Raw genomic sequence first — 71,789 nt, forward strand, 5'->3', positions numbered from 1 at the left:
GAATTAATGTAAGCCGAAATCACCGCAGGTGGTAAACAAAGTTTGCATTGCATTAGCACGTTCTCACCTTTCCTCCCTCTGTAGCCTTCGTGAACTCCACCAGGTGCGGCCATGGGCACATGTCAGCCAGTATTTCTTTGTCATTTTCAATGATTCATGCTTGCTATTATTCATCTCCATCATGTGGTTGGTCTGCTTCTCCAAACCTTCAGTTATGTCCATAAATTAATAATTTTTTTGTCCAAATGTCAGGGTTTTAATTGGTTCATTTACGATCTATATCTTTATTGGCGACTGAAATGCCGGTCAAATGTTTGAATATTATTTCAAATTGTAAGTTAGTCAGTAACGAATTGTGATTTTAAAAGTAGCGAAGTAGATTACTTAGCTTAATTTTTTACTTCAGTACTGTTGTGGCCGAAAACTGTATGAAACAACTATCACTGAACTGTCTGATAGTCCTTAGATGAACTAGCACTGAACTGAATGATTATCCTTAGATTTACTCACTGACTAAGGACTAAATGGTTACCTTAGATTGATGATTCTGCTGGAAGCAGCAGCCAGGGCCCCCAGAGCCAAGATAAGACCCAGGGTACAAGGTACACCGTAACACTTTAATATACTAAGTACAAAAATAGTGTATTTCAATTTAGCACATGTATTTAAAGTATATATTTACATGTATTTGATATATTTAGCAAATACACTTTGAGTGTACTAACCAATAGTGGAAAGTTAAGTACAAAAAAGTATACTTAGTACACCTAAATGTAATGTGCTTAAGTGTACTTTTTTTCACATGGGGCACTAATACTAAATACTACCATAGTTTGCTGATAGTGTTGTGTCAATGGTTTAACATACTAACATAATAATCCCTATTTACCACTCATGTAGGCTGAAGATGACAGTGACAGGGATATCAGCCAGGATGACAGAGAAAGTCAAGGCCAAGATGACAGGCCAAGATTTTGATTATTTCACCAGGCCGAAGTTTTCATCCCCAGCAGAATGCAGACAAGGCTGTAGTGCAGAGAGCTTTTTTTTGGCAAAGACGGCACAAACAGAAAATGGCTATCATACAGTCAAGAAAAAGAAGCCCTCTTCTGTTCCCTTTGTCTGGCCTTTGCTAATCCCACAGAAAGCAGCTCTTTCATCACTGGCATGTCCAACCTCACACACATACACCAGAGAGTTGAAGAGCATGAGAAGAGCCACCTACACAGAAGTTGCGCTGAGGCATATTTCCTCAGATCCTCAAGAAGCACGATGCAGGACCTTCTCATGGGACCTCAGATGTCGCTTCACAGAGAGCAAGTCCGCAGGAAGCGACAAGTGTTGGAGCGCATTATAGATGTGATGAAGCTCATCGGCAAAAGATGTTTGAGCTACAGAGGCAAGCAGAAAGAGGCAGCATACACACTTGAGGACGACACCATTGACCATGGTAACTTTTTGGAAATTACAGTTTTACTGGGAAAGTATGACGTCTGTCTCAAGGAACACCTCACTCTCTGCATCAAAAAGAGCAAGCAGATACACCAGTCTGGTTCAAGAAAAGGTAGAGGTGCCCTTGTCACTCTCCTATCCAAAACGACCATCGACTACATCATCACCACCATTCAACGCCTAATGAAAAGTACCATCGCTGCTGAAGTCCGGAAATCTGGAATGTACTCGGTCCAGATCGACACCACACAGGACATGACAGCCCAAGATCAGTGCTCTGTTGTCATATGGTATGTGACAGACACTGTTCATGAGCGACTAGTTGCTGTTATCAGATGTGAGGCTTCCACTGGGCAGTACTTTGCCCAACTTGTGAATGACGTGCTGGAGACCATGGATCTGGATGTGAAGCAGTGTATTGGAAATTCCACTGATGGGGCCTCCAATATGCAAGGCCAATATAAAGGCTTCTCTGCACTGCTCTCCGAAAAGTGCCCGACTCAAATCCATGTGTGGTGCTATTCACACATCCTAAACCTTGTGCTGTCAGACACAACACAGTGTGTACTGGCAAGTGGCTCTCTTTTTTCCCTGATGAACATCGCTGTCTTCTTCAGAGAGTCCTACCAGAGGATGAATATCTGTGAAAAGGAGAGCAAAGACCCAAGACACAGACGTCTCACCTCGATAGGAGAAACGCACTGGTGGTCCAAAGATGCAGCTATGACAATGGTGTTTGGCTCTTTTGGAAAGCCAGACGGGGCCCTGTGTTTTGATGTCCTCCACACCCTCTCAGCCATTCAAGATGGAGAGACCATCAATGCCACAGCACGAGTAAATGCACAGGGATACATCGGCCAGCTTTTGAAGTATGAGACTATAACAGCTCAGATCTTCCTGCGAATATTCCAGGTCACGTCACCCGTCTCAAAATACCTTCAGACAAGTGGAATGGACATCCTGACAGCTCATCGGATGGTTGTGGCTGCAGAAGCAGAGCTGAAGGATATGACCAGAGATTTTCAGAGTGTCAAGACAGCGGCCGACAAATTTGTCCAGTGGGCCAACAATACACTACAAGAGCAGAGTGAGGAGACTGAGCTGGAGACCACTCTGCCACAGAAACGGGGAAGAAGGAAGAAATCCATGCCTGGAGAGATGTCCCGAGATGAGGCTGTGACTGATGCCGAAACATCTTCCAAGATTGAGGTCCACAATGGAATCATGGACACAGTCGCAGGAAGCATGCACCAGCGTTTCCTGAAGAATGGCACTTTGTATGCTGATCTGGCACTTCTGGACCCGAAAAACATCAGCCAGGTTACATCTTACGGCGAAAGTTTCCCAGAGGCAGCACTCCAAGAGTTGAGTAAGTGTTTTCTGCCATTTGATGACACAGCAACAGAGGCCGAGTTACAAAGCGAACTCAAAATTCTGGCACGACAGTGGGATAGGCTGAAGGCATCAGTATTTGATGAGTACACAACCAAGACAACAGAACCCGGGCCTGAAGATACTGAAGATGAGGCAGAGATAGTATACAAAAAGTGCTCATCTTGCAAGGACTGTCCAATCTGTTGCTACCGAGTTCTGAAGCAGTACAACGTCCTGACAGATGCATACCACATCATAGGCCTAGCATAAAGGTACTTGACAGTGAGAAATCATAGACGGTGTTGCAGAAAAAAGTGAGCTGCTGCAAAAACTACTCATATAGTGAGCTAATAATAACACTGATATAGTATAGAGTATATAGAGTATACTGATATTAACTACTTACTAACCGAGAGTGAGGTCATTGCTCGGTCGATACGTTCAAGCCTCAGTTTGATATTTCCCGGCATGACCGAACGGTCGAGGTTAGTAAGTTGTTTATTATATGGCATTTTTAGCTCTTGTCATTTTGTAAATGAAAATAAATGGTAGGCTAATTGTAGCTAGCTCTCAAGTCTTCTCACGGTGTGTTTCAGGTGTTGCCTAGCAACCAATTACTTTTGATAGAAAGCGGACAACACGGTTCTGCTAAAATGGCTTTAATTCCAACACAAATAACAACTCTTTTAGAAAGTTAACAATTTCTTCATCACTGTGGATGTCTTCAGTATCGTCTGGATAGTAAAACTTAGCTGACTCCTCGATATCGCTCATTTTGAAGATGATGTCAGAGCAAGGCAATAAGAATCCGTATCAGACCGCAGACCGGCGATGAGGTCAATACGCGGCTGGCATGACTACCCACTGTCGTTGCCATATAATAATGTTTTTTATTACCATTTTACCTTAATGCACCTGGGCGAGAGTTAGTTTAGGTTCTGTTACGTAAATTATTGTTTTGTTATGCACCTTCAACACCCTACACACACAAACAAACAATGACACACCCAGCATGCAACACTACTGATACTCACACCCCATCGTATGTTCTGTTCTGTTCATTTCTTATATATTGTTCATACTAATTCTACCCTCTGATTCCAGTTTCTTTACAATTACATTTAGTCATTTAGCAGACGCTCTTATCCAGAGTGATTTACAGTAAGTACAGGGACATTCCCCCTGAGGCAAGTAGGGTGAAGTGCCTTGCCCAAGGACACAACGTCATTTGACTCGGCCAGGAATCGAACTGGCAACCTTCAGATTACTAGCCCGATTCCCTCACCGCTCAGCCACCTGACTCCCTCTCTTTATTGTGTGGTCTTTCTCTGCTGACATTCATTCCTTAAGGCTTTGTAGTTATAAGTATAATCATCTGATACTAGCCAAGAGTTAAGCATTGAGTGGGCAACGCGCCGTGTACCGAGTGGGCCGCGTGCTGTGTATTGAGTGGGCCGGTCTGACAGTATCTCCCGGGCCACTTTTTTCCCCCCGTCCGCCCCTGCCTACGACCAAAGAGCGACGCAACGGCAACGTAACCCACGGGACCAAAAATAACGTATCCAGTCGACCAAGGTACGACGTTGCGGCAACGTTGTCCACGGGACCAAAAATAACGTATCCAGCCGACCAAGGTACGCCGTCGCGGCAACGTTGTCCACGGGACCAAAAATAACGCTGCAATGTCCTGTGTTAGCTGGGTACTAAAACGTAAATTTGATCCACAAATAACTGCAAACAAAAAACACCGAATGGAGGACGAAATTGCATCAAAAATGAACTCAAGAAGTTTGGTGAAGCGGTCAATTCAAGAAATAAAAAATATAAGCTAGCTATATGATAGGCCTAACTCGACTGTTATGTCCAAAAAAGAGAACCAATTTCAGGAGGGAGTCCAATAAGACTGGCGATATCAACTTTACTTGTAGGTCTTGTTGCTACACAGTAACGTTTAAGTGAGAGCTAGCTTAGGCTACTTCTTAGGTAGATCAAAATTAGATCAACAGTTACACTGCATTTACCGGCGTGAGTCTAGGCAAGCTACTTTATTTACAGCGGTAGCCGACGCATAAATAGCCTTCATGTTTAGACTGCAGCACAGTAGCCTAACAGAGTGCTATAGGTGTGGGATGGGTTAATGTATCTCCATAAACTCAGCCATGTTGCGGTAAAGAATAAGTCAGTGGTACCTGAAGTTTTCTTCCTTACTTTGTTTGCTAAGGTCTTTCGTGCAACGCTTTAACGAACTTTAAGGGAATCCTTAAGTTAACGACCAAGATAAGGAGAAAACCTTAATTAAGGGAACATTTAAGGAAACCTTAAGGAGAAGACATAAGGGTGCTTTGTGCAACCGATTATGTTTTAAGGAAACCTTAACTCTGACTTGACTGAGGAAAATCTTAACTTAAGGTGTTTTGTGCAACCGGCCCCTGATCCTTAATATTCTACTGTACTTTCTATATGAAACTATCACTATTAGTATGTAGCTTTGGATAAAAGTCTGGTACATAATAAACAATGTATAAACTAAATATAAATATGTAAAACAGTACTGCTAAAGTATGACTGCATCATGGATGCTGTAGTGTGTAAACTCACACTTGTCTGTTCTATGGTGTTTAATAAGAATTACATTTTAATACTGTATGAAGTAACAAACTCCACGGTGTCTTTCAACACACTTTTTTATTTGAGCCCAAATCATTTTACACATGATTTGATTGTTTGTATTGATTGTAATATCCATAAAGCAATCAGTAGATAATGTTACCATTTACAATGTTTAGTAAAGTGTATTTATCCTCGAAAACAATCTTTATATAAATCAGACAGATAAACTGTATGTTTATCTATAACCATATGTAACCATATGTAAAATACGACATAATCTACATCATTGAACAATAACATTGTCATTTTAATTCAACAAAAAAACATTAGGGCCTTATAATCCTCAGTCAACAAATAAAAACATTTGAATTACTTGTGGAGATATTAGTAACAGAAAAGATTTATCTCAAAAACTCATAAGCTGTGTGAATGTATCAAACATAACTAAAACATGTTGTCCATTTGTCCTCTAACAATATATGTACAGGTTAAAGGGCCATATTTGTCCAGCTCTGGATAAGAGCGTCTGCTAAATGACTAAATGTAGTTCATCTTAAGCCCAAGTCACCTTTGTACACTTTCACGTTGTCATTACACGAAGTTAGGAAACAGTCTATTTGTATCAGGCACTGTGCAACGATACTAATATATCAGGTATTGTGCAACAACAACATAAACTACAATATAACAGTACATCGTTAGAGTACAAGAATACAATACATCACAAATAATTCAATATTTCATATTCCAATCAGATTTACTCTAAAGTCACTTGGAGCCATTGATCTTGGTGAAACAAAGTCGATTGATTGAAGTTGATATTGATTTTCATATTTCTAAGCTCTGTACAGCCTCCTCTCTTGTGATTGCTTTCCAAGCTTCTGGTATTTCACCTGGTGAGCATTTGTGTATCTCTGCATACTTTTCATTGTGCTTTGCAAAGATAAACTTCCAGTAGGGTGTGGCTGTGATTGGGGTGTCATACGGCTGGACCTCTCTTTTGAAATAACTCTTCCAAATAGTAAACCAGGAACTGTCTGTATGTGAGCACATCTGAAAGGTAAGTTTCCCAGACTTTTTTTCCTTCCCAAATGCAAGTGGTCGATGAGTCAAAGCAGTGTGCCACCAGTGACTCTCCCCCTCTTTATCACAGGGGACATTGCACCGTGGACAGAATCTCTGACAGCCTAACAGCTTTTTCTGCTGTTGCTTCAGAGGGCCGCAAGGTACAGATTTCTCCTTTGGGAGAAGGTCTTTTTCCATTTTTCCAATTAATTCTGTCAACACATTGGAAAATTCACTGGCCCTGAAATTTTTTACAACCAATCCTGTTGTATTGTCAGAGATGACAAGCCTCTCATTCAGTTTTGAGCGTAAACCAACAAAGAACTCTTTTATGTCTCCTCCATTGGAAATGTGAGTTCCCTCTAATTGCTCAACAGCAGCCTGTATTTCTCTGCAAATTGTCCTCACAATTTCAATTTTATTACGTCTACATCTTGTTTCCAATATTTGCTGGATCAAATTCTGTGCGCTTTCATTATAGTTCTTAATATACTCCTGGAACCTGTTGAACTCAGATGACGATAGCTCTTTAAGCATGAACAACTGAAAATGTCTTATTGTTCTGAATTCAACAATTTCTTTTATTATGCCATTAATGTCCAGATTGGGAGATTTCTGGATATACTCCATGACTGCTGGTTTAAGAGATTCATCTGTGAATTCTTTGGCCTTTCTTTTGTACTCTTTCCTCGTTTCTTTCTGGTAGTAAAGGCCTTCGAAGTCATTACAGTACTGGGGCTTCAACGCCAAAAAGTTTCTTTCTGGGTCTTTGTCTTTGATGAAAGCTTCATGCATGCTCTGGAATTCCCTCGCTGCATGCCCACAGATGTGTATTTTCAGAGCTGCAGCAATCTTAGGACTTATGTCCAACTCACAGTGTTTTTTCAGGTTATTTTCAATTAATTCCAGTAGTTCCATGGTGTGAGCTGGGTGGTAGTCAGTTTTTTCTTTCACCTTTCCTGCTACAAATGTCAGACACTGGTTTATGGTGTCATTGGCCATGTCTTGAACCTTTTCAGTCTCAAAAGTGCTCTTTGAAACATTCTTATTGAATAGCTTCTTAATTATGTGTGCCCTGTTCACTTTAAATGCATCTTTCCCACAGTTCTCTAAAGGCTTTGATTTATTTAGCATCTCCTGGACTTTGGGACCTTCCCTTGTCAAGTTAACATGAAGATCAGTGGTGATCAGTGCTGGAACATTTTGAGTCTCATGACCTTTAAATGAGAGCTGTTCTGAAGTTTCAGTCCACATCTTTTCAAATTCTTGTTTGATTTGCTCTACGGTCATTTTCTGTTTACCTCGACAACACTTAACAAGTTCAGAAACATTTTTCTCCATAATAGTTTTATTGTTTTTTGTAATTCTGTCTACTCCAAATGTGCATTTTCTCACATCCACAGCAACTTCTAATCTTCTCTCCACTGTCTTGGCCATCCTCCTCTTTCTGCTTTCTGTATCAATGTGGAATTCATTCTTGTACTTCTCAACCAGTTGCAAATTTGCACCTGTTTTGTAGTATTCAGCCACTTTGTTGACAAAAATATTTCCATGTCTCTTAAGTTGAAGGTTAGCTTCAGTTCTTAACTCTTCTGCAAATTTGTCAAGGAGATTCTCTTCTTGAGAGTCAATCAAACCATAGTTTGCCACTCTAGTTTCTGCCTCCAACAGCCAAATGGAAATCGGCTTTTGGAAGTCCCATTCCCAACTGCTAAACTCTGCACTAAGCTTGCTGTATGCTTCAGCCACCAGGCTGTTGCGAAAGTTAAAGAGGAAGTTCTCACACTTTACTGCATCCCATAAATCTTTCACAGACTTGCTGAAATCCAGCAATGTTTCTGCTGCTTCGGTTTTATTAGAAAATGTTTGGATTAAATAGCTCTTGACTTTGGCCACACCTTCACTATAGCCTTGATTGACTGGAGCCATGGGTGGACTTCCATACCACAGACCTGGCAGGTAGCAGGTGTCCTCTGCTCTGTAGTTGATGATGTCAGTGAATACCAAGTCTTTACCCAAATGTTCCATCCTGCTTGCAACGCTTGTCATTTCATTGAGCTGTTCTAAAAGGAGCTTCTGATCCCTACGGTTTTTGTGAGGAGCAGAGATATCTGGCACATTCTGGTGCACAAACAGACAACTGGGCTTCTTCCCTGATTCTTTCTGAGACATCCTGAGGAAGGCATGAGCTACAATCTGCAGGAGATCTCTCACATCTGAGTGGTTTTCCATAGCAATGTTCACAATGGATATGTCACTCAGTCCTACCACAAACGTGGCCAGCTCATTATCGTGTTTATAGTTGTCAGTTAAGTCTAACAACTGTGCAGCCTTCAAACCCTCTGTATCGATGATCATTAGGAAGTCACATTTGATCACATCTCTGAACTCATGTTTGACCTTGATGAGCTGCATGAAGGCACCTCGGGTGCATCTTCCACTGCTGACAGCAAACTGAACTCCAAACATGGTGTTGAGGAGAGTGGACTTCCCTGAGCTTTGGGACCCTAGAATTGTAACTACTCGAATCTTGTTATTGAGTTGGATGAGAGAGTCAAGTTCTTTCAGGACATCGGTTACCCACCTCATTGGGATGTTAGACACATCCCCATCCATGAGTTCCAATGGAAAGCCAGCCAACATTAACTCAGCACAGATTGTTGGCAGTTCTTGAAGTTGATGTTTAAGGTCAGTGGTTTCAGGAACACACATAGATGCTTCATACAGCTGACCAACTTCTCTCAGGAAGTGTTCTGTTCCCAAGGATCTGTCAACAAGTTCCTTCATGTTGGTGTCAGGGTGACCCTCAGGAAATGCCTGTCTTTGGTCTCTCTTCATAAGTTTAGAATGTTTTGCTCTTGATATGTTGTCCAGGATGATCTTCATCCACTTGAGGAAATAAGATCGTTCATCTTCTGGACTTTTCAAACCCTCAATGAACCATTTGACGCTGTCACTCATGCCAATTGTCACCTGTTCCCTCCTTTGTTCAGTCTTATCGCTTTCATGTTTTTCATCTCCTGCTAATTTAAGTATGCATTGTTCTTTTTCCAGTCTAGTGAGTTCCTTCCAAGTTGTCCCTTGTAAAGGTAGTTTGATGTTCTCTGTTACTCTGGCTGCTCTATCCTTTGCTGTGTCACAAGGACTGCATTTTTCATCCACTGGGATAGACAACTGAGATGCAACATCCACCATACTCTCCACTTTAATTTTGAGGTGGTCTGATTTCAAGACCTTTTTCACTTCAGAACAAATCTTATCCACAAGTTCTGCTTCATTCATATTTTTTCTCTTTTCTATAATCTCAACGTTGTATTTCTGGAACTCTGCAGCTTCTTTTTTTAAACCAGATTGAAAGTCACAGACAATGAAGAGTTGCAGTTTCAGTTGACTAAGGTCTGGAATACATTTGACATCCAGATCATCACAAAACACAAACATTGCAGCTGATGTTTCACAGAGGAACTTGAACTGGGTTGGAAAGTCCTCAATATCTCCACGAAGATTAGCTACAGCCACAGGTTCAGGGAAGACGTCAATGTTCGGGATTCCACTTGGCAGGTACCAGCTTATTTCTACTAAACCATCAGATATCGTCTTTGGGATGTTCCCAGCTCTCATGTTACGGTGAACAAATGTGTTGTGGGTCTGTTGGGAATTACTGAGATCATTTAAAACCTTAGACTTTGACAAGCTGCTATCTCCGAATCTAACAAAAGACACCATTGGGAGCTCAGTCTCTACAATACTTTTCTCCACATACTCTTTTGAGTCACCAGGAGGGTGAGGTATAAATTGCTTAACAATGTCCCTCATGGCCCACAGCATCAGAGTGCATTGCTGTGTTTCAGGGTTGGGCAGCAGCAGAGGAACAGCAAACTGACACAGGGATAATTTAAGACTGAGCTCTTGTTGCAAGATACCATCTGAGCACAAAAACAGAGCAGTTATGACATCAAGAGGGTTAATGTCCTTTAAGCCATCAGGCATCTCTTCATCACTTGATGGCTTGTGGTCGGGTAACGAGTGTTGATAAGCATCTTGTTTTAGATTCATTGCTTTAATGTTCACCATCAGCAACCTCTTTAAAAATAATTGTAGTTGTGATGGAAGGTCAGCTTTTTCAGACATAGAATTCTCATCTATCTGTCTTACCATCTCTACGGTCAGTTTGTTTGTCCAACAATGTCCTAGTCCCAAGTTGTCCAATAGACACTTGAAACTTTTGTCTGCAATTAGAAATTAGGAAAAGTAATATCTAGTAAAAAACTAACAGTAAATACCATTCACAATACAATATACACCTTCAACCAGAGTGGCTATCAAGTTAAACTAAAGTAGTGCAGTAGTTGACTTACTTGTGCTATGATCAATAGTTTCCCTTAAGCTTGTGCAGCCATTTTCTAGCACAGTGGCCACCTTAAAGGTGTATGATGTTCCTGGCTCCAGATCAGATAAAACAGCACTGTTGTTTTTAGTTATCTGTTCGATGTTTTCTCTATTGCAGGAATACTTGAATGAATATGACAGATCCTCCATGTTGACTGGAGTGTCCCAACACAATGTGACAGATGTGTTTTTAACTTTCTTCAGATGCAGGTTTTCAGGAGGGGTTGGTTCTAGAAAAGTTAACATCATGTATATTATGAATAACATTAATAACATTTATGTGGTGAGGTAAGGGAATACCAACGACAACCACAAATGGTTTGCCAGCACACTATTTTAACTGCACTGTTCTTGAAATTGCATGTATTAATGACATTAATTATGTATTAATTTCATGTATTATTATTATTAGGATTGTTCAACCCTAAAACGGTCAATGAATGTCAGAATAGTCAACGTTAGTGAATGTAACATTGTGTAACAAAGTGTATTCAACCTGAGAAGACGTGGGTATGTGTATTACTGTTTTTTAATTTAAACCACAAAAAAAAACCTACATATAAAAAAAATGCATCCAGCACAGTGTATCAGTGCAATCTCCCTGCCCTTGCATATCAATGCCCCTGGTGTGATAGGTTTATAAGATCTACTGTAAGGCCTAACAGACAGAAGGTGAACGTCAGACATAATTTCTACTCACCTGTGTTTGATGTCGTTTCAACAAACTTGCTCAGTTTCTCATTGTCTCCAACAGTTGCAACTTTAATGGCATACTCTCTGCCAGGCTTGAGGTTAGTTATGTTATAGGATGACTCATGAACAATATGGTGGTCGGAATGTCCACCAGATTTCCACTCAACTCTGTACCTTTGCTTCTCCTCCATGTCATCAGGGGGTTGCCAGCTCAGAGATGCTGAGGTTGTTGTCGATGAGTTAACTGTTATGCACCTTGGTGGCTCAATATCTGAAAAACAAACACATAGAAGTATGCAGACACATAAATACAATAAGGGATTTGGGGCTCTAAGTAAAACTGGAAATGCAACCTCAATTCCAAAAAAGTTGGGACGTTGTGTAAAATAAAATACAAAACAGAAAACAATGATTTACAAATCTCATAAACCCATTATGTTATTCACAATAGAACATTAAACATTTCAAATGTTTAAACTGATTAAATGTATCATTTTAAGGAAAAAATAAGGTAATTTTGAATTTCATGGCAGCAACACGTCTCGAAAAAGTTGGGACAAAGCCATGTTCACCACTGTGTAGAATCCCCTCTTCTTTTAACAACAGTCTGTATCTGTCTGGGAACTGAGGAGGGCTGCGTTTCCCGATAACGATGGATCGTAGCAACGATCGAGCAAAAAACGAAACCATCGATATTTCTTACGTGCGTTTCCCAAATATGCTCGTAAGGAGTAGGCTAAACTATCCGCTTTCAAGAGTTACGAATTTTCAAGAGACACTTTAGCTACGATGTCTTTGGGAACGGCCCGTAAAACTAAGATTCGTCCTACGATGGATTCTCCAATCAACTTAGGCTTATGACGCTTTCGGGGAACGCAGCCGAGACCAGTTGCTGGAGTTGTGGGAGAGGAATGTTGTCCCTTTTGTGTCTGATACAGGGTTCTTGCTGCTCAACGGTCCTGGGTCTTCTTTGTCATATTATTCGTTTCATGATCCACCAAATGTTTTTAACTGGTGAAAGGTCTGGACTGCAGGCAGGCCAGTTCAGCCCCCAGATTCTTCTATTACGAAGCCATGCAGTTGTAACAGATGCAGGATGTGGTTTAACATTGTCTTCCTAAAATATGCAAGGCCTTCCCTGAATTTTTTTTTGCCTGGATGCAAGCAAATGTTGCTCTAAAACCTGTATATACCTTTCAGCATTTATGTTGCCTTTCTAGATGTGCAAGCTGACCATTCTAAAAGCACTAATGCACCCCCATACCATCAGAAATGTAGGCTTTTGAACTGAGTGCTGATAACAAGCCGGATGGTCCTTCTTTGACTGTTTTTAATGTCTTATGTCTTGAATGTTCTTCATTGTTTTTAAATCGTTTTTATGCTTTTAATGGTTTTATGTGAAGCATTGAAGCTTTGAATTGCCTTGTTGTTGAAATGTGCTATACAAATAAACTTGCCTTGCCTCTCTTCTTTAGTCCAGAGGATGCAGCGTCATTGGATTCTGTTTGTATTTACATTTTGCACAGCGTCCCAAGTTTTAGCTAATTGGGGTTGTATAACTAATCACAAGTGTCATTGCAACACTAGTATAGATACACAAAGCCACATGTGCCAAGTGGCATTACCCTCTTCTATCGTGTTTGCTGTTGGGAGGTTCAGAACCCCCCAAAAAATAGGCTCTTTTTCAGTCTGCTGCTATTACAGCACACAGTAATACAAAGCTCATATGTGATTAAGGTTGAATTAGTAAAATCAACTTATTGGCATTATACAGGTTAATGCCATGAGCAGATTTTAGAAAAGCAACCTTAAACTTTATACCTACTGTTTTGTAGAAGAGGCATACACATGAAATCAGAAGTTCTAAACTCAGTGGAGGTGACATTGAAGTCATGCAGCCAGGGTGTAGTTTGTTTACAGCCTACAGTTAGATTTTTACTTCTTCACAGATGAACAAACAAAATGTGTTATGATCATAAACTTCTTTATGTACTTTGGTTCATGATGCTAATGTCGTGGCCGAAAACTGTATGAAACTGAATGATTAACTGTCTGACTTACCTTAGATGAACTATCACAGACTAAGGACTGAATGTGTACCTTAGATGAACTGTCACTGACCAAAGGTTACGACCCAAGTAATCAGGAGACATGGAAAGAGGCCATAACTGACCTTAGATAGACCCAGATACACCCAGATACTTAGTAGATGGAAAGTAACAGCTGACGTGTAAGCAAGCAGGGTCAATGACTGAACAACTTTAGTTGGACTCTCGCACGGCTCATATAAGCACTAAGTCACCTACTAGGGGGTAAGTTATGTTGAGATTTTTGATGAGGAGTAAGATATTGTTGCTTTTAGGTTTAAGAGGAATATTTTTCTTATTATTTTTCTTTATTTTCTTAATTTGTTGCTGCCTATTGTAAAATCTCTTATAGCCTACCTTTTTCTAATGCAGGTCACTTATTTGTCCCTGGGTCCTTCATTATTTTAATACTGATCTGATCATTATATTTTTATTATTTTACATTTTGCTTTCTTCTCTGGAGAGCCTCCTTCCAAGTATGAATTGAATTTTATTTGTAAAAGGAATATTTCTTACCAGTGTTAAAAGTTGTGTGAACTGGTTCACTTTTTTCTCCAGTTTTAAACATAGTTGAGACACTGACAGTATACTGTGTTGCAGGTTGCAGGCCATTCAGTTTGGTGGAGCAGCCAATTTCAATGGTTTTGTTATCGCTGTTGTCTCTAGTTCCTGGACTCTGCCAGGAAACCTGGTACTGGAGTTGGGTCTGTTCCATTCCATCTGGATGTTCCCAGCTCACAGTGGCTGATGTGGTGCCCACTGAGACAACTGTCAACTTGCCTGGAGCAGGAACACCTGACAAAAGAAATGCAATATCAGAAGTGGAACAACATTGGCCGGGTTTCCCAGATTCGATCGTTCTTAAGGACTTAAGAAGGCTCTTAAGAAGGGTTCGGCTAAGAAGGAGCGCTAAGATAGGGGTGTTTCCCAGACGCGTTCTTAACTGCCTTCTTAAGATCCCGCCAAAGAAGCTTCTTAAGAAGCTCTTAGAGGGAGCTGCCCACCGCCGTGGTGCTGAAACTAAGTCAATCGATGCCAGGCAAATCGATCACCCACCACTTTATCAGCGCATAAATCACACACAACACCCTGTTTCTCTTCTTTTTTTTAAATAAACTTCTTTTCCTTTTCAACCATGTGTTCTGTGGATCATTTTGCGTCATTTCCTAGCTTTCAAGCCCTATAGCCTACATGATAGTTGGTATGGGTTGTGTGATGGTAGTGGGTTTAATGTTGGGAGTAGGGGGGTGGCACCCTATGTTGAAGGCAGCGTAATGTTTCCTCCCAATCCAGCACGGATCCACCAGGGAGGGATTGTGGATTGGGATCAGTGTGCCATCCACGAAAACGTAATGAGTGATAGTAATGATGATTCATTTTATTTATGTGCTACAGGAACACATGGGCAATTATTTATTTTTATATCTTTATTTTTCTTCTTATGCTATTATTTTTCTTGTTCTGCAACTGTGGGCGCACATTTATCATCACGCATGGTTTTAGTATTCCTTTGAGTGTCAGATATAACTTTCCCTGATGCAGCTGCAGTGAGCGTTTGGTCGCTAAGAAGGCTGTTAAGAGTGGGTCAGGCTGATCTTACATTTCCTTCTTAGTGAAAGATCTTCTTAAGCTAAGAACGACTCTGGGAAACACGTCCTTCTTTCACAGCGCTCTTAGAACGCTCCTAAGAAGCTCTTAGCGCTTAAGAGCTTCTTAACGAATCTGGGAAACCCGGCCATTTACTGTGGATACCCTGCTTTAACAAATGTGTTCACAAATGATCTTACTAGTGCAGATAGTTGTGTTGACAGGTTCACTCTCTTCATTATTGTACCACACAGTACAGACTTTGACAGTGTACTGAGTACCAGGTTGCAGGTCAGTCAGTGTTGTGCAGCAGTCTTGAGCATGCATCGCTACAAGCTCTTCTCCTTCACCGGTGTAGCATACGAGGAAACGCTGTGGAACATGGTCCATTCCTGGATATCTGGACCAGCAAACTTTGAAGGAATATGGTCCAAACCGGTCAACCTTTATGTTCTTGGGAGGCGGGACCACTGAAAGAAATGTATTTTTTTTTAAAGCTACACAAGGTACAAACAATTGTTTAAACACACAAACTCAAAGATACACTCAATGGATCCTACCTGTGTATGTAGATTTTGAGACAAGGTTACTGTGGTTGCCATGGTCCCCCTCAGTGGCCACAGTGAACTCATACTTCTGACCAGGTTGGAGTCCGGTTATTACCACTCTGTAAAAGTCTGTTACTGAAAGGCTGTTCTTTTCTCCATCACCCTCCCAGGTCACTCTGAACTTCCTTCGTCCCTCCAGACCCTCAGGAGGTCCCCAGCTCAGAGTCACAGAGTCTGGCTTTACTGACAAGAAGCTGATCTCACCAGGAGGGGGCAGCATTGCTATGGAAACAAGAAAACAAATATAGGATTTGGATGACTTCCTAACTAATCCTTAAAGTGATGAAAGTGAATGAAAATACACTTGGGAATTGGGAAGGAGTCTTTAGAGGCCAGACATCTACCATTAACGCAACGTGGTCTCTGGGCTCCCACTCCAGCAGATCGCTACATGAACAGAATTTGAAATCAATAAAAAAGTTTGAATAATAATTGTTTATTATGCATTGAAGATTTTAGTATTGTATACTGTTATCTATATTTCCTTATAAAGCATAAACAGCATAAACGGCTACCTTTGCTCCAGCTTGTTGTGTCTGATGATGAATGTCATGTCCTTTGTGCTTTGTCACTGAACATTGACTGCAGATGAACCTCTGGTCAGTCAAGCAGAACACCTCAAGGGGCTTGAGATGATCCTGGCAGTGTTCCAGTCCCCCTGGCACATCCACTAACTGGTGTGTCTGAAACCGTGCATCAGTGTAGTGCTTCCTGATGTGCTTCTCACAGAATGAGCTATTGCAGGTCTGACAGGTCTTAACAGCTCTCTTCTCAATTTCCAAAACATCAAAGCAGAGGTCACAGAGAATGTCTTCTGGTTTACTGTTAGTAGGGAGGTTGTGAAGAACATTGCTTTAATGATTAATTATATATCGCAAAATCAGACAAAAATATAATTCAATGTAATATTCATTTCAATGTACATTTAACCATGTTTAATATAATATAATAGTTAAGAGTTTAATAATAGTTAAAACGTTTTACAGTTTTAAAGTCAAACACTTTTACATAAATCAAATTGTTTTGTATCTCACATCTTTGGTAATCCTCCATCATTGAAGTTGATAGAGCGTTCCACTGAAGAGTCACTCATGGCTGAATAACTGGGAGTTGGTGATTCTGATCTGGCGGGATGAACTTTGCAGATCTGAGTACTGGTGACAACAAATAAATCAAACAGATAAATCAACATTAAGATCAACATTTAAATCAATAACCTGTGATTTATTCAATTATTTTTTACTAACCCTTCTTGAGTTGTATCTCCCATTTTAAAATGAATGGGTACATCCATCGACTGATCACTCTTCATTGACAGATAACTTGGTGACACCGGTCTCTCCTCCTCCACCCTACAACAGTTCATCAGCATTAGTGGTTCATTCTACAGTCACATTCAAACACAGAGTTCATTCAATTCAATCTGTAGATGGACTGCACCTGGGCTCCATGGTGCGATCTCCCCCATGTCTGGACCGATCTTCCTCTCTGGCTGATGGTAACTCTGCCTCCTCCAAAGACACCCTAACATGTATGAAGATAAACCGTTAGATAAACAGAGACATGCTTCTACAGGTCTAGTCACTTATATAATAGCTTTAGCTGGTAGTTTACCTGTACTCCATGAGTTGATGTTCCTTATTTCTAGGCATGTTGCTGGCTGATGGTAACTCTGCTTCCTCCACATACACCCTGTCATAAAGATAAACAGTTCAGAGACATGGTTCTTCTGAAGACTTGTTTCAGACTCTTCCTGTCGCTCCATGACATGATAACTAAATGCAATGTTGGATTTCCTCGATCCAGTTCTGTTCCTGTATTTCCTGGTCATGAAAATCTGTTTTGAAGTTACCAATCACTGATTGACAACTAAGTCTGATCAATTACGTTGGACTCATGATTGCACGTATAATAATAATGTATTCATGTAACAGACTCTTTCTATCCAAAGCAACGTAAAGCAGGGGAGAACTAAAACAGAGGATTTCCAACAGTCTATTGATCTAACCACTGAGATCTATCCCTCCTCCCTCCCCTTTTGTAGTCTAGTTGCTGACCAGGCTGATGGTAACCCTCCACTACACCCTCTCAGTCTCACCTCTTTAACTGAGAGATCGCCTCCTCCTGAGGAGAACCTGTTGCTTCCTCCATGCTGCTCTGGGGGTTTCTCTCCCCTCCTGTTCTCCAATCCTGGATGCTGCTTCAACCGTTTGACACCAGCACGACCTACATGTCACCTACAAATAATGCACAGACTTTTCAATAAACGTTATAAACTGCACACAATGAACCATATTCCATTATCAGACAATGGAAAATGTTAAGTATGCACACTAAAAGCCTCTAATCTGAGCACTTTGTTGTCCAACATAAGGCCGACACCCTTCCTTTATCTTGGCCTGTCTGGTCTCGAAAAAGATTTGGTTGATAGAATTAACCAGCAGGATGGAAACAGTTTTAGTCACAACTTACCCGTCATGACATGTAACCACTTCAAGTCAAATAACAAAATTACATTTAAAATACAGCGAAAAACTTCAACATTCCATATCATAATTGTAACGCGTCGCCACTAACTAAATCGCTTTCGATCTCTTGGATTGAAACACAAATAAATAGCCTACAACAAAAATATTACCTGCTTAATGAATGAAAGGAAACGTCCTATATTCAAATAACTTTCATCTAATGAGTCTTAAATGCTCTGATTAGTAGGCCTATAGTAACATTAGATTTAGTATCCGTTTTAGTTTACGTTTGTAACAGACCGCTCCCTATGCACAGATTGTTTCACTTTCATTGACGCCCCCAGAGTCATGAACACCCCTTTGGCCGACGTGCATGTAATGAATCTATATAAAAGTTTTAATGGTGCTTCTTCCAGTAAAATATATTATACATATTCAGTTGTTGGTGTTGTCGAACTAGTTTCGAATATAACTGTCTATTGAACATTTGTCTTTTTTCAGCATATCGGAACAACATCGACACTTCCTGTATAGCTTGATTGTGTGGTAATACGTCATCTATGCAATTTTGAAAAAATCGAAAGACGGGCTACATTTTGTGTTTCGACCTGTCATATGTGCATTGAGCTCAGCTCTTAGGTGCGAGACCGCATCTCAAGCCTGGGACACACTGGCTGCGAAGACCCGCGATTAGCTACGATGCGCCTGGAAGCGCAGCCTTTTTCCTTTCGAAGCGGCCGTTTCGGCAGCTGGTCGAATTTTTACAGTTTGATATTGTTTATAATGACACCACAATATTTGTTGGTATAATTTCATTTCATTTAGATCACATGTTCAACCCTCTGTCCCAGAGGCGTTGTTAGACATAAAACTCTACTGGGGCACAGCCCCTATTCATATCCCTTTTTTTCTTTCAAGCTTGCTGCGCACAATGCACTACTAGGCTATAGAAACTCCACTTGCTTAACCCACTGTACAACAGTTCAGGGACGCAAGTTTGATATAAGCTTTGGCAGGGACATCAATATTTAATACTGTTTTTTTGGAGCTTCATCATGAAGCTTCGTGTAATATTGTTTTTATGTTTTAGTCATGTTTAGTCATGACCGGTAGGCCTATCATTTAGAAACTATCATTAGTTTTGTAATGTTTTCTTAGCCTACTTCAATTCTGACTTCTGTGCCGAGTCCGACACCTGGACTTCTGTGTGCGTGCTGCAGTGGCTATTTGGCAAGCTCAGAAGAGCGCGCGGACATGGAATTCTGCATCGCTTTGTGTTTTCGGTTAAACACTTTTACGAGCGTTGATTGGGATACTGCGTTTATTTTTTCCGGGATTATCAATTTAAATTAATGCACTGACTAATAAAGTAAATTGTTAAAACTCAATTTTTTTTTATTTTACTGGGGCACAGCAGATTTATATTGGGGCACGTGCTCTCTCGTTTCCTAGTCCTACACTGTGTAGTTCATGTGCTGCCTTGTATGAGGACAAAACAAGCTTGGTCAAAGCCATTAAACCTAACTGCTTAGCATTCTTTCCATAATACACAAGGAGCTAGTTAGCTAACTGTCATAAGAAAATGCCCTTTTCCCTGTTTCCTCCATTACACGATGAGCACAAAACAAGCCTACATTTAGGATTATTTTTTATACATACACCTATAGGCGTCACTAGCCATTTTTTCTGGGGCTGCAGCCCCAAACATTTTGAGTGTAGGCCCAAGTTAAATTGTAATATCTCAGCCAGACACCAAGCCCTAATTGGCTACAATGTATAGTTTGGAACTGAACTCGAGCACAACAAAAATACAGTTTTCTTAACAGTAAAATATCTGTTTCCATTCTTTCTGTCCTGTACATTCAGGTCACAAAATTGTCGATAGAAGTTGGAGTAGCAATGTGTGCTTATTAGCAACACAAGATGGTACCAGAGTGTCACCCACCACCAACCAATGTGACACGGAAGTCAGCAGAGATCCATCGACATTCTACTTCTCTTTTTGTTAACACCGAACCTGTCAGTATTGCCTATGTAGTCTATGTCTTCAAGACAACACTAAAGACAGAGAACTCAAACTGGATGTTTGAGTAATACCTTAATAGTGGCATTCCAACGTTGTTGTGACTTTTTAAGTAGGCCTACTTTTTACAAGGTTTGTATTTTTACATCAATTCACATAATTTATACTAATTTAGCCTCTACATGTCTATATTATTGTATTGCCTACTTATTCTAATTAGTGACCAACCCTATAGCTATTAATTAATTATATATTGTTCATTATATTCAATAGCCTAACTGTAAGAGCATAACTTCCACTTTTTATGTAGGCTAAATACTAATGTAAAAAAAATGCTTAATTTATTTGGAAATGTCATTGCTGCCCACCATTAATCTACAATTTAACTATATTTTAGCCTACTTATTATTTAACTGTGTACACAGAGTTAACATCAACATCAAAAAAAGAATAAAAGATTCATACTTAATTAGCGCTGCCTATCACGCCTCAATTGGCTGTTACACAAAATGACATCGTCATGTGAATCCAACGTTATCGTTAACTTTGTTCCCCATACAGTGTTGACAGTGTAATGTCCAGAAAAAACATTCCGATGTTGTAGAAACATTTCTAGGCTACTTGGTGAGATCTCTCTGAGCACACCACAAGGTAATCCTTGCGGGCACCAGTTTATTTTCAATTGAAGAGGAGATTGAGAATGGACTCCTTTTACCTCCTCCTCCTTCTGCTCTTCCTAGAAGTCTCAGGTAGGCTACAGTTGGAGGGACTGGAGTTTTCTCTGTTTAATTGAATGCCTCTTTCCATCATCTTCAGTGCTTACCCTGATTGTGTTTCAGCCGGTTGTTTCTGGTCACCGAGCACTGAGAGAATCCCCCTGGGTTTGGGTTCATGTTTGGGAGAACCCCACTGGGAACACCCACTTACACTTTTACTCATCTACTGTCATGTTCCTGGGCAGTTTTGTGGAGTACTGTATGTGGGAACTCCCAGACCAGACCAAAACTATTTGTGTGTGCGTCTGTTGGTGGATGTGTGTGTTTATGAGTGTGTGTGTGTGTGTGTGTTTACAGGGAACATGCAGCCAAAGATCCTCACTCCACGAAATGGTGAAGTCATAGAAGTGACCCTTGGTATGTTTCTCTTGCATAGGCTACAGAATGTCTGTCTGGAAGACATTTGTTGTGGTTTTCCACTGCATGATACCAGCTCAACTTGACTCTACTCGCTAGATTTGTTTTCCACTGCGTATAGTAGGCTACACATTTTATGTAACTGGTCATAACGACGCTGCAAAACGTTGTCTTCAACACATGCCACTCTGGCTGCATCCACAACCACAGGATCTTCCACACCTCCTCAATTGACAACTGCGTTTTGCGGGTTTACCTCTAATCGAGTAGTCCAGTGGCAAAAGAAAATTGCAGTCGCTATTACATGCTATAGCCTAATAGTAGCTTGGCTGTTTAAAAATGGCGGGTCTGTGCAGTATGTCCCATGTCGCGATTCTCTCTGACCAATCAGTGAAAACAGTGTTTTCACGTCACCTTTTGTTATTGCTTCAGTTCCCTTGAAACCTCAACAGAGGGGTTCCAAAAAAAGTACCAGAGTATTCGAATCCAGTCGATTTGAGCTGCTACCATTCAGTAAGGTTCTGTAAGTTTGTTAGAGTGAATTGATGTGTGTGCGTGAGTGGCAATGCATATGTGTGTGTTTTATCTCCAGGCTCCCATACAGAGACTGTCTGTAATAGTAGCATATACAAGGACTTGGATAGTGAGGTGTATTGGATGAAGACAATGAACACGACAATGACCTTTCTGGACGAGAATGAGATGCTCCCTGTCTTCTACAAGGAGTGAGCTTACAGACAGGCACTCCCTCGCACACAGACCCATGCAGACACACAGAAACACACACACAGGTTCTCTGAACACACATTTAGCAGGCCCTTGATAGTAAAACTGTGACACCCTCCACCTCCCTCAGGCAGAATGGTTCGGCAACCTTGACCATCAGGGAGGTGTCTGAGGAGGCCCTGGTCTTCAACTACACCTGTATTCTCACCACCACCAGCGGCATGGACCTAGCATCGATCAGCCTGATACTCAAGGGTACACCTAACTAAGTAACAGACTCATTCCATAACTAACCAACAAACTGGCTCATTAGAAAACGAACCAAAAAACTAACAATCTAGCTACAGTAATTGTCTAGTAAATTGACTGATTATTCAATGAACTGATTGATTTTTTTAACCCAGACATTAATCTTCACTAGCAACCTAAATTACTGTTCTATCGTGTTCTACTTGTGTTATAAAGATCTACCTTCACAGTTCTTCCAGAATAAAACATTCTCTGGTAATGACACTAATTCAAATAAGGACTTTTTACTGTAACCAACTAAGTAAATGGATAACTTGTGAACCTGTCTAACAGACTGTTTCCATGGTGCCTGTCCTTAGTGTTCCCATAGCCCCCCCACCCTCGTATATCCTGGTCGTTGGTCTACCAGTGCTCTTGGTGGTTGTGGTCGTCATGTCGATAGTCATATATGTGACCCTGAGGGTGAACATTGTTCAGTTTGTACGGGACAGGCTGGGTTTCCATGGAAGGACCTCAGGTGTGTGTATATGTGTGTGTGTGTTTGTTTGTGTGGAAGGGGGGGGGGAGCTGACATGAAGTGGTCTGAAACGTGCCTGGACAGGTTGTCACCAAGCCTTGTGTTTTTGAATAGTCTGGTTTTCACACACCTAGTTCTAGCTCTCCAGTACCACCCCTGAGCTGGGGGGACCCTGGAAGGTAGTCCATGTGTGTACCTCACCCTCTTTACTCAGATGGAAAGAGCTACGATGCCTACATAATGCCTTTTGAGGGCCCCGGAGGGGTGGGGCTTACTGCACAAGACCGGAGGATGCTGGAGGCGGTGCTAGAGGAGCAGCTGCCTCTGATACAGCCTCTGTCTTTACCACCGAGATGTCCTGCCTGGACAAGGTGAGACACCACACCTGTCTGTCTGCCTCGGCCTATCTGTCAATCAATGTCTGACTGTGTCTCTGTCTATTTGGCTGGCTGGTTGTGTCTCTGATTGGCTGGCCGGCTGTGGGTGAAATTAACGTGTGTGTTTGTGTATTTCAGCTGTAGCCTGTTGTCTGGACTGCATAAAACAAAGTCGCAGGCTGGTTCAGAATTATTAGGAGGGTACTAAGTTATATAAACATAGCATAGGAGCCGGTACTAATGTAGGGCAGAATGTCTGTCTGGAAGGCATTTGTTGTGGTTTTCCACTGCATGATACCAGCTCAACTTTACTCTACTCGCTAGATTTGTTTTCCACTGCGTATAGGCTACACATTTTATGTAACTGGTCATAACGCCGCCGCAAAACGTTGTCTTCAACACATGCCACTCTGGCTGCATCCACAACCACAGGATCTTCTGACAACTGTGTTTTGCGGGTTGACCTCTAATCTAGTATTCCAGTGGCAAAAAAAAATGCAGCCGCTATTATAGACAGCGGTCGCTATTACATGCTATAGCCTAATAGTAGCTTGGCTGTTTAAAAATGGCGGGTCTGTGCAGTATGTCCCATGTCGCGATTCTCTCTGACCAACTTCAGCTCCCTTGAAACCTCAACGGAGGGGTTCCAAAAAAGGTACCAGGTTCTAGGTACCAGCTTTGCGCTATGAAAAACTAAAAAGGCGAGTATTCGAATCCAGTCAATTTGAGCTGCTACCATTCAGTAAGGTTCTGTAAGTTTGTTAGAGTGAATTGATGTGTGTGCGTGAGTGGCAATGCATATGTGTGTGTTTTATCTCCACGCTGAGACTAATAACCTGCTGTAATGGAGAGGTCATCCACACAGCAGATAAGAGGTGCATCGTCTTGTCATGTGGCGTAACTAGGAATTCCCTGTGTCTGACTGTGACTGGGCCGTGGTGATGGGAAAGTGACACACGCACAGACCCACACACACATACGGACACGCACACACACAGACGGACATACAAACGCACACACACACACACAGACAGACATACACACACACGCACACACACAGACGGACATACACACACACACACACGGACAGACACGCACAGGCACACACACACACGGACGGACGGACAAACACACCCACACACACGGACAAACACACACCTGAACCCAGACAGCCTTGCCTGAGTCAGCCTTGGCAGCCAGACATTTGATTATCAAGGCCTGTTGAGCAGTACATAGTAGTAGTGATTGTCAGACGGCCATCACAGCCATTCTACGTCACTGGCCATCACGTTTCTGCCCGTCTCCGTCTTTGAAAGTCAGTCTAGACATGCGGGAGGAGCTAAGAACCACATTCTCATTGGCTGACCTCTTCCCCCAGAAGCTGGAATGTGTTTTCCTTTCGGTCATCTTCTCAGCGGGACCACCACTGTCTTCCTCACTGGGAGAGTCTTTGTCTCGGATGTGATGTGGCCAGACTCGTCTGAGGAGGATTCCTCATGAGGATTTTGAGAGAGGCCGTTTGAGAGAAGACTTGTCTTTCCCCCTTGGGCGGTGTGGTAGAGACAGACTGCAGGAAGGCTGACCACAGCCAATAGCTGAGAAGATCAAATAACACAGCTGTTTTTCAGGAAGATTTCAATAAAAATGCTTTCTTACTATAGTGACAGTACTGTTTTCAAAATGTTGATAGGCTGTGTTTTTGCTCTCAATTAGAACGTTGTCAGTTATTTAAAATGCAAATAAAACATGAACATACCTGGAGAGCGAGGATAATTAATACCATATTTTATAGTTGATAGATGAGAGTTAGCATGGTGTCTCCCTCGGAGAGTTGGGTGCCAAAATGACAGTGTCATCAGAGTGTTTACCCCGGTTCCCGAAATGTTACCTGCAATCTCCATGGCAACAGTGCCTTACGATTGCAGTTCACAAAAGTTCTTGTTCATGACCTCATTTTACATTCCGTTCATCTATTCAACTCTCTATGGTTCCAAAGCTTTCCATCAAAGCTCAGCTCTGTGAAGGCTGGATGTTTATCATAACCTATTAACATAAATTAATATACACAAAAGTCTACCAAAACATTGCCAAGCACGAAATAGAAAAGTGCAAGTGGCAGCTCGGGTCTAAGACGGATTCGAGAGACCGCAGATAGAGTGCGGCTTGTCTGGTTTGTTATATGTTTTAGATCTATTACTTTCATCACTTGTATTATTGTTTTTGTTGGTTTTATGTGAAGCACCTTGAGCTGCAATTCTTGTATGAAATGTGCTATATAAATAAAGTCTTACTTACTTACTTCTGACAACCGTCTGGTGGTCCCACCTCTCAATAGCGCCTGCTCCCAACCCAAGCTCTTCTCCTGTCTGGCCCCCCAATGGTGGAATCACCTCCCCACCTCTATCAGAGATACTGACTGTCTCTCCATCTTCAAGAAAAGGCTAAAGACGCACTTGTTCCGGGAGTACAACGGTACTCAGGAATGATTTGCTGGACCAGATGTTAGTTTCCTCCAGGGAAACAATGACTCTTATTGAGGGACTTGTTGCTCTTGTTGGTTAGTTGTAACTGATTTACTGTAACTTCTTGTACTCACTGTGAATTATATTACTGTTGCTTGCTTTCCTACAGGTAAACTCTTGCACTTGTGAGGTTCATGTTGTAATTGTAACTTGTTTACTGTAACTACATGCTCTTATGTTTCTTCCCATTGGTACTTACAGTATTTGCTTTTCACAATGTATGTTTCATGTTTTGGCTACCCACAATGTTTTTGGGGCTATGTCATTGTTGAAAAAAGATGAACTCAAGAGTAGCCTACAAGGTTTCACATCACATATTGCACTGACACTGCCATGGAAATTGTTATTGTAATTGCCATACAATAAGCACATCAAAACTAACATTATGTATAACCTACACTAACAACACATACAGTAAGAAAGTAAAGCAACGCTGGAGTTTCACTAGTTGTCGTCCTCACTCTCCTGCTCATCCTCGCGCTCCTGTCTGTCTGGCCACAGATTTCATCGACATCACATCTGATGTTCTCCCTTGCGATGCAACAGGGGAAGAATTGTTGTGCATGCCGCAACCATCCCCTACACTGATCTGCTGTGACATCATCACAAGCAGCATCCATTGCCTGGAGCAGGGACCTCTGGTTTTGAGCCCGATGCTCATAGACCCTCCACCTCCATGCAGAAAAAAACTCCTCGATACGATTGAGGAATGGGGAGTAAGGTGATAAGAGCACCATCAGCATTCTTGGATGGGCAGTGAACCCTGATGAGTGGGCCATGGTGGAAGCTTACATTGTCCCACACAATGACAAATGTAAGCAAGTGAGGCCCTACCAAACCCCTCTCACGTAGAGGGATAAGATCGGAGTGCAGGCGGTCCAAGAACACCAGGAGCTTCTGGGTATTGTATGTAAGTAAGACTTTATTTATATAGCACATTTCATACAAGAATTGTAGCTCAAGGTGCTTTACATAAAATCAATAAAAACAATAATACAAGTGATAAACAATTCAAACAAAAATAAAAAGCTCCATAAGATCTCTGTTCAAGAGAGAAAACAACTTTAAACATGCATCTTAAAAGTAACATATACATTTGGTTCACCCAAGGTCTGTATATATAAAACCATACACTCTGTTAACAGATCCTTTTCCCAGGACAAGAGTATGGGCCGTATTCTCTGTTAACAGATCCTTTGCCTCAGATCAAGAATACAGATTGTTTTACATATTTGTTTAAATACTTCACGCGACCAGAGTTCTTGTACGCTATCAGAGTTCGCCAACTCTGACCTAGACAAAGTAAAAATAGCAAGTCAAATAATGACCCAAATTTACAAAACCAAGATTCTACAATAAAATAACTAATAAAAGTAGGATTACAAGTAACACACATACATTTGGTTCACCCCTGGTCTGTATATATAAAACCATACACTCTGTTAACAGATCCTTTCCCCAGGTCAAGAGTATGGGCCGTATTCTCTGTTAACAGATCCTTTGCTTCAGATCAAGAATACAGATTGTTTTACATATTTGTTTAAATACTTCACGCGACCAGAGTTCTTGTACGCTATCAGAGTTCGCCAACTCTGACCTAGACAAAGTAAAATTAGCAAGTCAAATAATGACCCAAATTTACTACACCAAGATTCTACAATAATATAACTAATAAAATTAGGAAAACCCTTTTCAGATAAAATTACTTAAATGCTTCGGTAAAAAGGTAGGTTTTAAGCTGTCTTTTAAAAATGTCTAGAGTGTATGGGCCAAGACTGGAATGTGGGTGACTACACCATTCTCTGATATGGCAGCACACATGGTGATGTTGCCCCTGAGCTGGCCTGGGACAAGCTCTATATATTTGATGGAAGCATTTATACTCCTGGATAGCTCCTGTCAGCTAACTAAACTTAGTATGTGATTGGTGATTGAATGTGTCCCCTTGTTTAGTAAAGTTCTAGTTGCACCTGACAATGACTGTAAGCAGATGATCCAAGAGATCCATATTACAGTATATACCATGATGTTTTTCATGGTATTATGTGCCTGAAAGATTTTGACAGTGGAGTGAACTATTGTGCAGGTGATGATGTACACAAGGAAATTATGCCAATATGTTTTGCAGAGAATAACCACTTGACTGAGAAACAACAGTCAGTTTAGACCAGCAAGATATATTCAATTTGTAATTGGCCTAACTGAAGGCAATTGTACTTAACCATTTGCAAAGATGTGCTAAATCATTTGAAATTTGTTCCAACTGTAGGCAATTGCACTTGCCACATCAAGGATGTGCTAATACAATTGCAATTTGATTCAAGGAATGAGAAATTCGAATCTGAATCTGTTGTGAACAAGTGCCCAGTGGTTTGGAGGTTTGCACGTGTTGTTTTGAGAATGTCATTTCTGTTTCGTGAAATGCGCCAAAGCAATGGAAAAACACTGTAAAGGGAGAAATCTACAGTGTTTAATTGTCCATCCATCCAACCATCAGTTAGTATCAAGGTATATGTAATATATGTAGGCTGTAGTTATATCCCCAGTGTATTCAGCCAGCAGGTACACACCACACGCTCGTCCTGTTCCGTCAAAACAAGCTCATTTACTATGATGTCATAAAGGTTGTTTAGCAACAAGCCTGTCCCGATTCACCAGTCTGGATCGACGTGTTCTATGACGTCATAATGGCTCTCAAGTCTATAAATTCTGTAAATTCAGCGTCGGAGATCAGTATCGTTTTGAAACTCGATTTGACTTTCTGATAGACGATTCATCGGTGGAACATGGATTAAAGAAGACCTAAAGCACAAGACAGGATTTGACCAGGGTGCTGGTTGCTGATATCACTAAGATCCCTACCCATCTACAACCTGCTTGATCTACAGAGTAGGCCTAGCCTAGCACGATGGGAACCGGGTGCAGTAGTCTACCTGACAGGTAAGGAGATGCTGTCCTAGCTTTCATTGCTAGATGAAAGCTACTACATTCAAGTTTAGCGTATCCTGTTATCGACCGGTTAGCTCTCGACACATTCGTCAGGAATTTGACGAAAATGTAGATAGCCTAAGTAAAAACGGTGTAACAGCATTTGTACCTTAAAGTGGAACTGAATCGCGATTAAACACAGTGATATTATAATAGTATTATATTATAGCTACAATTATTATATTATACATTAAATGCCATAAAAACAAAAAACCTGTATGCCATATTGGTCCAGATTGGTCTTGTATGCCGCTGTTTGCAAGGGATTTTGTATTTGTATTTATATGCTGTATTTTTAATATGTGCAATAACCATATTTATTATATGAAATATTTATATTTTATAATATGGTATTTATCTGCCTTTATTTTTATTCACTCCGCACAAGAGTACTGTTTTGTTTTTATTTTTAGTTAGAGCATTAAGAGCCAGTAGAACAACATTTCGTTCTTATGTGCACTTACTCTGTACTGTCGAATGACAATCAATCTATCTATCATATTTTATAACTAACTAATCAAAATCTCTAGTGTGTAAATTATGTACTTATGTTAGAAGTATTTAGCACGTTAGAAGTAACGCTTTATACTGTAATCCGATTACGTTTTTCGAATAACGAGTAAAGTAAGGGATTACTACGGTGGCCCACGGGTGCACAACCCAACAACATTAGCGAAGCAAACAAAAGTTGAAAACACAACAATATTAGCACACAACATAACGACATTAACAAAAACGAAACATTTATAAAAACGCTGCATTTCAAAAAACAGTCAACTACTTACAACACATTGAGATAATGGCACACTGAAAACAGAGCCAGTGAGAACTCGGTTAAAAGAGAACACACAGCCATGCAATGCACACAGCACGAAGGGTTCCCCTACCACGGATGCAGAAAGTTAAGGAGGAACTGAAACAGATGGAGGACAATGATATCTTAGAGCGAGTGACCAATCCAACAGATTGGTGTGCACCAATGGTGCCGGTCCTTAAGAAGAATGGGGACGTGCTTATTGCTCCGGAGACTCACGGAGGCAGTGACGCGATACGCACCGATCGAGAAAGAGTGTGTGGCGAGTGTCTGGGCCTGAGAGAGGTTTGAGAAATACCTCTACGGCCTGGATGACTTCAAACGTGTGACAGATCACAAGCCACTGGTACCTCTTATCAACAGCAAGGACCTTTGACAATGTCCCACTGCGCTGCCAAAGACTGCTGGTGCATCTCAGAAGATTCAAGCTTAGAACATGCCCCAGGAAAAACTTTAGTTGTAGCCGACACACTGTCACGGAGTCCACAGAAAGACACTCCAAAAGAGACACACACACACAGATGTTGAGTGCTATGTTGCGGCTATCATGCAGGGCATGCCTGCAACTCAGGGGAAAATGGACTGTATCAGGGCTGCCACAGCAGCTGGATAACAAGCTCCAGGCTGTGATCAAGCTCATCAAGTCTGGTTGGCCAGAGCACATAAGTAAGACCCCCAGCTCAGTTAGGGAGTTTGTCTCTGTCAGAGGTGAACTGTCCGAGTATGATGGTATTGTCACTAGGGGAAGCCGCATGGTTGTACCACAGTCCTTTAGAGATGACATTCTTAAAAGAATACATGAAGGGTACCAGGGCCTGACAAAGTTCAGGGAAAGGGCCAATGTCTCAGTATAGTGGCCAGGAATCTCTTCTGATATAAAAGAGGCAGTCATGTCATGTGGGCACAGCAGAAGGAGCCACCTCCTTCTTGCCCTGGTTATCCAGGAGCTGAAGGCAACGTTCGCCCACTTTGGAATTGCGGACTAAGTTGGCAGTGACAATGGGCCACAGTTTTCTACTGTGGAGTTCCAGGAGCTGGCAAGACAGTTGGACTTTAAGCACATGACCTCCAGTCCACATAACCCTCAAGGCAATGGTCATGCGGAGAGACCAGTGCAAACAGCCAAGAGGATCCTTAGACAAGATGACCCGTGGCTTGCCCTAATGTGCTACAGGTCAACACCATGCTCGACTACAGGGCCCAGCCCTATTGTTATTATATACATAACTTTTTTCTTTTATAAATTGTTTAGGTCGTGTCAAAAGAAGAAAGTCACTTTGTTAATGGTTGGACTTGATGGAGCGGGAAAGACGTTGTTACTCCAAATGATTACAGGTTAGTAAACTGAGTGACAGTCCCCTCCAGCATGTGTAAACAGCACCAGTGCTGACTGACTTTTGGGTTTGTCCTGCAGGTCGCACACCAGCAGAGCAGATACAGGTGTCGGCTGGTGTCTCTGGGGTAGAGATGGACTCTTCCGGTGTCTCTGGGGTAGAGATGGACTCTTCCGGTGTCTCTGGGGTAGAGATGCCTGTGGCAGGCTACCAGGTGACCCTGCTGGACCTGCCCGGGGATCCTAGTCTCAGGGCCCTGTGGGAAGACTATTACCCCCGGTGCCATGCCCTGGTGTTTGTGGTGGACTCTGCCGAAAGCTATCGGCTTCGGCAGAGCACAAAAGTCTTCAGGGAAACACTCAGAAACCGTCATGTGATAAGGAAACCTGTCCTTCTGTGAGTATGCTAGTAAAGCAGACTGTGTTTACACAATGTTTACATCCAGTGACATGAAAACAACTCTCTCTCTCTCTCTCTCTCTCTCTCTCTCTCTCTCAGGCTGTTGAACAAGCAGGACCACTACAAGGCTTGGAGACAGGAAATATTGGAGAAGAAACTCGAAGTACAAAGAGTTCTTAAACTGACTAAGTGCCCGTGCATAGTATTGGTGAGTGCCTTTCTCCAAAGTTGTGGTTTGTTAGAGTCTTGGGAGCTCATGTGGATTTGGTTTCCTCAAAGGCATTTTCAAACCCCTTACTCACCACGTAAAACATTGATTTTTGTCCGAAATCATAGAGGTAGCCACCCCACCTCTTGTTGACTACACAACTGTAGTCAACAAGACTGAGTCTAGATATCACAGATCTACAATGTGTTCCTGTCTTGTAGAAGTCTTCTGCCATGCCTGACTGTCACAAGTCACTGGGCATGAAGGCCATCCAATGTGGACTACGCGGGCTACTGCGAAAGGTCTCTCGAGATTACCAGGTCCTTTGTAGACGTGTTGAGTACGACACAGCGCACATCAGGGCCATGGATGAGGAGACAAGGAGATGGTCAAAGAGACTTGTGATGTGAGCAGGAATAAGGGAAAGAGGGACGAAGGCTAGGGGAAGACTGTATACAGTCAGGATGAATAATGATGAACTCATATAGTGTTCGCTTATAAGTAAGGAGGGAAGTAAGACACATGAAAGAATGTGTTCTTTGAAGACTGTGTGGTAGAAATATAACATTTAATGACAAGATGACTTCACGTCTGTTTTCAGTGTTGCTGAAAAGCCTTGCGTCATGCCTGTCTTACGTGGGGAGTTCTGTGTGCCCAGGGAAAATATGTTGTTTTCATTTCCAGCAAAGAAGAGCCGGAAGGAAAAGGGGGAATGAAAGGAGAGGTTTCGGAGGGAAGCGAGAGAGCCTCCGTCACTGTCTCTCTGGAGAGCTGCACGGAGGAACGACCACCTCAGACACTTCACGTACTGAAGCCAGCAGCTCGCAAAGTCCACTTCAAATCCTCTACTGCCCAAAGCTCAAAGGCCTTTGAGTTTGAACAGGTCACACTGCCCAGTACCCCGATCGACGGCAAAGTCGTTGTCAACAGTTGTCCGATCGTGAGATGCACGAGGTTCGACACGGGAGACGACAATGACCTTCCGGAGAAGTCCGTTGATGGAAGCACCGAGACCGTAAGTCAGGTGGTCGACTCGCTCAGTGTGAAGTCATACCATCTGCTAGCCTCCTCAAATCTCTGGCTCGACCCAGCCACGCTCAGGGACTTGTCCATAAGCCTCCAGGACCAGCTCAACACCCTCATGACTGCATATGACAAGCTGCTGCTTCAACAGGAAGAGGAAGTGAGGGCCCTCTGTCAGTCCTCCACAGTGGAACAGGAAGAGGAAGTGAGGGCCCTCTGTCAGTCCTCCACAGTGGAACAGGAAGAGGAAGTGAGGGCCCTCTGTCAGTCCTCCACAGTGGAACAGGAAGAGGAAGTGAGGGCTCTCTGTCAGTCCTCCACTGTGGAACAGGAAGAGGAAGTGAGGGCCCTCTGTCAGTCCTCCACAGTGGAACAGGAAGAGGAAGTGAGGGCCCTCTGTCAGTCCTCCACAGTGGAACAGGAAGAGGAAGTGAGGGCTCTCTGTCAGTCCTCCACAGTGGAACAGCAGGAGGAAGTGAGGGCCCTCTGTCAGTCCTCCACAGTGGAACAGGAAGAGGAAGTGAGGGCTCTCTGTCAGTCCTCCACAGTGGAACAGGAAGAGGAAGTGAGGGCCCTCTGTCTGTCCTCCACAGTGGAACAGCAAGAGGACGTGAGTGCTCTCTGTGAGAAGGAGAAGAAGAAATGGAAAAAGAAGTTTTCCAAGCATTTCGGTTTCAAGGTAAAAACAGAATGTAGTTATTAACACCCAGATTTATGTTTCACTCTAAATATAGATTTTTATAATCTTCCTACATATTTGCCAGTTGTATTGTTTGAAACCGTCTTTAAATGAGTTAGAGCATATTTAGTACTTCTGCCTAACTGGTTTAATTTCTGTAATGTAGAAATACAGGAAGACTAAGGATGGCCAACCTGAGATCACACAGACGTCTTCACACAAGGACTTCATCCGTAAGTCCACTGGTATAGATACTGTGGCCAGTTGCATACAAATAGACCTAGTCTTAGACTTAAATGTAACTTTAAGTCCGACTTGCCATAGACACTCTTCAATTTACCTGTTGCATAAAACTTTAATATCAGTGACTAACGTAAGACTGACTGACTGGCGCTAGCGTCAACAAAGTGAGTCAATGTTGTCATCTACTCACTCGTTTAATAAAATTCCATTTTATTCTGCGGAAAAGCAGAACCAAGTCAACGTTTTCTGCCGTTACAAATAGGCCTAACACACTTAATTCCTTTCGTAATAAATTATCCTAAGATCCTACTAACAGATTGTTGGCATAGCAACTCAGCCCTTACCGCAAGGTTTAGCCAGGGGAGAGGTGGCAATTTTTTTTTAACCTCAAATTAAGTCAGTCTTACTATTTATGCAACAGACAGGCTTAGTTAGACTAGTCTAACCTGACAATTTAAGACAGCCTAAGGCTAAGACTAGTCTTAAACTAAGTTTATGCAACTGGCCCCTGGACAGTGTCTAATAAGTACACAGTATTTGCATAGACATTAACACACACACACAACCAGAAGCTCATTGAAACTCTTACCTCCTGTGTCCAGCTGTGTCCCCCAACACGGTGTGTCCACCTGGGTCCCAGTCAGACACAGGCTCCCAGCTCCAGGAGGAATCTACCAAACGCTCCGTGTTCGCAAAGGCCTTTTCCTCCTTCAGGAAAGGCCTGTGCAACATATTCAAGAGGAAGAATAGAATCCTTCCTTGCACAATTTGACAACCCCCTACACAACCCCCCCACCACACACACACACACACACCCCACCCCCACACAACCCCCCCACCACACACACACACACACACCAGATAGGAGTTTTGCTTACTCCAACATGTTCTGAGGGCAGAAAGGAAAATGATTGGTTTACAGATTCAACCAATTGAAGGAGAGGCAGGTTCAAGACGTTTGAATTGTGTAGGGCAGGGGTTTAAACGGTTTTGCTGCACGCACCCCTTTCTAGTGTTCATCACCTGTCAAACCACGCCCCCCTCCAACACCTTAAGGCCTTTGCACACTGAGTCTGAAATTCGTGTTGCACATGCACAGGTACACCCCTAGTGGTGCTCAAGCACCTGCCCTTTTGCCCAATTTTTTCTTCATTCATCAATATTTAAGTATAAAAATTACCCTCTTTGTCATCAATTCCCCCCAAATGTGTTTTGAAATCTGACGGGGCATTTATTTGAGTTCTTGTGAGAATTTCGCCCCAACATGCTCCGCGGCGCTCACAAGCCCCCCCGCGCCCCTCCCTCCTCCCTCCTTCTCCTCCACTTAGTGCTCATGCAGTGCAGAGCGCCAGGCCAAACGGCTGCAGCCTACTTCTTCTCTGACCCGCAGCATCAGACAAACAGGTAATGACGGTGTTTGCGCAATCCCTCGACGTTGTTTGGTGATAAATTAACCACAACATTAGCGCCGCTGAAAACATTACATCGCTCTCGCGCGCTCGTGCTCTCTCGCGCGTCTGTGTGTGTTTGTCTGTGTGTGTGTGTGTGTGTGTGTGTCTGTCTGTCTGTCTGTGTGTGTGTGTGTGTGTCTGTCTGTCTGTCTGTCTGTCTGTCTGTGTGTGTGTGTGTGTGTGTGTGTGTGTGTGTCTGTCTGTCTGTCTGTCTGTCTGTCTGTCTGTCTGTGTGTGTCTGTCTGTGTCTGTCTGTGTGTCTGGCTCTTGCGCTCTCGCTCGCTCGCTTCCTCTCGCTTGCTCTCGCTCGCTTCCTCTCGCTCGCGCTCGCTCGCTTCCTCTCTCGCTCGCTTCCTCTCTCGCTCTCGCTCGCTTCCTCTCTCGCTCGTTTCCTCTCTCGCTCTATCTCACTCGCTCTCTCGCTCTCTCTCGTGTGCGCTCGCGCTTTCTCGCGCTCTCTCGCGCTCTCTCGCACTCTCTCTCTCTCGCTTTCTCGCTCTCTCGCACGTTCTCTCTCGCTCTCTCTCTCTCGCGCGCTCGCTCTTTCTCGCGCGCTCGCTCTCTCTCGCTCTCGCTCGCTGTCGCTCGCTCTCTCGCTCTCTTTCTCACTCTCTCTCTCTCGCTCTCTCTTGCTCTCTCTCGCTCTCTCTCACTCTCTCTTGCTCGCGCTCTCTCTCTTGATCTCGCTCTCTCGCTCGCTCTCTCTCGTTCTCTCTCGCGCTATCTCGCTCTCTCTCGCGCTCTCTCGCTCTCACGCTCTCTTGCGCTCGCTCGTTTTTAGGAAACGTCAGACCAGCGTTAATGTTGTGGTTAATGTATCACCAAACAACGTTGAGGGATTGCACAAACACCGTCATTACCTGTTTGTCTGATGCTTCGGGTCAGAGAATAAGTAGGCTGCAGCCGTTTGACCTGGCGCTCAGCACTGCATGAGCACTAAGTGGAGGAGCAGGAGGGGGAGGGAGGGGCGCGGGGGGGCTTGTGAGCGCCGCGGAGCATGTCGGGGCGAAATTCTCACAATAACTCAAATAAATGCCCCGTCAGATATCAAAACACATTTTGGGGAATTGATGACAGAGAGTCATTTTAATTCTTAAATATTGATGAATGAAGAAAAAATTGGTCTGAATGAATGATCACTTAGTGCCTAATATGAACAGGGCGGGGCTATTGGGACACAGACGATGTTTGAGTAAGCAAAACTCCTATCTACCACACACACACACACACAGACACACACACACACACACACACACACACACACACACACCCTCCCTCCCTTCTCACTCAATAAAAGAAGAAGTAAATTGAATATGATGAAACTATTTGCAAGATGGTTATATTGTTAACTAGTCTGCTCTGTGTCTGAACATGATATATTACTGTCAGCTGCAACAAAAGATCAGTTGAAACTTAATAAGGTGTCTGACAAAATGTTGTAAAAGCTCTAAACATAATATTCGTAAATGTACTGTTGTACGCAGGGGCGATTCTACACGGGGGCCTACAGGGGCCAGTGCCCCTGTAAAAATGTCCCTGGCCCCCCCTGTGGCCCCCCTGAGCTGACTAAATTGTATGTATTTTTTTTTTACACGTTGGTTTTCTTCTTCTAGTAGTCATCATGAAATAACTAAGGGACATTGCAGCCTTTTTTTGCCCCAGTAAATAAAAAAGTGAGAGAAACATCAAGGTATTGAGATAGCTGAGGAGCTGGAAGAGGGAGAGCCAGAGCCGTTTGTATGATTTTAATGTAAAGCAAAATTAAAGTATTTAATGTTTAAATATAATTTGTTTCCGTTTTTTTATGTGCCTCTCTGATTAAACACTGGCCCCCCCCTTGGCCCCCCCAGTAAAATTGGTGTAGAACTGCCACTGCTTGTACGGTTGGTTTGAGTTGCTGTGAAGTATTTGCCGACCAGAGGATTTCCCGTAAACATAAGCAACACAGCCGCTTCGCTACACTACTTGAAGACTACGTACGCAGCACTGCGTATGATAGACAAGTAAAGCCACCACTCTCGAGCAGTATGGTTTGTCTCTTAGCCAATCAGACTATGAGACTTATTCTGATGTCAAACTTCTGTACGCTTAAGCCTATGAAATGTCATATTTTTGTTGGGTCGCGGCTGCCCATTACAGTTTTTCTCAGTTGTTAACACACAAACATGCACCCCACCCACCCCACCCGCCATATAAAAAAAAAAATGAGAGCTGTACTAGGCCTACATCATCTGTACTGGACTTCTGAGCAGTGAAATAATGTATTAATGAATTATATGATGCATACATTTGGGCATCCCAATTTATAGCACCTTTTTACTACCTACAAGTATAAGTGTGAATGATAACATTCATGGGTAACATTGCTATCCAAGGGATCATATAGGCCTACTTATTACCAGTTAATATCACTTTTGAGTTGCTAGCCTGCTGGTACTAGGCTAAACTAACACGGTCCCATTATGTGGGTAGGTTATTTTATTTATTTTATTCTATTTTCTGCTTTTGAGAAACGACAGGAGAACATATTGTGCTTTGCTCTTTTTTTTTCTTCCTCCCTTCCTGTTTTTTAGGAATCACGCCAAAATGTGGAATTATGAGGTGTCAAATTAATTCATGCAATCTCTGTAAGCCAGCCCTGCAAAACAAGAGGAATGAGAAACAGAAGAGAGGCCAAAAGGAAGCAGGAGCTTTTCAAAATAGACAAACAAGTTTCGAGAGAGAGGAAGTTGAGAGTTTGCGTGTCTGTGTATTCAGCAGATGATTCTGTCTCCATTGTTGCTACGACTACAACCAACTGTGGGATTGGAAGGGAGCTGACAGTGAAGATGACAGTGACAGGGATATCAGCCAGGATGACAGAGAAAGTCAAGGCCAAGATGACAGGGATAGTGAAGATTTTGATTATTTCACCAGGCCGAAGTTTTCATCCCCAGCAGAATGCAGACAAGGCTGTAGTGCAGAGAGCTTTTTTGCAAAGACGGCACAAACAGAAAATGGCTATCATACAGTCAAGAAAAAGAAGCCCTCTTCTGTTCCCTTTGTCTGGCCTTTGCTAATCCCACAGAAAGCAGCTCTTTCATCACTGGCATGTCCAACCTCACACACGTACACCAGAGAGTTGAAGAGCATGAGAAGAGCCACCTACACAGAAGTTGCGCTGAGGCATATTTCCTCAGATCCTCAAGAAGCACGATGCAGGACCTTCTCATGGGACCTCAGATGTTGCTTCACAGAGAGCAAGTCCGCAGGAAGCGACAAGTGTTGGAGCGCATTATAGATGTGATGAAGCTCATCGGCAAAAGATGTTTTAGCTACAGAGGCAAGCAGAAAGAGGCAGCATACACATTTGAGGACGACACCATTGACCATGGTAACTTTTTGGAAATTACAGTTTTACTGGGAAAGTATGACGTCTGTCTCAAGGAACACCTCACTCTCTGCATCAAAAAGAGCAAGCAGATACACCAGTCTGGTTCAAGAAAAGGTAGAGGTGCCCTTGTCACTCTCCTATCCAAAACGACCATCGACTACATCATCACCACCATTCAACGCCTAATGAAAAGTACCATCGCTGCTGAAGTCCGGAAATCTGGAATGTACTCGGTCCAGATCGACACCACACAGGACATGATAGCCCAAGATCAGTGCTCTGTTGTCATATGGTATGTGACAGACGCTGTTCATGAGCGACTAGTTGCTGTTATCAGATGTGAGGCTTCCACTGGGCAGTACTTTGCCCAACTTGTGAATGACGTGCTGGAGACCATGGATCTGGATGTGAAGCAGTGTATTGGAAATTCCACTGATGGGGCCTCCAATATGCAAGGCCAATATAAAGGCTTCTCTGCACTGCTCTCCGAAAAGTGCCCGACTCAAATCCATGTGTGGTGCTATTCACACATCCTAAACCTTGTGCTGTCAGACACAACACAGTGTGTACTGGCAAGTGGCTCTCTTTTTTCCCTGATGAACATCGCTGTCTTCTTCAGAGAGTCCTACCAGAGGATGAATATCTGTGAAAAGGAGAGCAAAGACCCAAGACACAGACGTCTCACCTCGATAGGAGAAACGCACTGGTGGTCCAAAGATGCAGCTATGACAATGGTATTTGGCTCTTTTGGAAAGCCAGACGGGGCCCTGTGTTTTGATGTCCTCCACACCCTCTCAGCCATTCAAGATGGAGAGACCATCAATGCCACAGCACGAGTAAATGCACAAGGATACATCGGCCAGCTTTTGAAGTATGAGACTATAACAGCTCAGATCTTCCTGCGAATATTCCAGGTCACGTCACCCGTCTCAAAATACCTTCAGACAAGTGGAATGGACATCCTGACAGCTCATCGGATGGTTGCGGCTGCAGAAGCAGAGCTGAAGGATATGACCAGAGATTTTCAGAGTGTCAAGACAGCGGCCGACAAATTTGTCCAGTGGGCCAACAATACACTACAAGAGCAGAGTGAGGAGACTGAGCTGGAGACCACTCTGCCACAGAAACGGGGAAGAAGGAAGAAATCCATGCCTGGAGAGATGTCCCGAGATGAGGCTGTGACTGATGCCGAAACATCTTCCAAGATTGAGGTCCACAATGGAATCATGGACACAGTCGCAGGAAGCATGCACCAGCGTTTCCTGAAGAATGGCACTTTGTATGCTGATCTGGCACTTCTGGACCCGAAAAACATCAGCCAGGTTACATCTTACGGCGAAAGTTTCCCAGAGGCAGCACTCCAAGAGTTGAGTAAGTGTTTGCTGCCATTTGATGACACAGCAACAGAGGCCGAGTTACAAAGCGAACTCAAAATTCTGGCACGACAGTGGGATAGGCTGAAGGCATCAGTATTTGATGAGTACACAACCAAGACAACAGAACCCGGGCCTGAAGATACTGAAGATGAGGCAGAGATAGTATACAAAAAGTGCTCATCTTGCAAGGACTGTCCAATCTGTTGCTACCGAGTTCTGAAGCAGTACAACGTCCTGACAGATGCATACCACATCATAGGCCTAGCATAAAGGTACCTGACAGTGAGAAATCATAGACGGTGTTGCAGAAAAAAGTGAGCTGCTGCAAAAACTACTCATGTAGTGAGCTAATAATAACACTGATATAGAATAGAGTATATAGAGTATACTGATATTAACTACTTACTAACCGAGAGTGAGGTCATTGCTCGGTCGATACGTTCAAGCCTCAGTTTGATATTTCCCGGCATGACCGAACGGTCGAGGTTAGTAAGTTGTTTATTATATGGCATTTTTAGCTCTTGTCATTTTGTAAATGAAAATAAATGGTAGGCTAATTGTAGCTAGCTCTCAAGTCTTCTCACGGTGTGTTTCAGGTGTTGCCTAGCAACCAATTACTTTTGATAGAAAGCGGACAACACGGTTCTGCTAAAATGGCTTTAATTCCAACACAAATAACAACTCTTTTAGAAAGTTAACAATTTCTTCACCACTGTCTTCAGTATCGTCTGGATAGTAAAACTTAGCTGACTCCTCGATGTTGCTCATTTTGAAGATGACGTCAGAGCAGGGCAATAAGAATCCGTATCAGACCGCAGACCGGCGATGAGGTCAATACGCGGCTGGCATGACTACCCACTGTCGTTGCCATATAATAATGTTTTTTATTACCATTTGACCTTAATGCACCTGGGCGAGAGTTAGTTTAGGTTCTGTTACGTAAATTATTGTTTTGTTATGCACCTTCAACACCCTACACACACAAACAAACAATGACACACCCAGCATGCAACACTACTGATACCACTGATGTTCACACCGTTCACATCGTATGTTCTGTTCTGTTCATTTCTTATATATTGTTCATACTAATTCTACCCTCTGATTCCAGTTTCTTTACAATTACATTTAGTCATTTAGCAGACGCTCTTATCCAGAGCGATTTACAGTAAGTACAGGGACATTCCCCCTGAGGCAAGTAGGGTGAAGTGCCTTGCCCAAGGACACAACGTCATTTGACTCGGCCAGGAATCAAACTGGCAACCTTCAGATTACTAGCCCGATTCCCTCACCGCTCAGCCACCTGACTCCCTCTCTTTATTGTGTGGTCTTTCTCTGCTGACATTCATTCTTTAAGGCTTTGTAGTTATAAGTATAATCATCTGATACTAGCCAAGAGTTAAGCATTGAGTGGGCAACGCGCCGTGTACCGAGTGGGCCGCGCGCTGTGTATTGAGTGGGCCGGTCTGACAGTATCTCCCGGGCCACTTTTTTCCCCCCGTCCGCCCCTGCCTACGACCAAAGAGCGACGCAACGGCAACGTAACCCACGGGACCAAAAATAACGTATCCAGCCGACCAAGGTACGACGTTGCGGCAACGTTGTCCACGGGACCAAAAATAACGTATCCAGCCGACCAAGGTACGCCGTCGCGGCAACGTTGTCCACGGGACCAAAAATAACGCTGCAATGTCCTGTGTTAGCTGGGTACTAAAACGTAAATTTGATCCACAAATAACTGCAAACAAAAAACACCGAATGGAGGACGAAATTGCATCAAAAATAAACTCAAGAAGTTTGGTGAAGCGGTCAATTCAAGAAATAAAAAATATAAGCTAGCTATATGATAGGCCTAACTCGACTGTTATGTCCAAAAAAGAGAACCAATTTCAGGAGGGAGTCCAATAAGACTGGCGATATCAACTTTACTTGTAGGTCTTGTTGCTACACAGTAACGTTTAAGTGAGAGCTAGCTTAGGCTACTTCTTAGGTAGATCAAAATTAGATCAACAGTTACACTGCATTTACCGGCGTGAGTCTAGGCAAGCTACTTTATTTACAGCGGTAGCCGACGCATAAATAGCCTTCATGTTTAGACTGCAGCACAGTAGCCTAACAGAGTGCTATAGGTGTGGGATGGGTTAATGTATCTCCATAAACTCAGCCATGTTGCGGTAAAGAATAAGTCAGTGGTACCTTAAGTTTTCTTCCTTACTTTGTTTGCTAAGGTCTTTCGTGCAACGCTTTAACGAACTTTAAGGGAATCCTTAAGTATACGACCAAGATAAGGAGAAAACCTTAATTAAGGGAACATTTAAGGAAACCTTAAGGAGAAGACATAAGGGTGCTTTGTGCAACCGATTATGTTTTAAGGAAACCTTAACTCTGACTTGACTGAGGAAAATCTTAACTTAAGGTGTTTTGTGCAACCGGCCCCTGATCCTTAATATTCTACTGTACTTTCTATATGAAACTATCACTATTAGTATGTAGCTTTGGATAAAAGTCTGGTACATAATAAACAATGTATAAACTAAATATAAATATGTAAAACAGTACTGCTAAAGTATGACTGCATCATGGATGCTGTAGTGTGTAAACTCACACTTGTCTGTTCTATGGTGTTTAATAAGAATTACATTTTAATACTGTATGAAGTAACAAACTCCACGGTGTCTTTCAACACACTTTTTTATTTGAGCCCAAATCATTTTACACATGATTTGATTGTTTGTATTGATTGTAATATCCATAAAGCAATCAGTAGATAATGTTACCATTTACAATGTTTAGTAAAGTGTATTTATCCTCGAAAACAATCTTTATATAAATCAGACAGATAAACTGTATGTTTATCTATAACCATATGTAACCATATGTAAAATACGACATAATCTACATCATTGAACAATAACATTGTCATTTTAATTCAACAAAAAAACATTAGGGCCTTATAATCCTCAGTCAACAAATAAAAACATTTGAATTACTTGTGGAGATATTAGTAACAGAAAAGATTTATCTCAAAAACTCATAAGCTGTGTGAATGTATCAAACATAACTAAAACATGTTGTCCATTTGTCCTCTAACAATATATGTACAGGTTAAAGGGCCATATTTGTCCAGCTCTGGATAAGAGCGTCTGCTAAATGACTAAATGTAGTTCATCTTAAGCCCAAGTCACCTTTGTACACTTTCACGTTTTCATTACACGAAGTTAGGAAACAGTCTATTTGTATCAGGCACTGTGCAACAATACTAATATCTCAGGTATTGTGCAACAACAACATAAACTACAATATAACAGTACATCGTCAGAGTACAAGAGTACAATACATCACAAATAATTCAATATTTCATATTCCAATCAGATTTACTCTAAAGTCACTTGGAGCCATTGATCTTGGTGAAACAAAGTCGATTGATTGAAGTTGATATTGATTTTCATACATTTAAGCTCTGTACAGCCTCCTCTCTTGTGATTGCTTTCCAAGCTTCTGGTATTTTACCTGGTGAGCATTTGTGTATCTCTGCATACTTTTCATTGTGCTTTGCAAAGATAAACTTCCAGTAGGGTGTGGCTGTGATTGGGGTGTCATACGGCTGGACCTCTCTTTTGAAATAACTCTTCAAAATAGTAAACCAGGAACTGTCTGTATGTGAGCACATCTGAAAGGTAAGTTTCCCAGACTTTTCTTCCTTCCCAAATGCAAGTGGTCGATGAGTCAAAGCAGTGTGCCACCAGTGACTCTCCCCCTCTTTATCACAGGGGACATTGCACCGTGGACAGAATCTCTGACAGCCTAACAGCTTTTTCTGCTGTTGCTTCAGAGGGCCGCAAGGTACAGATTTCTCCTTTAGGAGAAGGTCGTTTTCCATTTTTCCAATTAATTTTGTCAACACATTGGAAAATTCACTGGCCCTGAAATTATTTACAACCAATCCTGTTGTATTGTCAGAGATGACAAGCCTCTTATTCAGTTTTGAGCGTAAACCAACAAAGAACTCTTTTATGTCTCCTCCATTGGAAATGTGAGTTCCCTTTAATTGCACAACAGCAGCCTGTATTTCTGTGCAAATTGTCTTCACAATTTCAATTTTATTACTTTTACATCTTGTTTCCAATATTTGCTGGATCAAATTCTGTGCGCTTTCATTATAGTTCTTAATATACTCCTGGAACCTGTTGAACTCAGATGACGATAGCTCTTTAAGCATGAACAACTGAAAATGTCTTATTGTTCTGAATTCAACAATTTCTTTTATTATGCCATTAATGTCCAGATTGGGAGATTTCTGGATATACTCCATGACTGCTGGTTTAAGAGATTCATCTGTGAATTATTTGGCCTTTCTTTTGTACTCTTTCCTCGTTTCTTTCTGGTAGTAAAGGCCTTTGAAGTCATTACAGTACTGGGGCTTCAACGCCAAAAAGTTTCTTTCTGGGTCTTTGTCTTTGATGAAAGCTTCATGCATGCTCTGAAATTCCCTCGCTGCATGCCCACAGATGTGTATTTTCAGAGCTGCAGCAATCTTAGGACTTATGTCCAACTCACAGTGTTTTTTCAGGTTATTTTCAATTAATTCCAGTAGTTCCATGGTGTGAGCTGGGTGGTAGTCAGTTTTTTCTTTCACCTTTCCTGCTACAAATGTCAGACACTGGTTTATGGTGTCATTGGCCATGTCTTGAACCTTTTCAGTCTCAAAAGTGCTCTTTGAAAAATTCTTATTGAATAGCTTCTTAATTATGTGTTCCCTGTTCACTTTAAATGCATCTTTCCCACAGTTCTCTAAAGGCTTTGATTTATTTAGCATCTCCTGGACTTTGGGACCTTCCCTTGTCAAGTTAACATGAAGATCAGTGGTGATCAGTGCTGGAACATTTTGAGTCTCATGACATTTAAATGAGAGCTGTTCTGAAGTTTCAGTCCACATCTTTTCAAATTCTTGTTCGATTTGCTCTACGGTCATTTTCTGTTTACCTCGACAACACTCAACAAGTTCAGAAACATTTTTCTCCATAATAGTTTTATTGTTTTTTGTAATTCTGTCTACTCCAAATGTGCATTTTCTCACATCCACAGCAACTTCTAATCTTCTCTCCACTGTCTTGGCCATCCTCCTCTTTCTGCTTTCTGTATCAATGTGGAATTCATTCTTGTACTTCTCAACCAGTCGCAAATTTGCACCTGTTTTGTAGTATTCAGCCACTTTGTTGACAAAAATATTTCCATGTCTCTCAAGTTGAAGGTTAGCTTCAGTTCTTAACTCTTCTGCAAATTTGTCAAGGAGATTCTCTTCTTGAGAGTCAATCAAACCATAGTTTGCCACTCTAGTTTCTGCCTCCAACAGCCAAATGGAAATCGGCTTTTGGAAGTCCCATTCCCAACTGCTAAACTCTGCACTAAGCTTGCTGTATGCTTCAGCCACCAGGCTGTTGCGAAAGTTAAAGAGGAAGTTCTCACACTTTACTGCATCCCATAAATCTTTCACAGACTTGCTGAAATCCAGCAATGTTTCTGCTGCTTCGGTTTTATTAGAAAATGTTTGGATTAAATAGCTCTTGACTTTGGCCACACCTTCACTATAGCCTTGATTGACTGGAGCCATGGGTGGACTTCCATACCACAGACCTGGCAGGTAGCAGGTGTCCTCTGCTCTGTAGTTGATGATGTCAGTGAATACCAAGTCTTTACCCAAATGTTCCATCCTGCTTGCAACGCTTGTCATTTCATTGAGCTGTTCTAAAAGGAGCTTCTGATCCCTACGGTTTTTGTGAGGAGCAGAGATATCCGGCACATTCTGGTGCACAAACAGACAACCGGGCTTCTTCCCTGATTCTTTCTGAGACATCCTGAGGAAGGCATGAGCTACGATCTGCAGGAGATCTCTCACATCTGAGTGGTTTTCCATAGCAATGTTCACAATGGATATGTCACTCAGTCCTACCACAAACGTGGCCAGCTCATTATCGTGTTTATAGTTGTCAGTTAAGTCTAACAACTGTGCAGCCTTCAAACCCTCTGTATCGATGATCATTAGGAAGTCACATTTGATCACATCTCTGAACTCATGTTTGATCTTGATGAGCTGCATGAAGGCTCCTCGGGTGCATCTTCCACTGCTGACAGCAAACTGAACACCAAACATGGTGTTAAGAAGAGTGGACTTCCCTGAGCTTTGGGACCCTAGAATTGTAACCACTCGAATCTTGTTATTGAGTTGGATGAGAGAGTCAAGTTCTTTCAGGACATCGGTTACCCACCTCATTGGGATGTTAGACACATCCCCATCCATGAGTTCCAATGGAAAGCCAGCCAACATTAAATCAGCACAGATTGTTGGCAGTTCTTGAAGTTGATGTTTAAGGTCAGTGGTTTCAGGAACACACATAGATGCTTCATACAGCTGACCAACTTCTCTCAGGAAGTGTTCTGTTCCCAAGGATCTGTCAACAAGTTCCTTCATGTTGGTGTCAGGGTGACCCTCAGGAAATGCCTGTCTTTGGTCTCTCTTCATAAGTTCAGAATGTTTTGCTCTTGATATGTTGTCCAGGATGATCTTCATCCACTTGAGGAAATAAGATCGTTCTTCTTCTGGACTTTTCAAACCCTCAATGAACCATTTGACGCTGTCACTCATGCCAATTTTCACCTGTTCCCTCCTTTGTTCAGTCTTATTGCTTTCATGTTTTTCATCTCCTGCTAATTTAAGTATGCATTGTTCTTTCTCCAGTCTAGTGAGTTCCTTCCAAGTTGTCCCTTGTAAAGGTAGTTTGATGTTCTCTGTTACTCTGGCTGCTCTATACTTTGCTGTGTCACAAGGACTGCATTCTTCATCCACTGGGATAGACAACTGAGATGCAACATCCACCATACTCTCCACTTTAATTTTGAGGTGGTCTGATTTCAAGACCTTTTTCACTTCAGAACAAATCTTATCCACAAGTTCTGCTTCATTCATATTTTTTCTCTTTTCTATAATCTCAACGTTGTATTTCTGGAACTCTGCAGCTTCTTTCTTTAAACCAGATTGAAAGTCACAGACAATGAAGAGTTGCAGTTTCAGTTGACTAAGGTCTGGAATACATTTGACATCCAGATCATCACAAAACACAAACATTGCAGCTGATGTTTCACAGAGGAACTTGAACTGGGTTGGAAAGTCCTCAATATCTCCACGAAGATTAGCTACAGCCACAGGTTCAGGGAAGACGTCAATGTTCGGGATTCCACTTGGCAGGTACCAGCTTATTTCTACTAAACCATCAGATATCGTCTTTGGGATGTTCCCAGCTCTCATGTTACGGTGAACAAATGTGTTGTGGGTCTGTTGGGAATTACTGAGATCATTTAAAACCTTAGACTTTGACAAGCTGCTATCTCTGAATCTAACAAAAGACACCATTGGGAGCTCAGTCTCTACAATACTTTTCTCCACATACTCTTTTGAGTCACCAGGAGGGTGAGGTATAAATTGCTTAACAATGTCCCTCATGGCCCACAGCATCAGAGTGCATTGCTGTGTTTCAGGGTTGGGCAGCAGCAGAGGAACAGCAAACTGACACAGGGATAATTTAGATTCATTGCTTTAATGTTCACCATCAGCAACCTCTTTAAAAATAATTGTAGTTGTGATGGAAGGTCAGCTTTTTCAGACATAGAATTTTCATCTATCTGTCCTACCATCTCTACAGTCAGTTTGTTTGTCCAACAATGTCCTAGTCCCAAGTTGTCCAATAGACACTTCAAACTTTTGTCTGCAATAAGAAATTAGGAAAAGTAATATCTAGTAAAAAACTAACAGTCAATACCATTCACAATACAATATACACCTTCAACCAGAGTGGCTATCAAGTTAAACTAAAGTAGTGCAGTAGTTGACTTACTTGTGCTATGATCAATAGGTTTTCTTAAGCTTGTGCAGCCATTTTCTAGCACAGTGGCCAGCTTAAAGGTGTATGTTCCTGGCTCCAGATCAGATAAAACAGCACTGTTGTTTTTAGTTATGTGTTCGATGTTTTCTCTATTGCAGGAATACTTGAATGAATATGACAGATCCTCCATGTTGACTGGAGTGTCCCAACACAATGTGACAGATGTGTTTTTAACTTTCTTCAGATGCAGGTTTTCAGGAGGGGTTGGTTCTAGAAAAGTTAACATCATGTTAATGATATGTTCATCACATGTTCATCATATATGAATAACATTAATAACATTTATGTGGTGAGGTAAGGGAATACCAACGACAACCACAAATGGTTTGCCAGCACACTATTTTAACTGCACTGTTCTTGAAATTGCATGTATTAATGACATTAATTATGTATTAATTTCATGTATTATTATTATTAGGATTGTTCAACCCTAAAACGGTCAATGAATGTCAGAATAGTCAACGTTAGTGAATGTAACATTGTGTAACAAAGTGTATTCAACCAGAGAAGACGTGGGTATGTGTATTACTGTTTTTAAATTTAAACCACAAAAAAAAACCTACATATAAAAAAAATGCATCCAGCACAGTGTATCAGTGCAATCTCCCTGCCCTTGCATATCAATGCCCCTGGTGTGATAGGTTTATAAGATCTACTGTAAGGCCTAACAGACAGAAGGTGAACGTCAGACAGAATTTCTACTCACCTGTGTTTGATGTCGTTTCAACAAACTTGCTCAGTTTCTCATTGTCTCCAACAGTTGCAACTTTAATGGCATACTCTCTGCCAGGCTTGAGGTTAGTTATGTTATAGGATGACTCATGAACAATATGGTGGTCGGATTGTCCACCAGATTTCCACTCAACTCTGTACCTTTGCTTCTCCTCCATGTCATCAGGGGGTTGCCAGCTCAGAGATGCTGAGGTTGTTGTCGATGAGTTAACTGTTATGAACCTTGGTGGCTCAATATCTGAAAAACAAACACATAGAAGTATGCAGACACATAAATACAATAAGGGATTTGGGGCTCTAAGTAAAACTGGAAATGCAACCTCAATTCCAAAAAAGTTGGGACGTTGTGTAAAATAAAATACAAAACAGAAAACAATGATTTACAAATCACATAAACCCATTATGTTATTCACAATAGAACATTAAACATTTCAAATGTTTAAACTGATTAAATGTATCATTTTTCATCATCACCTATCATTTTAAGGAAAAAATAAGGTAATTTTGAATTTCATGGCAGCAACACGTCTCGAAAAAGTTGGGACAAAGCCATGTTCACCACTGTGTAGAATCCCCTCTTCTTTTAACAACAGTCTGTATCTGTCTGGGAACTGAGGAGGGCTGCGTTTCCCGATAACAATGGATCGTAGCAACGATCGAGCAAAAAACGAAACCATCGATATTTCTTACGTGCGTTTCCCAAATATGCTCGTAAGGAGTAGGCTAAACTATCCGCTTTCAAGAGTTACGAATTTTCAAGAGACACTTTAGCTACGATGTCTTTGGGAACGGCCCGTAAAACTAAGATTCGTCCTACGATGGATTCTACAATCAACTTAGGCTTATGACGCTTTCGGGGAACGCAGCCGAGACCAGTTGCTGGAGTTGTGGGAGAGGAATGTTGTCCCTTTTGTGTCTGATACAGGGTTCTTGCTGCTCAACGGTCCTGGGTCTTCTTTGTCATATTATTCGTTTCATGATCCACCAAATGTTTTTAACTGGTGAAAGGTCTGGACTGCAGGCAGGCCAGTTCAGCCCCCAGATTCTTCTTTTACGAAGCCATGCAGTTGTAACAGATGCAGGATGTGGTTTAACATTGTCTTCCTAAAATATGCAAGGCCTTCCCTGAATTTTTTTTTGCCTGGATGCAAGCAAATGTTGCTCTAAAACCTGTATATACCTTTCAGCATTTATGTTGCCTTTCTAGATGTGCAAGCTGACCATTGAATTGAATTGCCTTGTTGTTGAAATGTGCTATACAAATAAACTTGCCTTGCCTCTCCTCTTTAGTCCAGAGGATGCAGCGTCATTGGATTCTGTTTGTATTTACATTTTGCACAGCGTCCCAAGTTTTAGCTAATTGGGGTTGTATAACTAATCACAAGTGTCATTGCAACACTAGTATAGATACACAAAGCCACATGTGCCAAGTGGCATTACCCTCTTCTATCGTGTTTGCTGTTGGGAGGTTCAGAACCCCCCAAAAAATAGGCTCTTTTTCAGTCTGCTGCTATTACAGCACACAGTAATACAAAGCTCATATGTGATTAAGGTTGAATTAGTAAAATCAAATTATTGGCATTATACAGGTTAATGCCATGAGCAGATTTTAGAAAAGCAACCTTAAACTTTATACCTACTGTTTTGTAGAAGAGTCATACACATGAAATCAGAAGTTCTAAACTCAGTGGAGGTGACATTGAAGTCATGCGGCCAGGGTGTAGTTTGTTTACAGCCTACAGTTAGATTTTTACTTCTTCACAGATAAACAAACAAAATGTGTTATGATCATAAACTTCTTTATGTACTTTGGTTCGATGCTAATGTCGTGGCCGAAAACTGTATGAAACTGAATGATTAACTGTCTGACTTACCTTAGATGAACTATCACAGACTAAGGACTGAATGTGTACCTTAGATGAACTGTCACTGACCAAAGATTATGACCCAAGTAATCAGGAGACATGGAAAGAGGCCATAACTGACCTTAGATAGACCCAGATACACCCAGATACTTAGTAGATGGAAAGTAACAGCTGACGTGTAAGCAAGCAGGGTCAATGACTGAACAACTTTAGTTGGACTCTCGCACGGCTCATATAAGCACTAAGTCACCTACTAGGGGGTAAGTTATAGACATAAAACACAATGCACTACTAGGCTATAGAAACTCCACTTGCTTAACCCACTGTACAACAGTTCAGGGACGCAAGTTTGATATAAGCTTTGGCAGGGACATCAATATTTAATACTGTTTTTTTGGAGCTTCATCATGAAGCTTCGTGTAATATTGTTTTTATGTTTTAGTCATGTTTAGTCATGACCGGTAGGCCTATCATTTAGAAACTATCATTAGTTTTGTAATGTTTTCTTAGCCTACTTCAATTCTGACTTCTGTGCCGAGTCCGACACCTGGACTTCTGTGTGCGTGCTGCAGTGGCTATTTGGCAAGCTCAGAAGAGCGCGCTGACATGGAATTCTGCATCGCTTTGTGTTTTCGGTTAAACACTTTTACGAGCGTTGATTGGGATACTGCGTTTATTTTTTCCGGGATTATCAATTTAAATTAATGCACTGACTAATAAAGTAAATTGTTAAAACTCAATTTTTTTTTATTTTACTGGGGCACAGCAGATTTATATTGGGGCACGTGCTCTCTCGTTTCCTAGTCCTACACTGTGTAGTTCATGTGCTGCCTTGTATGAGGACAAAACAAGCTTGGTCAAAGCCATTAAACCTAACTGCTTAGCATTCTTTGCATAATACACAAGGAGCTAGTTAGCTAACTGTCATAAGAAAATGCCCTTTTCCCTGTTTCCTCCATTACACGATGAGCACAAAACAAGCCTACATTTAGGTATATGTTTTATACATACACCTATAGGCGTCACTAGCCATTTTTTCTGGGGCTGCAGCCCCAAACATTTTGAGTGTAGGCCCAAGTTAAATTGTAATATCTCAGCCAGACACCAAGCCCTAATTGGCTACAATGTATAGTTTGGAACTGAACTCGAGCACAACAGAAATACAGTTTTCTTAACAGTAAAATATCTGTTTCCACTCTTTCTGTCCTGTACATTCAGGTCACAAAATTGTCGATAGAAGTTGGAGTAGCAATGTGTGCTTATTAGCAACACAAGATGGTACCAGAGTGTCACCCACCACCAACCAATGTGACACGGAAGTCAGCAGAGATCCATCGACATTCTACTTCTCTTTTTGTTAACACCGAACCTGTCAGTATTGCCTATGTAGTCTATGTCTTCAAGACAACACTAAAGACAGAGAACTCAAACTGGATGTTTGAGTAATACCTTAATAGTGGCATTCCAACGTTGTTGTGACTTTGTAAGTAGGCCTACTTTTTACAAGGTTTGTATTTTTACATCAATTCACATAATTTATACTAATTTAGCCTCTACATGTCTATATTATTGTATTGCCTACTTATTCTAATTAGTGACCAACCCTATAGCTATTAATTAATTATATATTGTTCATTATATTCAATAGCCTAACTGTAAGAGCATAACTTCCACTTTTTATGTAGGCTAAATACTAATGTAAAAAAAATGCTTAATTTATTTGGAAATTTCATTGCTGCCCACCATTAATCTACAATTTAACTATATTTTAGCCTACTTATTATTTAACTGTGTACACAGAGTTAACAATTAAATTGACTTCAACATCAAAAAAAGAATAAAAGATTCATACTTAATTAGCGCTGCCTATCACGCCTCAATTGGCTGTTACACAAAATGACATCGTCATGTGAATCCAACGTTATCGTTAACTTTGTTCCCCATACAGTGTTGACAGTGTAATGTCCAGAAAAAACATTCCGATGTTGTAGAAACATTTCTAGGGTACTTGGTGAGATCTCTCAGAGCACACCACAAGGTAATCCTTGCGGGCACCAGTTTATTTTCAATTGAAGAGGAGATTGAGAATGGACTCCTTTTACCTCCTCCTCCTTCTGCTCTTCCTAGAAGTCTCAGGTAGGCTACAGTTGGAGGGACTGGAGTTTTCTCTGTTTAATTGAATGCCTCTTTCCATCATCTTCAGTGCTTACCCTGATTGTGTTTCAGCCGGTTGTTTCTGGTCACCGAGCACTGAGAGAATCCCCCTGGGTTTGGGTTCATGTTTGGGAGAACCCCACTGGGAACACCCACTTACACTTTTACTCATCTACTGTCATGTTCCTGGGCAGTTTTGTGGAGTACTGTATGTGGGAACTCCCAGACCAGACCAAAACTATTTGTGTGTGCGTCTGTTGGTGGATGTGTGTGTTTATGAGTGTGTGTGTGTTTACAGGGAACATGCAGCCAAAGATCCTCACTCCACGAAATGGTGAAGTCATAGAAGTGACCCTTGGTATGTTTCTCTTGCATAGGCTACAGAATGTCTGTCTGGAAGACATTTGTTGTGGTTTTCCACTGCATGATACCAGCTCAACTTGACTCTACTCGCTAGATTTGTTTTCCACTGCGTATAGTAGGCTACACATTTTATGTAACTGGTCATAACGACGCTGCAAAACGTTGTCTTCAACACATGCCACTCTGGCTGCATCCACAACCACAGGATCTTCCACACCTCCTCAACTGACAACTGCGTTTTGCGGGTTGACCTCTAATCGAGTAGTCCAGTGGCAAAAGAAAATTGCGGCCGCTATTATAGACAGCGGTCGCTATTACATGCTATAGCCTAATAGTAGCTTGGCTGTTTAAAAATGGCGGGTCTGTGCAGTATGTCCCTTGTCGCGAATCTCTCTGACTAACTTCAGCTCTGAAAAACTAAAAAGGCGAGTATTCGAATCCAGTCGATTCGAGCTGCTACCATTCAGTAAGGTTCTGTATGTTTGTTAGAGTGAATTGATGTGTGTGCGTGAGTGGCAATGCATATGTGTGTGTTTTATCTCCAGGCTCCCATACAGAGATTGTCTGTAATAGTAGCATATACAAGGACTTGGATAGTGAGGTGTATTGGATGAAGACAATGAACACGACAATGACCTTTCTGGACGAGAATGAGATGCTCCCTGTCTTCTACAAGGAGTGAGCTTACAGACAGGCACTCCCTCGCACACAGACCCATGCAGACACACAGAAACACACACACAGGTTCTCTGAACACACATTTAGCAGGCCCTTGATAGTAAAACTGTGACACCCTCCACCTCCCTCAGGCAGAATGGTTCGGCAACCTTGACCATCAGGGAGGTGTCTGAGGAGGCCCTGGTCTTCAACTACACCTGTATTCTCACCTCCACCAGCGGCATGGACCTAGCATCGATCAGCCTGATACTCAAGGGTACACCTAACTAAGTAACAGACTCATTCCATAACTAACCAACAAACTGGCTCATTAGAAAACAAACCAAAAAACTAACAATCTAGCTACAGTAATTGTCTAGTAAATTGACTGATTATTCAATGAACTGATTGCTTTTTTTAACCCAGACATTAATCTTCACTAGCAACCTAAATTACTGTTCTATCGTGTTCTACTTGTGTTATAAAGATCTACCTTCACAGTTCTTCCAGAATAAAACATTCTCTGGTAATGACACTAATTCAAATAGGACTTTTTACTGTAACCAACTAAGTAAATGGATAACTTGTGAACCTGTCTAACAGACTGTTTCCATGGTGCCTGTCCTTACTGTTCCCATAGCCCCCCCACCCTCGTATATCCTGGTCGTTGGTCTCCCAGTGCTCTTGGTGGTTGTGGTCGTCATGTCGATAGTCATATACGTGACCCTGAGGATGGACATTGTTCTGTTTTTACGGGACAGGCTGGGTTTCCATGGAAGGACCTCAGGTGTGTGTATATGTGTGTGGGTGTTTGTTTGTGTGGAAGGGGGGGGGAGCTGACATGAAGTGGTCTGAAACGTGCCTGGACAGGTTGTCACCAAGCCTTGTGTTTTTGAATAGTCTGGTTTTCACACACCTAGTTCTAGCTCTCCAGTACCACCCCTGAGCTGGGGGGACCCTGGAAGGTAGTCCATGTGTGTACCTCACCCTCTTTACTCAGATGGAAAGAGCTACGATGCCTACATAATGCCTTTTGAGGGCCCCGGAGGGGTGGGGCTTACTGCACAAGACCGGAGGATGCTGGAGGCGGTGCTAGAGGAGCAGCTGCCTCTGATACAGCCTCTGTCTTTACCACCGAGATGTCCTGCCTGGACAAGGTGAGACACCACACCTGTCTGTCTGCCTCGGCCTATCTGTCAATCAATGTCTGACTGTGTCTCTGTCTATTTGGCTGGCTGGTTGTGTCTCTGATTGGCTGGCCGGCTGTGGGTGAAATTAACGTGTGTGTTTGTGTATTTCAGCTGTAGCCAAGGCAGTTCTGGACTGCATAAAACAAAGTCGCAGGCTGGTTCTGGTCCCCTGCTCTCTGGACCAAGGACAGAACCAGGACCAGGACCAGGGCCACAACCAGGACAACAGCAGTGAGGTTCATCACGGGCTCCTGAGTGATCTACATGCAACTCTGGTGGGGCATCAGACCCAGCTGGTCCTGATCCAGACAGAAGCTCCACCTTCAGACAGCCACACTGACCAGGACCAGGCCCAGGCCCCTCTCCCAAAGGCTGTGCATCTGCTAGCCCAGGCTGGCCACAAGGTCACCTGGCGTGGCTCCTCTTCCTGCCCACTCTCCTCCCCCTTCTGGAAGCAGCTACGTTTCTGCCTGCCCTCCAAACCTAGCCAGCGACCCCTACACACACCTTTGTCCTACCACCCCTGCTGATGCCTGGGTCCTAGCTCTCCTCTTGACCGCCAGCAGCAGTTCTGGAGATAGTGGGAATTTTCAGGCTTCTTTGATGCTTCACTCTTTACACGTTCTTGGTTCCTCTCCAGTATGGACCTGTGTAGAAGCTAACATATACTACACTCAATGTTCACATATGACTAACAGTTTTAAATCAGCGGCTTGTTTATTCCAGGAGGACTCGGCGGGGCTGTTAGTGTGTCTCTCCATGGCGTTGATCTTGTGCATTTAATTAAGAAGAGAGGGGGGAAAGAACTGGGGGGGAAAGAACTGGGGGAGAAAGGGGATCAGGGTTCAAACCTCTCAATGCAGCCTCATTCATACTCTTCAGAGTAGTTGTGGACAGTGCAGTGGACTTTTTTACTTATTTCACCCTTTGCCAATAACAATATTATTTTTATTCTGCAATATATTGTGTCATGTAATCTATAATGATACTGATCATGATAATGATACGACGATGATAAAATAATAATAAAAGGAGCTATAAACTTCAATTGTGCCGAATTTGACAGTGTCTACAGAAACGACTATTATTGTTGATAGATGGGAATAATATTTAACCAGTGATTGGGTATTTACAATGTGAGTCGATGTGGCAAAAACACACTACTTGTAATACACCTGAGATAATACTAGTTGTAATTTCTGCTATTTCTATTTAAATAGTATTACAATGTTATTTAAATACTATTTAACTATAATTCATAATATGTCAAAACTAAACGTCAGTCATGTGACCGTCAAAAGTGAACTGGGTCATCGTGTTTCCCTGTACTGGAGGACTCCAGTTCACCTCCTGTACAAACTGAAGGACCCAATCCTGGGTGTGGCTTCTCAATGTTTTATCTTGCTCTCACACACATACCTTTTTGCTCGTTTAGTGGCAACAACAGACGGGGAATAGTGCATGGTTGTGTGTGTGTGTGTGTACATGTTCTTGCATGTGAGAGTGTGTGTGTGTTCTGCTGTACATTCAAGCTTGAAGCAGACCCGGTTTGGAGGCCAGTTAGTCACCTTACAGTAATTGTGTGGAAACTATAAGGGACTGATGAAGAGGATGAGGGGAGGACAAGGAGAGAGATTAAAGTTGTGTGAGTGTGTGGGTGGGCGCGCACGTGTGTGTGTGCGTAAATGTGTATGTACAGAAAAAAGAGCTAGAGAGTGTGTCTACCAAAAGAGGAAACAGAAAGTATTGGCAGTAGCAAGCAGAAGTGCAACCACAGGGGCTGGGAGAAAATCGACAGCGTGTGTGTCTTACTTGTCAGTTTAAGACACTGGACTGACCCTCACGGCACTAACCAAAAAGTGTGTGCTTGTGTTCGTGTATGTGTGAATCAATTGATGACTGCTGTTACCACAGTGATGTGTCAGGGAGTAAAAAACAGGAAGACTTGCTCTCGAACTTCTCCTCCTCCCCCACCTCCTGCTTACTCATCTTCTGGTCTTACTCACAATTCCACAGTTTATTGGAATAAAGGTTAAGGAGAACGAAGGAGATCCGGTGTGGCAGGCAGGCAGATGAACAGGAGGATATGGCACGATCTGTAACAGGTAGAGAGAAAACAGAATTATTAGGAGGGTCCTAAGTTATATAAACATAGCATAGGAGCCGGTACTAATGTAGGGCAGAATGTCTGTCTGGAAGGCATTTGTTGTGGTTTTCCACTGCATGATACCAGCTCAACTTTACTCTACTCGCTAGATTTGTTTTCCACTGCGTATAGTAGGCTACACATTTTATGTAACTGGTCATAACGCCGCCGCAAAACGTTGTCTTCAACACATGCCACTCTGGCTGCATCCACAACCACAGGATCTTCCACACCTCCTCAACTGACAACTGTGTTTTGCGGGTTGACCTCTAATCGAGTATTCCAGTGGCAAAAACAAAAATGCAGCCGCTATTATAGACAGCGGTCGCTATTACATGCTATAGCCTAATAGTAGCTTGGCTGTTTAAAAATGGCGGGTCTGTGCAGTATGTCCCATGTCGCGATTCTCTCTGACCAACTTCAGCTCCCTTGAAACCTCAACAGAGGGTTAAAAAAAAAGTACCAGTTGCTAGGTACCACACAAAAGCCTACCGAAACATTGCCAAGCACGAAATAGGAAAGTGCAAGTGGCAACTCGGGTCTAAGACGGATTTGAGAGACCGCAGATAGAGTGCGGCTTGTCTGGTTTGTTATATGTTTTTGTTGGTTTTATGTAAAGCACCTTGAGCTGCAATTCTTGTATGAAATGTGCTATATAAATAAAGTCTTACTTACTTACTTCTGACAACCGTCTGGTGGTCCAACCTCTCAATAGCGCCTGCTCCCAACCCAAGCTCTTCTCCTGTCTGGCCCCCCAATGGTGGAATCACCTCCCCACCTCCATCAGAGATACTGACTGTCTCTCCATCTTCAAGAAAAGGCTAAAGACGCACTTGTTCCGGGAGTACAACGGTACTCAGGAATGATTTGCTGGACCAGATGTTAGTTTCCTCCAGGGAAACAATGACTCTTATTGAGGGACTTGTTGCTCTTGTTGGTTAGTTGTAACTGATTTACTGTAACTTCTTGTATTCACTGTGAATTATATTACTGTTGCTTGCTTTCCTACAGGTACACTCTTGCACTTGTGAGGTTCATGTTGTTGTAATTGTAACTTGTTTACTGTAACTACATGCTCTTATGTTTCTTCCCATTGGTAAATCAAATCAAATCAAATGTATTTGTATAGCCCTTTTTACACGCAAGCATGTCACAGAGGGCTTCACATATGCCCATAGAACTGCCCCTCAACCAACCTAGACCCTCAAGGAAGGAAAGGAAAAACTCCCCAAAAACTCTCAACAGGAGAAAAAATTGAAGAAACCTTGGGTGGAGCAATTCAGAGAGGGATCCCCTCCTCCAGAGACGGTTGGTGGGAGAGAGGAGCAGAACACAGGCTAAACATAGTCATACAGTGTCTAAGGGTTTTTAAAACACCAAAATCCATTATTCAACTTTATAGATGTAGGACAGGACCGGGAGACTCGCGACCAGGTCCAGCGTTGGCTGACCGACGACCAGGCAGGTGCTGACAACTCAAACACCCCACACCACAAGGGATGTGTGTGGGGGGGGGACAGAGAGAGGAGAGCAGGGATTAGAGAATGCCAGGAGCAGCTAACAGTTACAGTCATAATAGAATGAGATCCCCACCGGTCAAGTGTGGACTGGTGCAGCAATTTAACAGAGCAAAAAAGGGGAATTTGATGCAACCCCACACACCAAGACAGCGACAGCCCCCCTCATTTGGAACATGAAATTCCAGGGGAAGAGAACTCTAAAATAAGTTATACTTAAAGAATAAGGATGGAAACAACCCGTCCCCCGTTGCCTCCAACTAGTAACATACTTACCTTTAACAGTCGTAGAATTGACTAAACAATAACGTTTTTAACCTAATTTTAAACGTTGAAACAGTATCAGACTCCCTAATTGAGACGGGTAGTTTATTCCAGAGAAGAGGCGCTCTATATGAGAACGCCCTACCTCCAGCTGTTTTTTTCTTAACTTTGGGAACCACCAGATAGCCGGCATCTTGAGATCTAAGTGTCCTTGCGGGGCAATAGGGTGCAAGGAGACCGGAGAGGTACAGTGGTGCCAATCCATGCAGAGATTTGTAGGTTAGTAGTAGAACTTTGAAGTCAGCTCTGGCTTGGATAGGGAGCCAGTGTAGAGAGACAAGAGTAGATGTTATGTGATCAAACCTTCTTGTTCTGGTCAATAGTCTAGCAGCAGCATTTTGCACCCGCTGTAAATTTTTTAGGTGGGTAATTGGTAGGCCAGAGAACAACACATTGCAATAGTCCAATCGGGACGTAACAAATGCATGTATTCGTTTTTCGGCATCATCCTTTGAGAGAAATTTTCGTATTTTGAGTACTTACAGTATTTGCTTTTCACAATGTATGCTTCATGTTTTGGCTACCCACAATGTTTTTGGGGCTATCTCGTTGTTGAAAAAAGATGAACTGAAGAGTAGCCTACAAGGTTTCACATCACATATTGCACTGACACTGCCATGGAAATTGTTATTGTAATTGCCATACATTCTGGTTACTGTAACAGGAAATGTGTACAGCACAATATACTGTCATACAATAAGCACATCAAAACTAACATTATCTATAACCTACACTAACAACACATACAGTAAGAAAGTAAAGCAAAGCTGGAGTTTCACTAGTTGTCGTCCTCACTCTACTGGTCATCCTCGCGCTCCTGTCTGTCTGGCCACAGATTTCATCAACATCACATCTGATGTTCTCCCTTGCGATGCAACAGGGGAAGAATCATTGTGCATGCCGCAACCATCCCCTACACTGATCTGCTGTGACATCATCACAAGCAGCATCCATTGCCTGGAGCAGGGACCTCTGGTTTTGAGCCCGATGCTCATAGACCCTCCACATCCATGCAGAAAAAAACTCCTCGATAGGATTGAGGAATGGGGAGTAAGGTGATAAGAGCACCATCAGCATTCTTGGATGGGCAGTGAACCCTGATGAGTGGGCCACAGTGGAAGCTTACATTGTCCCACACAATGACAAATGTAAGCAAGTGAGGCCCTATCAAACCCCTGTCATGTAGAGGGATATGATCGGAGTGCAGGCGGTCCAAGAACACCAGGAGCTTCTGGGTATTGTATGGGCCAAGACTGGAATGTGGGTGACTACACCATTCTCTGATATGGCAGCACACATGGTGATGTTGCCCCTGAGCTGGCCTGGGACAAGCTCTATATATTTGATGGAAGCATTTATACTCCTGGATAGCTCCTGTCAGCTAACTAAACTTACTGTGTGATTGGTGATCGGATATGTCCCCTTGTTTAGTAAACTTGTATTTGCACCTGACAATGACTGTAAGCAGATGATCCAAGAGATCCATATTACAGTACATACCATGATGTTTTTCATGGTATGTACTGTATGTGCCTGAAAGATTTTGACAGTGGAGTGATGTACACAAGGAAATTATGCCAAAATGTTTTGCAGAGAATAACCACTTGACTGAGAAACAACAGTCAGTTTAGACCAGCAAGATATATTCAATTTGTAATTGGCCTAACTGAAGGCAATTGTACTTAACCATTTGCAAAGATGTGCTAAATCATTTGAAATTTGTTCCAACTGTAGGCAATTGCACTTGTCACATCAAGGATGTGCTAATACAATTGCAATTTGATTAAAGGAATGAGAAATTCGAATCTGAATCTGTTGTGAACAAGTGCCCAGTGGTTTGGAGGTTTGCACGTGTTGTTTTGAGAATGTAATTTCTGTTTCGTGAAATGCGCCAAAGCAATGGAAAAACACTGTAAAGGGAGAAATCTACAGTGTTTAATTGTCCATCCATCCAACCATCAGTTAGTATCAAGGTATATGTAATATATGTAGGCTGTAGTTATATCCCCAGTGTATTCAGCCAGCAGGTACACACCACACGCTCGTCCTGTTCCGTCAAAACAAGCTCATTTACTATGATGTCATAAAGGTTGTTTAGCAACAAGCCTGTCCCGATTAACCAGTCTGGATCGACGTGTTCTATGACGTCATAATGGCTCTCAAGTCTATAAATTCTGTAAATTCAGCGTCGGAGATCAGTATCGTTTTGAAACTCGATTTGACTTTCTGATAGACGATTCATCGGTGGAACATGGATTCAAGAAGACCTAAAGCACAAGACAGGATTTGACCAGGGTGCTGGTTGCTGATATCACTAAGATCCCTACCCATCTAACCTGCTTGATCTACAGAGTAGGCCTAGCCTAGCACGATGGGAACCGGGTGCAGTAGTCTACCTGACAGGTAAGGAGATGCTGTCCTAGCTTTCATTGCTAGATGAAAGCTACTACATTCAAGTTTAGCGTATCCTGTTATCGACCGGTTAGCTCTCGACACATTCGGCAGGAATTTGACGAAAATGTAGATAGCCTAAGTAAAAAACGTTGTCACAGCATTTGTACCGTAAAGTGGAACTGAATTGCGATTAAACACAGTGATATTATAATAGTATTATATTATAGGTACAATTATTATATTATACATTAAATGCCATAAAAACAAAAACACCTGTATGCCATATTGGTCCAGATTGGTCTTGTATGCCGCTGTTTGCAAGGGATTTTGTATTTGTATTTATATGCTGTATTTTTAATATGTGCAATACCCATATTTATTATGTGCAATATTTATATTTTATAATATGGTATTTATCTGCCTTTATTTTTATTCACTCCGCACAAGAGTACTGTTTTGTTTTTATTTTTAGTTAGAGCACTAAGAGCCAGTAGAACAACATTTCGTTCTTATGTGCACTTACTCTGTACTGTCGAATGACAATCAATCTATCTATCATATTTTATAACTAACTAATCAAAATCTCTAGTGTGTAAATTATGTACTTATGTTAGAAGTATTTAGCACGTTAGAAGTAACGCTTTATACTGTAATCCGATTACGTTTTTCGAATAACGAGTAAAGTAAGGGATTACTACGGTGGCCCACGGGTGCACAACCCAACAACATTAGCGAAGCAAACAAAAGTTGAAAACACAACAATATTAGCACACAACACAACGACATTAACAAAAACGAAACATTTATAAAAACGCTGCATTTCAAAAAACAGTCAACTACTTACAACACCACCATGAGGCATTGAGATAATGGCACACTGAAAACAGAGCCAGTGAGAACTCAGTTAAAAGAGAACACACAGCCATGCAATGCACACAGCACGAAGGGTTCCCCTACCACGGATGCAGAAAGTTAAGGAGGAACTGAAACAGATGGAGGACAATGATATCTTAAAGCGAGTGACCAATCCAACAGATTGGTGTGCACCAATGGTCCTTAAGAAGAATGGGGACGTGCTTATTGCTCCGGAGACTCACGGAGGCGGTGACGCAATACGCACCGATCGAGAAAGAGTGTGTGGCGAGTGTCTGGGCCTGAGAGAGGTTTGAGAAATACCTCTACGGCCTGGATGACTTCAAACGTGTGACAGATCACAAGCCACTGGTACCTCTTATCAACAGCAAGGACCTTTGACAATGTCCCACTGCGCTGCCAAAGACTGCTGGTGCATCTCAGAAGATTCAAGCCGACTGCAGAACATGCCCCAGGAAAAACTTTAGTTGTAGCCGACACACTGTCACGGAGTCCACAGAAAGACACTCCAAAAGAGACACACACACACAGATGTTGAGTGCTATGTTGCGGCTATCATGCAGGGCATGCCTGCAACTCAGGGGAAAATGGACTGTATCAGGGCTGCCACAGCAGCTGGATAACAAGCTCCAGGCTGTGATCAAGCTCATCAAGTCTGGTTGGCCAGAGCACATAAGTAAGACCCCCAGCTCAGTTAGGGAGTTTGTCTCTGTCAGAGGTGAACTGTCCGAGTATGATGGTATTGTCACTAGGGGAAGCCGCATGGTTGTACCACAGTCCTTTAGAGATGACATTCTTAAAAGAATACATGAAGGGTACCAGGGCCTGACAAAGTTCAGGGAAAGGGCCAATGTCTCAGTATAGTGGCCAGGAATCTCTTCTGATATAAAAGAGGCAGTCATGTCATGTGGGCACAGCAGAAGGAGCCACCTCCTTCTTGCCCTGGTTATCCAGGAGCTGAAGGCAACGTTCGCCCACTTTGGAATTGCGGACTAAGTTGGCAGTGACAATGGGCCACAGTTTTCTACTGTGGAGTTCCAGGAGCTGGCAAGACAGTTGGACTTTAAGCACATGACCTCCAGTCCACATAACCCTCAAGGCAATGGTCATGCGGAGAGACCAGTGCAAACAGCCAAGAGGATCCTTAGACAAGATGACCCGTGGCTTGCCCTAATGTGCTACAGGTCAACACCATGCTCGACTACAGGGCCCAGCCCTATTGTTATTATATACATAATTTTTTTCTTTTATAAATTGTTTAGGTCGTGTCAAAAGAAGAAAGTCACTTTGTTAATGGTTGGACTTGATGGAGCGGGAAAGACGTTGTTACTCCAAATGATTACAGGTTAGTAAACTGAGTGACAGTCCCCTCCAGCATGTGTAAACAGCACCAGTGCTGACTGACTTTTGGGTTTGTCCTGCAGGTCGCACACCAGCAGAGCAGATACAGGTGTCGGCTGGTGTCTCTGGGGTAGAGATGGACTCTTCCGGTGTCTCTGGGGTAGAGATGCCTGTGGCAGGCTACCAGGTGACCCTGCTGGACCTGCCCGGGGATCCTAGTCTCAGGGCCCTGTGGGAAGACTATTACCCCCGGTGCCATGCCCTGGTGTTTGTGGTGGACTCTGCCGAAAGCTATCGGCTTCGGCAGAGCACAAAAGTCTTCAGGGAAACACTCAGAAACCGTCATGTGATAAGGAAACCTGTCCTTCTGTGAGTATGCTAGTAAAGCAGACTGTGTTTACACAATGTTTACATCCAGTGACATGAAAACAACTCTCTCTCTCTCTCTCTCTCTCTCTCTCTCTCTCTCTCTCTCTCTCTCTCTCTCTCTCTCAGGTTGTTGAACAAGCAGGACCACTACAAGGCTTGGAGACAGGAAATATTGGAGAAGAAACTCGAAGTACAAAGAGTTCTTAAACTGACTAAGTGCCCGTGCATAGTATTGGTGAGTGCCTTTCTCCAAAGTTGTGGTTTGTTAGAGTCTTGGGAGCTCATGTGGATTTGGTTTCCTCAAAGGCATTTTCAAACCCCTTACTCACCACGTAAAACATTGATTTTTGTCCGAAATCATAGAGGTAGCCACCCCACCTCTTGTTGACTACACAACTGTAGTCAACAAGACTGAGTCTAGATATCACAGATCTACAATGTGTTCCTGTCTTGTAGAAGTCTTCTGCCATGCCTGACTGTCACAAGTCACTGGGCATGAAGGCCATCCAATGTGGACTACGCGGGCTACTGCGAAAGGTCTCTCGAGATTACCAGGTCCTTTGTAGACGTGTTGAGTACGACACAGCGCACATCAGGGCCATGGATGAGGAGACAAGGAGATGGTCAAAGAGACTTGTGATGTGAGCAGGAATAAGGGAAAGAGGGACGAAGGCTAGGGGAAGACTGTATACAGTCAGGATGAATAATGATGAACTCATATAGTGTTCGCTTATAAGTAAGGAGGGAAGTAAGACACATGAAAGAATGTGTTCTTTGAAGACTGTGTGGTAGAAATATAACATTTAATGACAAGATGACTTCACGTCTGTTTTCAGTGTTGCTGAAAAGCCTTGCGTCATGCCTGTCTTACGTGGGGAGTTCTGTGTGCCCAGGGAAAATATGTTGTTTTCATTTCCAGCAAAGAAGAGCCGGAAGGAAAAGGGGGAATGAAAGGAGAGGTTTCGGAGGGAAGCGAGAGAGCCTCCGTCACTGTCTCTCTGGAGAGCTGCACGGAGGAACGACCACCTCAGACACTTCACGTACTGAAGCCAGCAGCTCGCAAAGTCCACTTCAAATCCTCTACTGCCCAAAGCTCAAAGGCCTTTGAGTTTGAACAGGTCACACTGCCCAGTACCCCGATCGACGGCAAAGTCGTTGTCAACAGTTGTCCGATCGTGAGATGCACGAGGTTCGACACGGGAGACGACAATGACCTTCCGGAGAAGTCCGTTGATGGAAGCACCGAGACCGTAAGTCAGGTGGTCGACTCGCTCAGTGTGAAGTCATACCATCTGCTAGCCTCCTCAAATCTCTGGCTCGACCCAGCCACGCTCAGGGACTTGTCCATAAGCCTCCAGGACCAGCTCAACACCCTCATGACTGCATATGACAAGCTGCTGCTTCAACAGGAAGAGGAAGTGAGGGCCCTCTGTCAGTCCTCCACAGTGGAACAGGAAGAGGAAGTGAGGGCCCTCTGTCAGTCCTCCACAGTGGAACAGGAAGAGGAAGTGAGGGCCCTCTGTCAGTCCTCCACAGTGGAACAGAAAGAGGAAGTGAGGGCTCTCTGTCAGTCCTCCACAGTGGAACAGGAAGAGGAAGTGAGGGCTCTCTGTCAGTCCTCCACAGTGGAACAGGAAGAGGAAGTGAGGGCCCTCTGTCTGTCCTCCACAGTGGAACAGCAAGAGGACGTGAGTGCTCTCTGTGAGAAGGAGAAGAAGAAATGGAAAAAGAAGTTTTCCAAGCATTTCGGTTTCAAGGTAAAAACAGAATGTAGTTATTAACACCCAGATTTATGTTTCACTCTAAATATAGATTTTTATAATCTTCCTACATATTTGCCAGTTGTATTGTTTGAAACCGTCTTTAAATGAGTTAGAGCATATTTAGTACTTCTGCCTAACTGGTTTAATTTCTGTAATGTAGAAATACAGGAAGACTAAGGATGGCCAACCTGAGATCACACAGACGTCTTCACACAAGGACTTCATCCGTAAGTCCACTGGTATAGATACTGGGGCCAGTTGCATAAAAATAGACCTAGTCTTAGACTTAAATGTAACTTTAATTCCGACTTGCCATAGACACTCTTCAATTTACCTGTTGCATAAAACTTTACTATCAGTGACTAACGTAACACTGACTGACTGGCGCTAGCGTCAACAAAGTGAGTCATGTTGTCATCTACTCACTCGTTTAATAAAATTCCATGTTATTCTGCGGAAAAGCAGAACCAAGTCAACGTTTTCTGCCGTTACAAATAGGCCTAACACACTTAATTCCTTTCGTAATAAATTATCCTAAGATCCTACTAACAGATCGTTGGCATAGCAACTCAGCCCTTACCGCATTTTTTTTTTACCTCAAATTAAGTCAGTCTTACTATTTATGCAACAGACAGGCTTAGTTAGACTAGTCTAACCTGACAATTTAAGACAGCCTAAGGCTAAGACTAGTCTTAAACTAAGTTTATGCAACTGGCCCCTGGACAGTGTCTAATAAGTACACAGTATTTGCATAGACATTAACACACACAACCAGAAGCTCATTGAAACTCTTACCTCCTGTGTTCAGCTGTGCCCCCCAACACGGTGTGTCCACCTGGGTCCCAGTCAGACACAGGCTCCCAGCTCCAGGAGGAATCTACCAAACGCTCCGTGTTCGCAAAGGCCTTTTCCTCCTTCAGGAAAGGCCTGTGCAACATCTTCAAGAGGAAGAATAGAATCCTCCCTTGCACAATTTGACAACCCCCTACACAACCCCCCCACCACACACACACACACACACCCCACCCCCACACAACCCCCCCACCACACACACACACACACACACCAGATTGGAGTTTTGCTTACTCCAACATGTTCTGAGGGCAGAAAGGAAAATGATTGGTTTACAGATTCAACCAATTGAAGGAGAGGCAGGTTCAAGACGTTTGAATTGTGTAGGGCAGGGGTTTAAAACATTTTGCTGCACGCACCCCTTTCTAGTGTTCATCACCTGTCAAACCACCCCCCCTCCAACACCTTAAGGCCTTTGCACACTGAGTCTGAAATTCGTGTTGCACATGCACAGGTACACCCCTAGTGGTGCTCAAGTACCTGCCCTTTTGCCCAATTTTTTCTTCATTCATCAATATTTAAGTATAAAAATTACTCTCTTTGTCATCAATTCCCCCCAAATGTGTTTTGATATCTGACGGGGCATTTATTTGAGTTCTTGTGAGAATTTCGCCCCAACATGCTCCGCGGCGCTCACAAGCCCCCCCGTGCCCCTCCCTCCTCCCTCCTTCTCCTCCACTTAGTGCTCATGCAGTGCAGAGCGCCAGGCCAAACGGCTGCAGCCTACTTCTTCTCTGACACGCAGCATCAGACAAACAGGTAATGACGGTGTTTGCGCAATCCCTCGACGTTGTTTGGTGATAAATTAACCACAATTAGCGCCGCTGAAAACATTACATCGCTCTCGCGCGCTCGTGCTCTCTCGCGCTCGTGCTCTCTCGCGCTCGTGCTCTCACGCGCTCGTGCTCTCTCGCGCTCGTGCTCTCTCGCGCGTCTGTGTCTGTCTGTGTGTGTGTGTGTCTGTCTGTGTGTGTGTGTGTCTGTCTGTCTGTCTGTGTGTGTGTCTGTCTGTGTGTGTCTGTCTGTCTGTGTCTGTGTGTCTGGCTCTCGCGCTCTCGCTCGCTCTCGCGCTCTCGCTCGCTTCCTCTCGCTCGCTTCTTCTCGCTCGCACTCGCTCGCTTCCTCTCGCTCTCTTCCTCTCGCGCTCTCGCTCGCTTCCTCTCGCTCGTTTCTTCTTGCTCGCACTCGCTCGCTTCCTCTCGCTCTCTTCCTCTCGCTCGCTTCTTCTCGCTCGCTTCCTCTCTCGCTCGCTTCCTCTCTTGCTCGCTTCCTCTCTCGCTCTCGCTCGCTTCCTCTCTCGCTTGCTTCCTCTCTCGCTCGCTTCCTCTCTCGCTCTATCTCACTCGCTCTCGCTCTCTCGCTCTCTCTCGTGTGCGCTCGCACTTTCTCGCGCTCTCTCGCGCTTTCTCGCACACTCTCTCTCTCTCGCTCTCTCGCATGTTCTCTCTCTCGCTCTCGCTCGCTGTCGCTCGCTCTCTCTCGCGCGCTCGCTCTCTCTCGTTCTCGCTCGCTGTCGCTCGCTCTCTCGCTCTCTTTCTCACTCTCTCTCTCTCTCTCTCTCTCTCGCTCTCTCTCACTCTCTCTTGCTCGCGCTCTCTCTCTCTTGATCTCGCTCGCTCTCTCGCTCGCTCTCTCTCGCGCTATCTTGCTCTCTCTCGCTCTCTCTCGCGCTCTCTCACTCTCACGCTCTCTCGCGCTCGCTCGTTTTTAGGAAACGTCAGACCAGCGCTAATGTTGTGGTTAATGTATCACCAAACAACGTTGAGGGATTGCACAAACACCGTCATTACCTGTTTGTCTGATGCTGCGGGTCAGAGAAGAAGTAGGCTGCAGCCGTTTGACCTGGCGCTCAGCACTGCATGAGCACTAAGTGGAGGAGCAGGAGGGGGAGGGAGGGGCCCGGCGGGGCTTGTGAGCGCCGCGGAGCATGTCGGGGCGACATTCTCACAATAACTCAAATAAATGCCCCGTCAGATATCAAAACACATTTTGGGGAATTGATGACAGAGAGTCATTTTAATTCTTAAATATTGATGAATGAAGAAAAAAATGGTTTGAATGAATCATCACTTAGCGCCTAATATGAACAGGGCGGGGCTATTGGGACACAGACGTGCTTGTAAAATGAGTAATTTACAGCTTGTAATGTGAAACTGTATTTCTCAATAAAACTTTGGTATGATGTGAAGTTTTATGATGGCATATTAGGGCCAGTGTAGGTAATTGTCTGGCAAATTTTTACATTTGCGAGAAAAAAAGCAATTAAGTAAACCAATAATTTTCCTTTCTCCCCTTAGAACATGTTTGAGTGAGCAAAACTCCTATCTACCACACACACACAGACACACACACACACACACCCTCCCTCCCTTCTCACTCAATAAATAAAGAAGTAAATTGAATATGATGAAACTATTTGCAAGATGGTTATATTGTTAACTAGTCTGCTCTGTGTCTGAACATGATATATTACTGTCAGCTGCAACAAAAGATCAGTTGAAACTTAATAAGGTGTCTGACAAAATGTTGTAAAAGCTCTAAACAAAATATTCGTAAATGTACTGTTGTACGCAGGGGCGATTCTACACGGGGGCCTACAGGGAGGGGCCAGTGCCCCTGTAAAAATGTCCCTGGCCCCCCCTGTGCTAAGGGTTAACCCTAACCCTGGCCACACGTCTGAGAGCTGTACTAGGTCTACATCATCTGTACTGGACTTCTGAGCAATGAAATAATGTATTAATGAATTATATGATGCATACATTTGGGCATCCAAATTTATAGCACCTTTTTACTACCTACAAGTATAAGTGTGAATGATAACATTCATGGGTAACATTGCCTAAACATCCCTTAGAAAACAGCAATTTCATGCAATCTTTACCAAAATGGACAATTCAACTTCTCACCTGAACCCCTGATATTGATTCATCACCAACCCGTGCTCTACATCTGTAGCTTCAGGGTGCTGTTTTTCCTGCACAGTAATTCATCAATTTAATGCAGACACTAACCATGCTTAGTTGACTGCTGACATTGGTCGAGATTACAGGGATAGCCATATTACTATCCAAGGGATCATATAGGCCTACTTATTACCAGTTAATATCACTTTTGAGTTGCTAGCCTGCTGGTACTAGGCTAAACTAGTACGGTCCCATTATGTGGGTAGGTTATTTTATTTATTTTATTCTATTTTCTGCTTTTGAGAAACGACAGGAGAACATATTGTGCTTTGCTCTTTTTTTTTCTTCCTCCCTTTCTGTTTTTTAGGAATCACGCCAAAATGTGGAATTATGAGGTGTCAAATTAATTCATGCCATCTCTGTAAGCCAGCCCTGCAAAACAAGAGGAATGAGAAACAGAAGAGAGGCCAAAAGGAAGCAGGAGCTTTCAAAATAGACAAACAAGTTTCGAGAGAGAGGAAGTTGAGAGTTTGCGTGTCTGTGTATTCAGCAGATATGATTCTGTCTCCATTGTTGCTACGACTACAACCAACTGTGGGATAGGAAGGGAGCTTCACGCTGAGACTAATAACCTGCTGTAATGGAGAGGTCATCCACACAGCAGATAAGAGGTGCATCGTCTTGTCATGTGGCGTAACTAGGAATTCCCTGTGTCGGACTGTGACTGGGCCGTGGTGACGGGAAAGTGACACGCACAGACCCACACACACATACGGACACGCATACACACACACAGATGGACATACACTCGCACACACACACACACACACACAGACGGAGATACACACGCACATATTAGCTCAAATGGTAGAGCGCTTGCTTTGCATGCGAGAGGTAGCGGGATCAATGCCCGCATCCTCCATAGGTGATGCTGTTTAACTGGCAAGATTTAGTTTTGACTAGTTTCGACTGGCTATCGCGACCAATCAGCTACCTCGGTTCTAGGTTCGAGGGCCAATCGGATTCTCACCCTGTCCAATTGCGTCAGGCCGATTGAGCCAATCGGAACACGTACATCTCCAATTACGTCACACGTAGCTAAATATTTGATATGTTAAAAAGCTACCTATAACAATAAATACATGTTATTGTACTAGTGTGAAAAATAGCTCCTTTTACCTTTCAGATGTCGAGTTCAAAAAGCCACAAAAGTATGGGGGATGGGGAATGGATGTCCCGTTTGAGGAGGTTTGCCAGCTCTGGGGTTTTGCCTGCTGATGCAGGCAACAGGCCAGCCCCAAGACAGAAGAGGTGGTATGACCTCTTTCAAAAGGTATGTAAAATGACCAAAAGAGCACTGAAAAAAAATGGATGTATTCTGATGGCCTATAAAAGATTACTGAATTGCCAGAAATACCAGTCACAGTATGGGACCTTGATAAGGATAATGAACAGCAACTTCAGTGTCAATGTCATGTTTAGTCACCAACATTTCTATTGGGTTGTTTTCTTTAAAAAATGTGTTTGTTTTATTTGGAACAGATTGAGAAGTGCCCGTTGCAGTTACGTGGCCAAAGAATGCTGTTTGGTGGGACACAGCAGTGTACTTGTGGCTTTCATAACCCAAAGGTAATGTGAATGAGACTTCTTGACACCAAAACACTAAAAGAATCACTTTGTGATGTGCTCAGTAATGTGATGTCTGACATGGATCTCTCTGTCCCTAATCCAGCCAACCACTGGACAAACTGTGGCAGAGACCTCTACCTGTGCTGCCCCTCCCCCACTGGGAACAGCCTCTACCTCAGCCTCTGCCTCTGCCCCCCCTCCACTGGGAATGGCCTCAGCCTCTGCCTCTGCGTCAGCCCATGTCCCAGCACGGCCCACACTGACTTTCTCCATGGTGACTATTTCAATATTATCATTGTCATACAAGCTTTCAAATATGGACAACCACTGATTACATATGATGATGGCAAAATGGAAGAGCATTTCAGGTTTACAATGTATTCCTTTGATAAATGTCACCACAGTTTTCTAAACCACGATTTGGAGGCTCACATGGCGCTGCTGCAAAGCCCAATGTGAATGTGGTTAGGAAAGCAAAGGTAAATATGATTATATGTAAATATATATTTATAGGTTAATATGAGCAAACATAAATCTTAAGAGCTTGATTTGATTCCATTGAGTTCTACTTTTTACAAATGCTTCCCCCCCTCCTTCTCCCAGTCTCTGTCCAGTCCACCCACCATGACAGGAGACACCCAGGCCACTGCCAGCTCACCTACGGCCTCTGTGAGGACCACCCCACCAGGCTATGCTGCTCCTGGCCCTGCTCCTGGTCCCACTCCTGACTTCTGGCTTCCTGTCAGAATGAAGGAGACAATCGCGGTTTCAGTCTGGCAAGCTGCGTTTGAACTTGAAGCTCTGGTATGAGCCACCAGCCTCTGCCCTGATTTACCACCAGGCTCCAACACCGGACCGTTTTTTTGCCCACAGGCTCTTGGTATGGATGCCCTATCACTTGTGGAAAGTGAGGGTATTCTGCCAAACCTGTGGGAAGCAGCTGACGGGGTATGGTGTGCACAAGAGGGTGCGGAAGGTCCTGGACGTGGACCGGTACTACCTGATGGTGACG

The 71,789-nt window shown here is 42.9% G+C and overlaps 4 protein-coding genes and 3 long non-coding RNA genes across 7 annotated transcripts in view; 5 read left to right on the forward strand and 2 right to left on the reverse strand.

Moving 5' to 3' along the window:
- Positions 1-5,471: 5,471 nt before the first annotated feature.
- LOC134007458 (interferon-induced very large GTPase 1-like) lies at positions 5,472-18,651 on the reverse strand. The gene is made up of 14 exons (XM_062446926.1): positions 18,504-18,651; positions 17,964-18,102; positions 17,480-17,557; positions 17,306-17,389; positions 17,113-17,217; positions 16,900-17,019; positions 16,381-16,687; positions 16,210-16,252; positions 15,818-16,087; positions 15,458-15,727; positions 14,187-14,465; positions 11,591-11,854; positions 10,860-11,120; positions 5,472-10,730 (listed from the first exon to the last, which is right to left on the reverse strand). Exons 2-14 carry the CDS (start codon positions 18,014-18,016, stop codon positions 6,265-6,267), a joined length of 6,600 nt encoding a protein of 2,199 aa, XP_062302910.1. The 5' UTR covers positions 18,017-18,102; positions 18,504-18,651; the 3' UTR covers positions 5,472-6,264.
- Positions 18,652-20,131: 1,480 nt separating this feature from the next.
- On the forward strand, positions 20,132-21,497 carry LOC134007937 (uncharacterized). The gene is made up of 3 exons (XR_009928086.1): positions 20,132-20,488; positions 20,918-21,105; positions 21,430-21,497. It is a non-coding gene; the product is annotated as an uncharacterized LOC134007937 (long non-coding RNA).
- Positions 21,498-44,110: 22,613 nt separating this feature from the next.
- On the reverse strand, positions 44,111-47,457 carry LOC134007890 (up-regulator of cell proliferation-like). Its single transcript, XM_062447608.1, has 2 exons — positions 47,429-47,457; positions 44,111-47,357 (listed from the first exon to the last, which is right to left on the reverse strand). Exons 1-2 carry the CDS (start codon positions 47,455-47,457, stop codon positions 44,111-44,113), a joined length of 3,276 nt encoding a protein of 1,091 aa, XP_062303592.1.
- Positions 47,458-52,097: 4,640 nt separating this feature from the next.
- LOC134007457 (interleukin-18 receptor 1-like) lies at positions 52,098-55,469 on the forward strand. Its single transcript, XM_062446925.1, is given in 8 exon segments — positions 52,098-52,438; positions 52,755-52,814; positions 53,365-53,497; positions 53,629-53,753; positions 54,117-54,263; positions 54,477-54,586; positions 54,588-54,633; positions 54,778-55,469. Coding segments are annotated over 8 exon segments (1,089 nt in total). The 5' UTR covers positions 52,098-52,389; the 3' UTR covers positions 55,197-55,469.
- Positions 55,470-70,339: 14,870 nt separating this feature from the next.
- On the forward strand, positions 70,340-70,972 carry LOC134007170 (uncharacterized). The gene is made up of 3 exons (XR_009928012.1): positions 70,340-70,481; positions 70,691-70,777; positions 70,881-70,972. It is a non-coding gene; the product is annotated as an uncharacterized LOC134007170 (long non-coding RNA).
- A 24-nt stretch (positions 70,973-70,996) lies between these two features.
- On the forward strand, positions 70,997-71,479 carry LOC134007373 (uncharacterized). The gene is made up of 3 exons (XR_009928035.1): positions 70,997-71,051; positions 71,182-71,256; positions 71,381-71,479. It is a non-coding gene; the product is annotated as an uncharacterized LOC134007373 (long non-coding RNA).
- Positions 71,480-71,564: 85 nt separating this feature from the next.
- The window catches only part of LOC134007891 (uncharacterized), a 5,977-nt gene continuing 5,752 nt past the window's right edge, over positions 71,565-71,789 (forward strand). The window contains exon 1 of the mRNA XM_062447610.1: positions 71,565-71,789. This exon is cut by the window's right edge and continues 113 nt beyond it. Coding sequence (XP_062303594.1) covers positions 71,664-71,789 — 126 coding nt within the window. The 5' untranslated portion in view covers positions 71,565-71,663.

This window comes from Osmerus eperlanus, chromosome 21 (genome assembly GCF_963692335.1).
Source record: "Osmerus eperlanus chromosome 21, fOsmEpe2.1, whole genome shotgun sequence".
NCBI lineage: Eukaryota > Metazoa > Chordata > Actinopteri > Osmeriformes > Osmeridae > Osmerus > Osmerus eperlanus.

Bases quoted from the DNA above. Each gene is read 5' to 3' on its own strand.
- LOC134007458 (XM_062446926.1), bottom strand. From the start codon at position 18,016: ATGGAGGAAGCAACAGGTTCTCCTCAGGAGGAGGCGATCTCTCAGTTA. The intron at 17,218-17,305 runs GTGCAGTCCATC...GAACTGTTGTAG, and splicing joins GATCGCACCATGGAGCCCAG to GGTGGAGGAGGAGAGACCGG. The intron at 15,728-15,817 runs GTAGGATCCATT...CATTTCTTTCAG, and splicing joins CTCAAAATCTACATACACAG to TGGTCCCGCCTCCCAAGAAC.
- LOC134007890 (XM_062447608.1), bottom strand. From the start codon at position 47,457: ATGGTAGGACAGATAGATGAAAATTCTAT. The intron at 47,358-47,428 runs GTCTGAAAAAGC...TGAACATTAAAG, and splicing joins CAGATAGATGAAAATTCTAT to CAATGAATCTAAATTATCCC.